Here is a 71,122-nt window from a genome sequence, read left to right as displayed (position 1 = left end):
GGGCCGGGCTTAGAAAGGCCCATCCCTAAGGCGAACGGTGGAACTCCATCGGCAGGCCACCCAACAGCATGGGTGGCCGCCGGCGGGTCGCGCCAGCACGGCCGGCCATCGCCCGTCGTGACGGCGGGCCATCGCCCACCCAAAACCGACAGAATCCAGTCTTCTTCTTTCCAATTCAAAACCCTTTTTCTTGATTGGGCGGCTGTAGTGGCGGCGAGGAAGTCACCGGCAGGCTGTGGGTGGGCACCGGTGGGTCGCACGGTGCCCTCCGGCAACGGCGAACCAGCCGGTGGCCTCCCTTCCCTGCCGTCGCCCTCCAACGGAAGGCCAACGCCTTCCATCGCCTTCCCCTCTCCATCTCTGTCTTCTTCTTTTTGACTCTTACTGCGGCTGCGACAGAGGCGAATGGTAGTCGTCGTCGTTCGACAGGAGGGTAGACGAAGGGTCTAGGAGGATACCGCCCAGTTAGGGTCACCTCCCTCCCCGCCAGCTGGTTCCTCGCCGCCGTCCTCCTTTCCTAGAAGTTCTGCCTCCCCTGGTTCAGTGAGTTCTCCCTCAACCCCGGGCTCGCCCAACCCAACCTGCCAGTTAACAAAACGGGTTGGGCTGGCCTGATTTTTTGTGGACCAAGCCCGGTACCCGGCCAGGCCCATCCCAACCCATCAGTTAACACTAATGGGCCGGACTGGGCCTGATTTTTGATGGCCCGGCCCGGTACCTGGCCCACCTGACCCGTTTGTTTACCGGGCCGGGCCCGGGCTTTGGGCCCGACGGGCCGATCCAGGCCGGCCCTGCTCGGATGATACCCACCCTAGAAAAACCTCAAACAAATACCGTCCAACTTATGAGTGCACTTACCTCGAGACTTCGTGGACACCGACTCAGTTAAACATTGATGAAAAGGGGGCTGGCTTTAACTCTCATCTGAAAAGATATTGAATGCACATCACCTTCGCAACTACCGTCATAACTCTCTCTCTCTCTCTCTTTGCACTCTATCTTTCTTCTTCCCTATAAATAGAGCAGCAAGGAGGTTTAATTCTGCACCGATCATCCTTTCTCCCCTAGTTTGGTATAACTCTCCAATGAAGCGAGTCTCCGTCCCCATCCTCTTTCTGACCGTCCTCTTATTGCTGTCTGTAGCATTTGCACGCCAATTAGGCGAAAAAGAATGTATGTGCCATTCTCTGGTTCGCCATAAACCCCTCTCTCTCTCTCTCTCTCTCTCTCTCTCTCTCTCTCTCTCTGTGTGTGTGTGGAGTGTGTGTATATATAGATGATCTTGAAGCTAGTTTGTCATATCACATTTTTAGAGAGATTTGCCGATCTCTTTTCCTTTCCCAGTGAACGTTGTTAATGGCAAGTAGCTACCATTTATTAGCACGTCAGTAAAGCTCTATCAGCATATGCATATAATTCAATCCTTCCAAGTACTGCTTAACCCTGCCATTGATTCCTTCCTGTGTGTGACTTTATGGATGGCGGAAGAAGTGAAACTCACTGATTTGCCTTTGTGAAGAGCACTTACGATCTGCCACGGATCTCATCATTGTTATTTTGCTTCCTTTTTATGGATTCTCACAACTAAACAGCTAAGCTATTGTTTTAACTTTTTAAGCTTTTCCCCCCATTGGAATGAATTAAATAGCATATGCATCTTTGCTCCCCAACTTTGATTTATGTGATGGCGGCCTGCCCGGTTCTTTTGTTCTTGTTGTCTATATATATATTATTCTTACACTCTCTTTGATCTGCTTGTCTGAGTGTCTCTCTCCAATTTCTTTTCCATGCAGATGATAAGGATGCTGATGTAGATCAGTGGGGTGGGCGGCCGGGTTGGGGCGGCCGCCCTGGTTGGGGTGGCGGCCCTGGCTGGGGCCGACCAGGCTGGGGTGGCGGTCCTGGCTGGGGCCCGGGGCGCGGTGGTGGTGGCCCTGGATGGGGTGGCTGTCGATACCGCTGTTATGGTGGTCGGTGCTGTTCCGCCACAGAGTTTGCTGAGTTTGTGCAATCCCAAGGTCTTCCGCAGAACTAATCAAGCGTCAGATCCCTATCCGTTTGAATAAATAAATAATGATGGCCATATGAATCATCATCATGTGTGGAACGTACTTCTAAAATGGAAAGATAGATTATGCGGATAGTGGAGAGAATGATGTTGTGGTTTGTTTCATGTAATGCGAGCCAAAAGCTTGTATGATCATGTGTACGGTTGTGCTGTGTTAACTGTGCAATGAAATGCTATGCAATATTGCTCTATTTGCTGTCGAAAGTATATTCATATGCACGAATAACTTTGAGACCTAAGTTTTGCACAATTAAGAAAGAAATTAATAACCATTTACTCATTAACCCTAGGTCGGTACAAGCTAAATTTGGAGCTAATTATATGATAAAAAGTCCAACTGGTCCATTTGGAAAAAATCCAAGGCGAACAGTATCTGGAAACTGGTCAAAGAAGACTCAGATGCAGGCTTTTGTTGTTGAATAGTTAATTAATAAAGAAACGTTAAATAGTTTTCAGTTTGTTTCACCAACCTTTTGTTGGTTGATAGTGAAATAATTTACTTCGGTTGTTGAATCTGCTGGTTTATTAAGGAAACAGTATCTTTATCCCATTACAGATACATAAAGTGGTTATGCTGTGGGTTTATAGAGTTGGAGTTTATCGAAAGAGGTTTATACAACTCACGTCGTCCCAACAATCTTGATTCTCATCAGACATGGTAGAAGTCCCACAGTATATGTGTATATAATTCAAAAAAAAAAAAAACAAAGAATTCACAATTAATAATTTGCAGAAATCCAAGAAATTCACCCAAAACAGTTTCAAGCATAACCCATTGTAACTAAAAATAAAAAAGCCTTAAAAAGGAATGGCTCAAACCTGGATCTGACTCATAGAACCTATGGAGTACCTGGTATGTAATAAGCATTAGAGTCCCTTGGTTTCCTTTGAGGTTTTGGTAATCACTCAATATAGAGTACTTATGCGACTTGGGGTGAGTGAAAGCTATCCGAAGAAGAGCTGAAGTCTTTCACTCTGCCCTTAGGGTCATGGGTTGCTTCAAGACCATAGTGAATCTATAATATACCTATCAACTAAAGTGTTATGTTTAAAAGACTTGAACTAATGATGCTTTTGTCAATCAATGTGACAGTCAGTCCATATGTTATGCCCTTTGGGGAGTACCCATGTGTATAAGGCACCCAAGTACTTCATTCCATTATTGTATCCTATTTTGAATGCATAAGGCTCAATAAATTACAGATCGGAGACTGGTGATCCATTCAAGTCAAAGAGATCCGACGTCAGGCTTAGCAAGATGTCCTCTTACATGAAAGGACGAAGCTTTAGGTAGTGTTCAACTCATCTAAGTTATAGACTTATAGTACATCGCAACTTTAAAGTTTCCCGAGAGCACCCCTTGCGGCAAGGCCAAAACTTACTGTAGATTTCAGGCAGATGCAGGATTTAGATTGTGGAATTAGGATGTTCATTTTTTAAGCTTAAAAAGAAAAGGTACGAAAAGAGTAAGCCCCATGACAACGACTATATTGGAATCTCCACATTGGACCAGAGGCTTTCTTAGCTATACTATAACTTAGCGATGTCAATTAATGCAAGATCTGGAGGAGAACACAACAGTACTAACCAATGTTCTAATCCAATCTGCAAACATAATTGAGTCATTGAAACTGAAGAAACCGAATGACGTCTTTGAGATTACCTGAGCATCGTCATTGTAGATCTAATACTGACCTTTTGCCTATCTAAGGAACATATTGGCACCACTAAGAGAGTAACACTCCGAGTTTTTTTTCATCAAACATGAGTGTGTGCATGTGCATGTGCATGGGATACATACATACCATAATGCTTGACACAACATGTGTACCTCAACAACTTGTGTTTCCGAGTAGGGGTGCATGCAGGTGTGGCCCGTTCTGGCCTGCAAAAAAATGATTCTTTTCATATTGACAATGGTACCTGTTAAAATTTTAAAATTTTATTGCTGGTAGTCCATTGCCAGAAATTTCTGGTTCCATGGACATGGACATCAAGGTTTGTGTGATCCAATCTTGACCAGAATATGGCTCTGACCCGTGCGGGCTGAGATGTCATAGTAGTGGGCAGCCATCCTAGAACTTACATGCGGTTATTGCTCATGTCTACCCACAATCGAATTGCGTGAAATTCTACAATTCAATACTCAATGTTCGTCTTTCGCGTTAAAAGCAAAGCAGAACCAGTAAAAGCTTTTAGTGGTCTGACAGGAGCCTTCATTTATTAGATGAGTTGCCAACTGCTCTGAATCGGGAGCCCATGTGAGGAAAGTAGCTCCATACCGTGGACCCAGCCTATTAAATTAAATGTCCTCACTTGCTTGTCGCTTTGCCGCATCCCCCGAGTTTCTGCGTGCAGTAGGTCCACAACCCCTTGAATACCCAAGCTGGTTCTAGTGTGCACGCAACTCGTATGCATTCAAAAACCACTCGAGGGAAGTTGGGCCATTTAGAAATTTTTTATAAAGGTATATATATTTCTTTCAGTATTGTAACATTTTTATTATGTTTTACGCCTTTTTAAAAGTCTTTTTTTTTACTCTAATCAATGTATTTTAGTCATTATACATCTCTGTTCATGCACATGGTATACAAATAACTAGCTTTGGGTCTATATACCTGTGTATAGACTCATGTGGTAAAAAAAACACATGTCATCCACCAAAGGTTGTGCAGAATTGCACCGGGGTCCATATTGTGCAGAATTGCACCCGGGTCCATATAATTCATCTCTTGAATACACTCACCTCTTATTCAATAAAAGTTTGCTGGCTTTAAAATACACTCACCTCTTATTCAATAAAAGTTTGCTGGCTTTAACGGGTGGGTTCTGTTCATATATAATGGGCTTAATTATCATTTAAATTGATTGGTGCAACTTCACCGACTTTATTAGGTCTAATTCGGACTTTATAAGGTCTAATTCATTACGATTGACCATTGCTCCAACTAGTGCCAATTTTTTTCCTTTTTCTCGATGAGATCTACCAACTTGGCCTTTATCAGGCCCATTAAATTTCCAACGGCAATAATGGGCTGATCTAGAGTCAAACTCTAAAGAAACGATCAACCACTAATTAAACTATATATTTATAAGTTATCCATGCGTACAGCTATGGGTCATTTAGCAAGCAACTAGCATTTGATGAATCTATATCGGATAAATTCATAAAATAATAAAAAATAGTTCTTATTGCCAAACGCCCCCTTAAAAGGTCAATGCAAGTTCATGTACATTACAACAAACTAAAAAAATAGACCAAACCCTCGGATCCAATCTGTCCCGTTGCATAGCAACTAAAATATCATGTGTGCACTCACATGCATAGACCAGAACTCCCGATCTAACCCGTTTCTTAGCACTTTGTTGACCATTCTACCAATTAGGTCGAACAGCGAGGAACACGTCAATATGAACTGCACATTGTGAACAACGGATCATTGATTTCGGAGTCTGACTTATTTGAAATTTATATAATCTTAACTTTTAAAGATAGTTGAATTGGCTTTGACGTTTGGTAACTTTTCATTTTTCAATTATTTCCTTAATTAATATACCAAAAGTCAACCCTGCCCACCTATACATTAATATCGCATAAGTGGCTTTTAATGGTTTTAGAAAATTAGGCCATCTTATTCGAAGATCAGTTCACATTCTCGATAACCATATTAAATTATCGTCCTCACCCATCAAAGTCAATGAAATTAAGAGTGTTCATATCCTAATCTCCCTATCTTGTACTTATCCAGTCACTTGCAAGATAGTTGTAATTCTTACGCCTATCTACAAACATGATGACTATTAAGCTCCACTACATGCTGAAATGATCTTGATAGACTGGGAGACAATGACGATGAAGGTGGAGCCAGATGTGCTCTTCTGTGGGCAGTTGTCCATACAGAGCACAACGATGAAGGTGGAGCCAGATGTGCTCTTTTGAATTAGTGCCCCTCGGTCAAGATGTCTGGCTCTCCCACTGATGATGGTACATAGGGGTAAAAAGAGACTCTTCTCCTGCATCAAATCCTTTTCTCAGGATTGGATATGAATCAGTTATGTTCATTGCTTTTGCATACATCAAAAATTGGCCTATGCAGTTAGTTTGCAGCAAAAAAAGGTGAAGGGTTTAACTAATGAAGCCCCTGCATATACCCCAACAATGGAGCTGAGAGTTCATCTATTACCTAACCATAAAAATAATAATAGGAAACAAAAGGGGTCATGACTTTGAACAGAAATTAAATTGATCAAAAATACTTCATCGATCCTTAATTTCTTTGGTATCCCTATCAGGTGATGTTCACATATATGCTTCCAAATGGTCTGTATGAAAGTGGATTTCCAGGTTGTAAATCCTGGAGTTCTCATAGATGTAGTTAGATTATATCAAGGCAGAAAACAATTTCAAAGGTTGGTTACAATCTTATTATTCTTGACAAATTCATATCAATTTCTACACATTATGCTCTTATTCCTTATATACCAAACGAGAAGAAGAGCAAAGTGCCATATTTGTCGGATTTTGGTAGTTGATATATATATATATATATATATATATATATATATATATATATATATATATATATATATATACCCAAAAAACCGAATCTAAGTTTATAGTAATCCTAACATGGGACTAACAACCGCGTCCTTATCACTATTTTTGTTAAATATTTAACGAGAGATGAAGGAGAGTTATCAGAATTGACATTAAGAAAATAATACATGACAAGAAAGAAATTTTGATGTGATCCACTTTTATGGTTTTTGGGCACGAATGTTCATGAAAGTAAAATTTCAGATACAATTAAATTGCATAACAAGACGTAGTTAAGAGTAAAAACACTTTTTTCCCTTGCTAATCAAATTCAGCTCAACATATAGTATTACATTTTTTCGATAGTGACAGACGAGATGGATCTGCATAAACACGGGGACACAAGATGATGGATTGATTAATTTAGCAATCTGGAAAAAGCTGGGTGGCGGAATTTGGAAATAAGTAAAAGACGAGAATTATTGGGAGAAAACTCAATCAAATGCCATCCAACTTATGAGTGCACTTATCTCGAGATGTCGACGAAACTGATTCAATTAAATATTGATGGATCGAAGGAGGGCTAAATCTCATCTAAGAAGATATTGAATGCACATTGCCTTCCCAACTACCCTCATAACTCCCTCTGTATCGTATCTTCCCTATAAATAGAGCAGCAAGGATGTTTGATTCTTCACCCATCAGCCTTCCTTCTCTAGTTTGGTATAACTCTGCAATGAAGCGTGTCTCCGTTCCCATTCTCTTTCTTACAATCCTCTTATTGCTGTCTGTGGCATTTGCACGCCAATTAGGCGAAAAAGAATGTATGTTCCATTCTCTGGTTCTTCATAATTCTCTCTCTCTCTCTCGTGTCTCTGTGCGGATGATAAAGAAAATAGTTTGACATGTCACATTTTTAGAGAGATTTGCCTATTTTTTCACATTCCCAATGAACGCAGTTAATGACGTGCAGCTTCCATTTACTAGCACGTCATGAGCATACGCATATAAGCTCAGCCTTCCAGGTGTTTAACCCAACCATTGGTTCCTTCTGTGCGTGAGCTCATTGATTAAACTCATTGATTTGCGTTTGTGAAGAACACTGATGATCTGCCATGGGTCTCACCATTGTTATTTTGTCTCCTTATTATGGTTTCCCACAACTGAACAGCTAAGCTATAGCTTTAACTTCTTACTTTTCTCCTCATCGATATGAACTAAAATGCAGATCCTTGCATTTTTGCTCCCCAATATTGATTTATCAATAGCCGACTTCCCTGTTTTTAGCTTTTTTGTCTACATATATGAATCTTAAACTCTCTTACATTGATTTGCTTGTCTGAGAATGTGCAATTTCTTTTGCATGCAGATGACAAGCATGCTGACGTGAAAGATGCCGACTACCATGTAGATCAATGGGGTGGAGGGCCAGGTTGGGGCGGCCGCCCAGGCTGGGGTGGTGGTCCTGGCTGGGGCCGACCAGGCTGGGGTGGCGGTCCAGGCTGGGGCCGACCAGGCTGGGGTGGCGGCCCTGGCTGGGGCGGTTGCCGATACCGCTGCTATTATGGTCGGTGTTGTTCCGCCGCAGAATTTGCAGAATTTGTGCAATCCCATGGGGTTCCACAAAACTGATCAAGCGTTCGATCCCTATCCCTCTCAAAAATAAATAATGATGGCCTTATGAATCATCAGAATTTGTGGAACGTACTTCTACAATGGAAAGTTACATTAAGAGGATAGCGGAGAGCATTTTCTTGTGGTTTTCTTTCATGTATGTAATGGAGTAACCAAAAACTTGTATGATCATGTGCATGGTTGGTGCTGTGCTAACTGTGCAATGAAATGCTGTGCAATATCATTACTCCATGAAGTTTGTTACTCTTTTTGCTGTCAAAGGTACATTCATATGCAGGGCTAACTTTGAAACCTACAAAACAGTCACATTATTTGCTCATAGCTCTTGGTCATAACTAGCTAAATTTTGAGTTTATTATAAGATAAAAGGTCCAACCCACTTAGAAAAAATCAAGGTCCAACAATAACTGGTGAACTGAGGCCACCGACATGTAGTAACCTGGCTAAAAAGCAGCGTGCATGCGAACTTTGATCCTTTCGTTCGGCCAACTTGATCCCAGATCGAGCGACAAATATGCACCAAACAGGGTGGACTGTGGAGGTAACTTTCAAATTTTTTATAAAATAATGGGTAGTTTAGACTTTTAAACCTTTTCACCATCTTTTTTACCCTTCTAAAAAGTTTATTTTTTATTTTAATGAAGGTGTTTTGGTCATTGCATATGGCTGTTTAACATAACCAGTTTCGACTTGATCCGGCCGTTGTAGTGAGATCAAGTTGTGTGCACAATCTTGTGCACGCACTAGTATACACCAGAAGGAATAGGATGAGGGGTTGGTGTATTTTTCAAACTTTTTATAAAGTAATATTTATTTTATACACTTTATATTCTCATAACTACCTTTTTATTCTTTTAAAACCTTCCTTTTTTACTGTAAACAAAGGTATTTTGGTCATTACATATATACATAATTTTTCATGTACTGAGGTGTGCACATAACTCCTTTCGCTCTGTACTGGCAAGTTACAGAAAAAAAGTCGTTTTAATTCAGTATTTCTTTCCACTTTTGGGGCGTGATCACTAAAACTACGAAGAAAATATAAGTGCATATTGGGTTTGCTGATGCCCCTTGTCTTGGATAGAAACGAAACATCAGTTCGTCCTCAATTTCAGTTGAGTTTCATAACTTTCTAATTTAAAAGCATTAAAAGCCCGTTATTTGTTAATTTTGTTTTATTGACTATGAATAATAAAGTCATGACCGGACACATGGTCAAAGAGTTGAGTAACTTGATTTAGAGCTTTTCCACCTCTTTGTGTTACTGGGTTTAGAGGTTTTACGCCTCTTCTACACTTGGGATCCCAATTGCTTTTAATTTTGAATGCACTGTTTAACATTATATACGTGTCTTATGCATTATTGCATTTACCTTACAGTTTTCATTTAATTAAAAGCAGTTTCACCATCCTTTTGTTGAATCTTCTGATTTAATGATACCATCACGGGTACATAAAGTTGTTATGCTGGGAGTTTATCGACTAGGAGATTATGAAAGAGGTCACGTCGCCCAGCAACCTTTTGCATATGATTCACATCAATTCTGGTAGAAGAACCACTCAATATATAGTGTTCTTATATGGTCACATCGGTGCATGTGTAACTACGGATGCATACAGTGGAACAACAGTGTAACTTTATATGCCCTAATTTTGGAAGTGCGATCGTTAATATTTTTCAACAATCCAAAAAATTCAACCAAAAATAGTTTCAAGCATAACCCATTGTAACTAAAAATAAGAAATTGAAAGCCTTCAGAAAGGAATGTTTCAGACCTGGATCTTAACCAGACACAGAACCCATGAAGTACCTCGTATGTGATAAGCGTCTGAGTGAAGCTGGTTATATGCACACGCTGGTGCATAAGTTTTTTAAGCGCCAATATGCTTAATGACCAAAATTCTCATGGTTAATAGAAACAAAGAACTTTTGTATGGGCAAAAAAGAAATATGAAAATAGTTAAAAGACTAAAAAGAACCTTTTTTACAATAATTTCTAAAATACCTATACAACTACCATGTTTTTCCTTTTGGCATATATGTCTTGCGTGCCACAACTCACTCTCGCATCTGGGTCGCTCAGTTTCCATAGAGATATTGCAATATATGATCCACTGTTAATGTGACATAAATGGTAGCCATGTGTTTCGTTCCATGACAGTTCCCATCTTGAGTACGTAAGGCTCAATAAACTACAGACTGGAAACTGGTGGTGCTCAATTCAAGTCAAACAGATCCAACGTCAGGCTTAGCAAGAGGTCCTTTTACATGAAGAGGCGCAGCTGGTAAGTAGTGTGTAACTCATATAACTTACAGGCTTGGAGTAACATCACAACTTTAAAGTTTCTACAGAGCGTCCCTTGCCGAAGGCCAGATTTCAGGCAGATGCTGGAACGCGGCTATTCATTTCTTTAAGTTTGAGAAGGAAAGGTCAGAAAAGAATAAGCCTCATGCCTACGACTATATCGGAATCTCCACATTGGACCAAAGGTCTGTAATTCAATGCTCAAGTCTGTCTTTCACGTTAAGAGCAATGCAGAACCCAGAAAAGCTTTCTGTGGTCAAACTGGGTATTGTGTACGTATTTATTTATGGTTCTTCGTGGGGAAGAAACTGTCATCTTTCTACACAAGTACTCGTCTAGATCCATACATGTTGCTGGAAAACGCAACTTTCTCCAATATTGACAGAATCTTCATTTATTATATGAATTACCAACTACTCTGATGAATACACATGAGAGGAAACTGTCCCCACAACATGGACTCAGCCTCCAGGATGCCGTAACTTGCTCATCATTTTGCCGCATGTACCTTGAGTTTCTGGGTGCAGTCGGTCCCCAACCCCATGAATACGCTCACCTTTTTACTTGTGCAACAAAACTTAGCTGGTTTAACGATTGGGTTCAGTTTGTATATAATGAGCTTAATTATTTATTAGTTCTAATTCATTACGAGTGGTCATTGATCGAACTGGTGCCGACTTTTCATCTTTTCCTGGATGAGATCTACCAACTTCGCTTTTATTGGCCACATTCATGAATTTCCAGCGGCAGTAATGGGCAGATATGGAGTCAAACTCCAAAGTCAAGATCAACCTTCATTAAACCAACTATATGTTTACAAGTTATCCGTGCATGCAACTACAGCTAAAATATTAAGGGGCTATCTGACAAAAAGGAATGGGCTGTTAGGAATCAAAGAATTGACTCAATTTTTAACGCAAGTTCATACAATAGTAACATACAGTTACTATTGCCAAATGGCTGCTAATGTCCACACAAGTTCATGTCCGCTGCAACAAATTAAAGAAATAGGCCAAACCCATGGATCCGATCTGACCCGTTACGTACAAACTCTACGACATTGCATTCGCTCACATGCATAGACCAAGCCCTCTATCAGACCCGTTATGTAGCAATTTGTTCCACCAATCCAGCAATTAGGTCGAACAAAGACGAACGCGTCAATATGGCACTGTCAACTGCAGATTGTGAACAATGCATCATTAACTTTGGGGCTGACTAGTTTAATTTTATGTAATCTTTAACTTTCGAAAATAGTTGAATTGGTTTTGACGTTTGGTAACATTACATTTTTCAATTATATCCTTAGTTAATATATAAGATGAGCTAGCTGTTCTCCCACAATTATTTGAAGCTCAATTCACGTTCTCGATAACCATATTAAATTATCGTCCTCACCCATGAAAATCAATGAATTTAAGAGTATTCCTATCCTAATCTCCATATCTTCTTCTCATCTCAGAAGATATACATTGAATGCGCATCGCCTTCGCAACTACCATCATAACTCTCACTCTCGCACACTCTGCCTCTCATCTTCCCTGTAAATAGAGCAGCAAGGAGGTTTGATTCTGCACCGATCAGCCTTCCTCCCTTAGTTTGGTATAACTCTGCAATGAAGCGAGTCTCCGTTCCCATCCTCGTTCTTACCGTCTTCTTGTTGCTGTCTGTGGCATTTGCACGCCAATTAGGCGAAAAACCATGTATGTTCCATTCTGTGGTTCGCCACAATTCTCCCTCTCTCTCTCTCTCTCTCTCTCTCTCTCTCTCTCTCTCTCTCTCTCTCTCTCTCGTGTGTGTGCGGATGACGATGAAGACAGTTTGTCAAGTCACAATTTTAGAGAAAAATGCCTATTTTTTATGACGTGCGGCTTCCATTTACTAGCACGTCAGTAAAGCACATGCTCAATCTTTCCAATTGTTTAACCCAACCATTGGTTCCTTCCTGTGTGTGAGGTCATTGATTAAACTCACTGATTTGCCTTTGTGAAGAACGCTGATGAGCTGCCATGGGTCTCATCACTATTATTTTGCCTCCTTTTTTCGGATTCCCACAACTGAACAGCTAAGCTATTGCTTTAACTTTTTAAAGCTTTTCTACCCATCGATATGAACTAAAATGCAGATGCTTGCATTTTTGCTCCCCAATATTCGTTTATTTAATAACCGACTTCCCTGTTTTTATCTCTTGTTGTATGCATATATGAATCTTAAACTGTTACATTGATGTGCTTATCTGAATGTGTCTCTGCAATTTCTTTTCCATGCAGATGACAAACATGCAGACTACCATGTAGATCAGTGGGGTGGAGGGCCAGGCTGGGGTGGAGGTACAGGTTGGGGAGGCCGCCCTGGCTGGGGTGGTGGTCCTGGCTGGGGCCGACCCGGCTGGGGTGGCGGTCCAGGCTGGGGTGGTGGCCCTGGCTGGGGTGGCTGCAGATACCGCTGCTATTATGGTCGGTGCTGTTCTGCCGCAGAATTTGCTGAGTTTGTGCAAACCCAAGGCGTTCCACAAAACTGATCAAAAGTTGCATCCCTATCTCTCTCAATAATAAATAACGATGGCCTTATGAATCATCAGCATTTGTGGAACTTACTTCTACAATGAAAAGTTACATTGAGAGGATAGCGGAGAGCATTTTCTTGTGCTTTTTCTTTTCACGTATGTAATGGAGTATCCAAAAACTTGTATGATCATGTGCATGGTTGGTGCTGTGTTAACTGTGCAATGAAATGCTATGCAATATCATTACTCCATGAAGTTTGTTACTCTATTTGCTGTCGAAGGTACATTCATATGCCAGACGAACTTTGAAACCTAAAAACAGTCAAATTATTTGCTCATAACTCTTGGTCATGACTAGCTAAATTTTGAGTTCATTATAAGATAAAAGTTTCAACCCATTTAGAAAAAATGAAGGTCCAACAATAACCGGTGAACTGAGGCCACCGACTAGGAGTACCTGGTCAGAGAGCAGCGTGCATGCAAACTTGATCCTTGCGTTCGACCCAACTTGATCCCAGGTCGAGCAACAAATATGTATCAAAGAAGGTAGAGGGCAGCTTTGAAATTCTTTATACAATAATGGGTAGTTTAGACTTTTAACTTTTTCACTTTACCCTTCCAAAAAGTTTCTATGTTATTTTAATGTAGTATTTTGGTCATTGCATAGAGCTGATTAAGAAACCAGTTTCGACTTGATCCGGCCGTTGTAGTGAGATCAAGTTGGGTGCACAATCGTGTGCACCCATTTAGTATACACCGGAAGGAAAAAGATGGGGGGTTAGGCTATTTTTAAATTTTTTATAAAGTAATGTTTTAGACGTTTTATATTGTCATAGCTACCTTTTTATTCGTTTAAAATGTTCCTTGTTTTACTGTAAACCAAGTTATTTTGGTCATTACATACCCATGTGCATAATTTTTCAAGTATTGAGGTGTGCACATAACTCCTTTCTTTTTCTAGTAGCTACTTACACAAAAAAAAACTCGTTTGAAATAAGTACTCTGCCCACTTTCGAGTTACTATCACTAAAACTACAAAGAAAATATCAGTGCATATTGGTGATGCCCCTTGTCTTGGATAGAAAGGAAACATCAGTTCGTCCTCAATTTCAGTTGAATTTCCTGACTTTCTAATATAAAAGCATTAAAAGTCCGTTGTGGAAAGAGGTCACGTCGTCCCAGTATGCTTTTGCATATGATTCTCAGCAAATGTGGTAGAAGGCCCACTCAATATATAGTGTTCTCATATGGACAAAGGTAGCCTAGGTCACATGGGTGCATGTGTAATTACGGATGCATAGAGTGAAAACAACAGTATAACTTTAAAAGCTCCAATTTTTAAAAGTGTAGTACGTAACGAAGTACGACTGTTAATGTATATATATATTACAAAAAACAAGCAAATTGAGTCGATAGCTAATAATTTGCAACAATCCAAAAAATTCAAGCAAAATTGTTTCAAGCATTACCCATTTTAACTACAAATAAGAAATTGAAAGCCACAAAAAAGGAATGTTATATGCATAAAGGATAAATGTTTAAAATGTTCATTTAAAAATAAAGAAATTCTAAAAGACTGGTGTGGACAACTGCCCACACTAGTCACCATGGGGCTCCACCACTAGATCTTACCCAGACGCAGAACGCATGACGTACCTGGTATGTGCTAAGCATATGAGTGAAGCTGGTTATGTGCACGCTCATGCACAATTTTCTTTAAGGAAATATGTTTAATGACCAAAAATCACACGGTTAATAGGAAAAAAAAATTTGTATGGACAAAAAAGAAAAAAAAAGTTAAAAGACAAAAAGGACCTTTTTTAAAAAAAATTAAAATACATCGATACCAACCGTGTTTTTTCTTTCCGCATATATGTCTTGCGTGTACCGAGTTTGTTCCGAGTGGTTCACGCAACTCACCCTCACATCTGGGTCGCTCAATTTCCATAGAGGTATTGCGACTACCAGCCTTCCCATGTGACATAAATGGTACCCATGTGTTCCATTTCATGATAGATCCCATCTTGAGTACTTAAGGCTCAATAAACTACAAATTGGAAACTGGTGGTGCTCAATTCAAGTCAAGCAGATGCAACGTCAGGCTTAGCGAGAGGTCAGTAAAAGGGTCGCAGCAGGTAGGTAGTGAGTTATAGGCACTGTCAACTGCACATTGTGAATAATGCATCATTGACTTTGGGGCTGACTAGTTTAATTTTATGTAATCTTTAACTTTTGAAGATGGTTGAATTGGTTTTTAAGTTTTGTAACATTACATTTTTCAATTATGTCCTTAATTAATATACGAAATTTTAACTCCTGCCGACGTCTTCATTAATATTGCACAAGTGGTTTTTTAATAGTTTTCAGAAAATAAGATGGGCTAGCTGATCTCCCACAATTATTTGAAGCTCAATCCACGATCTCGATAACCAAATTAAATTAACGTCCTCACCCATCAAAAACAATGAAATTCAAGAGTGTTCATATCATAATCTCCATATCATTTGCTCATCCACTCACTTGCTTGATAATTGTAATTCTCATGCCTAGCTACAAAAATGATGATAATTAAGCTCTGCTACATACTAAATTGAAGTATCAGACTTGTAGATAAAGATCAGGGTGGAGCCAGATATGGTCTTTTGTGGGCAGTTGACCACACAGTCCCACAACATCTCTATATGTACGTATTGTTGGCTCTACCCATTTGCCTATTTACATGGTATCTGCAAGAGGATTGCTAGTTGAGCATTTCTCCTTGAAACGTATTAATCTCCACCTCCTTTATAATCTTACTTTTCTTTGACAAATTGAAACCATTATCTAAACGTTATGCTCTTATTTGTGACATACCAAAGCAGAGGCAGAGCAAGGTGGTATATTTATCATCATCAATTGGTGGGTAATACACTTTATCAAAGGAATTCCAAATTCTTGAGTCAATGACTTGGGCCACATATAAAGTTTCTTCTATAGCATTGGCACTACTAGCCTTGTAGTCAAATCCTATAGAGGATCAAGATACGGTAGCCTCTGTCTTTGAGTTCCATGATATAATCTGTCGAACAAACTCTATGGCATATCTTTGAGTGGATGTCCTGATATCTGTTTAGTACCTATAGCTGGAGCAGTTGGATTAGGCATTCAGACAGTTGAACTTATTGAATGAATGTCAAATGCTAGCGAAGCCAATTGACTTGGTGAATATAACTAGTCTGGTTAAAATAGCATATTAAAGTGCTCCAACAATACTCCTGGAAAGGGACTACTTTCAAACCAGGGTGGCAGAATTTAAAAATAACTAAAAGACGAGCATCATTGCGAGAAAACTCATTCAAATACCATCCAACTTATGAGTGGACTTATCTCGAGACTTGGATGACACCGATTCAATTAAATATTGATGGATGGAAGGAGGGCTGGTTTGAAATCTCATCTGAGAGGATATTGAATGCACATTGCCTTCGCAACTACCGTCATAACTCTCGCTATCTTGCATCTTCCCTATAAATAGAGCAGCATGGGGGTTTGATTCTGCACCGATCAGCCTTCCTTCCCTGGTTTGGTATAACTCCCAGCTCCGCAATGAAGCGAGTCTCCGTTCCCATCCTCTTTCTTACCGTCTTCTTGTTGCTGTCTGTGGCATTTGCACGCCAATTAGGCGAAAAACAATGTATGTACTATGTTCCTTTGTGAAGAACACTGATGATCTGCCATGGGTCTCACCATTGTTATTTTGCCTCCTTTTTTATCCCACAACTGAACAGCTAAGCTATTGCTTTAAACTTTTAAGCTTTTCTCCTCATCGATATGAACTAAAATGCAGATCCTTTCATTTTTGCTCCCCAATATCGATTTATTTAATGGCCGATTTTCCCTGTTTTTAGCTCTTGTTTTCTATATATATGAATCTTAAACTCTCTTACATTGATTTGGTTGTCCCTGAAATTTCTTTTGCATGCAGACTACCATGTAGATCAGTGGGGTGGAGGGCCAGGTTGGGGTGGAGGGCCGGGCTGGGGCGGCCGCCCTGGCTGGGGTGGTGGTCCTGGCTGGGGCCGACCAGGCTGGGGTGGCGGTCCAGGCTGGGGTGGCGGCCCTGGCTGGGGTGGCTGCCGATACCGCTGCTACTACGGTCGGTGCTGTTCCGCCGCAGAGTTTGCTGAGTTTGTACAATCCCAAGGCATTCCGCAGGAGTGATCAAGCGTCGGATACCTCTAAGTAATAAATAATGTTGGCCATGTGAACCATCAGCATGTGTTGAATGTACTTCTACAATGGAAAGGTAGATTAAGAGGATAGCGGGGAGCATCATGTTGTTGTCTGTTTTATGTAATGGAGGAACCAAAAACTTGTATGTTCACATGCTCGGTTTGTGCTTTCTTAAATGTGCAATGAAATGCTATGCAATATCATTACACCAGGAAGTTTGTTACCCTATTTGCTGTTTAACTTGTATTCATTTGCACCGAGTCACCTTCGGGTGAGAGTTAGCCGCCCAAGGAAAGCCCAAACCCCTTTCCCTCTGCTTTGTCCTTACGGTGCAGAGTTGCTTGGAGAGTTGGGTGGATCCATATTATACCTACCAGTCCAAGTAACAAATTACCACCGTTTGCAATTTAAAAACGTAGTGCATGCGTAATCGAACTGAAAACAGGGTTCTCACCAGCCTGACTTGCTTTGCAAGATTCCTTTAAGCATTCAAAACTAACTTTGAAATCTAAGTTTTGCACCATTAATAAAAAAAATAACCATGTGATCATTAACTGGTCTGGTCATTACTAGCTAATTTTGAGTTAATTGTACTATAAATGGCCCAACTCGTTTGGAAAAAGTCAAAGTCAGACCATAACTAGGAACTGTGGCCAGCTGCGTGGAGCATCACACTACGCGGACTCACAACGTTCGACCCAACTTGATCCGGCCTCCCTAGTAGTTCGCTTACTGTAAATGGCTTTCATTTGAGATCAGTTTCACCAACCTTTTATCCCATCGCAGCCACATAAAGTGAATATGCCGTGGATTTGTCGAGTAGTTGTTAATTTATTGAAAGAGGTCACGTCTTCCCAGCATCCTTTCGCATGTGTTTCTCATCAAATGTGGCAGAAGTCCCGCCCAATATTTAGTGTTTTTATAGGGACAAATGTTCTCTAGGTCACATAAGTAGGGGTGCATACAGGACAACAACAGTATAATTTTAAATGCGGTTATTTTTAAAAAATGTATATATATATATATATATATATATATATATATATATATATATATATATATATATATATATATATATATATATATAAGACTAGATGAGTTCACATTTAATAATGTGGAACAATCCAAAAAATCCATTTAAAGTAGTCTCAAAGCATAACACGTTGTAACTAAAAATAGAAAATTGAAAGCCTTAAAAAAGAATGTCTCAATCCAGACCTCATGAACTACCAACATGTTATAAGCATACGTGAGCAAAAGCTACTCAAAGAAGGGTCAAAGTCCTTGCCGCTTAGCTCATGCTCAGTGTTACAAGGCTGCTTTAGGACTATGATTGAGGTACCATACACTCGGATCACTAGTGCGTTGTGTAAGAACTTGAACTGCGACTTGCTTTTAATACGACCGCCAAGTTCAGTCAGCTACTCTATGCGAGTACCCGTGTGTGACATAAAAGTTCCAAGTGCTTCATTCGGTTGTTACATCTCGTCTTGAGTACGTAAAGCTCAGTAAACTACAAATCGCAAACTGTCTGCCAATTCGACTCAAAGAGATCAGACGCCAGGTTTAGCAAGAGGTCCTCTTGCATGAAAAGACGCAGCTTTTTAGGTTGCGTTTAACTCAAAACTTCAAAGTTTCTGCAGTGCATCCCCTGCCCCGGCAAGGCCAAAACTTGACATAGAGTTCAGGCAGACGCAGGATTTAGATTCTGGAATGAGGTTGTTCGTTTATTCAAATTTAAGGAGAACATGCTGGAAAAGAATAAGCATCATGCCTGTCTATGGGGCATCCTGACGCCACTAAAAGCATGAAATTCGGAGTCCTTTGCGTCATGAGGGTTTACATGAGAATGTGTGTGTATGTGCATGGGATACGTACATACTTATGGGATACGTACATACTTGCAAACATATCACTAAGGAGGTGGATATGACATGCTTCAGGCTATAGCCCTGATAACTTGTGTTTCAGAGAAGCGTGGAGGTAAGTATGGGCACGTGTGACTAATTGCCGTACATACCCATAGAAAATGTTTGTTTTCCTACAAATACGTCAGGACAATTTTTCTCGTTTACATACTATTGATACCCCTTGAAAAGTTCAAAATTTTTATTATAATACCCCTTAGTCAAAAATTTCTGAGGCGCTGGTCACTGGCCCCGCACCTATGTCACCAAGGTGCGAGGTACGGGTGCTGGTGCCGGTACGGCACATCTCAAAAATTGTGGTGCGGCGGGACGGTGATGGTGTTTTTTATTATTATTATTAATTTATTATGATAACATATTAATATATATATATATAATGAAATTTACATAATTTTATTTTTTAGAATCGTGTAAGTGAATGGTGTTTTGAAATTTTCTTAAAATTATTTTGGCATATAGGTAATGTTTATTGAAGGATGTCTCACTATTTTAAAAATATATGTAAAAAGGTGGGGTGGAATGAAAGTTTTCGTTCTAACATCACGAGTCACGATTCAAGCTTTTTTCTTTTTCTCATCTCCCTCCTCTCGGCTGTTCCTCTCGACTCTTCTCTCTCCTCTCGGCTGGTCTCCCTTCTAACCCAAATCGTTTGCAGGTGGGTTCAATATTTGTTTTTTATATTTTGTCTTTTTCTTCTTTCTATTTTTTTTATTTTTCTCTATTCTCACAAAACCAAACCTGTGACGGACCAAAGATCTCTCCCTATGTCTCTCTCTCCTCACTGGAGAGGGTTTCTCTAAAACCCTTTGCAGAGGATTCGCTCTTTGAAACCCTTTATGCAGAGGCAGCTCTGTGCAAAGGCAAAGGTAGATGGTTTCATTTCTTCTGCCTTTGCATGAGGGTTAGAGAACCGCCATCTCTCTCCATGTTCACCCATGATGTCTTAGTCTTTCTTCCTCTAGCTTGCTTCTCACGGCATCTCATCACCGTCGTCTGACCTCACCCCTTCCATCGTAACTGCCTGCAACGTCCAGCCTCTCGTTCGCTTCTGCCCCATATCCCTTTTTTCTTGATGCGGTTTGGTGTGATTTGGGTGTAAATCTAGGTCGCACCAGCACCCATTTCTGCCGCACCATGGTGACTTAGCCCCGCACCTAGGTCGCTCACGGAGTTCAAGGTTTGTGAGTGTCATGATGTTGTTGGCAAGCGCCGACTTTCTCCAGAGTCTTCATTTATTAGATGAATTACCAACTACTCTGATGAGAACCCATGAGTAGGAACTGTCCCCACAACATGGACGCAGCGTCCAAAATGCCGTAACTTACTCATCACTTTGCCGCTTATACCTTGAGTTTCTGGGTGCAATAGGTCCCCAACCCCTTGAATACGCTCACCTTTTTAATTGGGCAACGAAACTTTGCTGGTTTTAACGAGTGGTAATAAATGCGCTTAATTATCGTACAAATTGATTGGTGCAACTTAACTGGCCTTATTAGTTCTCTAATTCATTACGATTGGTCAATGATCAAACTGGTGCCGACCTTTCACCTTTTCCTGGATTAGACCTACCAACTTGGCCTTTATTGGCCACATTCATAAATTTCCAGCGGCAGTAATGGGCAGATATGGAGTCAAACTCCAAAGCCAAGATCAACCTGCATTAAACCAAATATATGTTTACAAGTTATCAGTGCATGCAACTACAGTTAAAATATTAAGGGGTCATCTGACAAAAGGAATAGGTTGTTAGTAATCAAAGAATATGTCTCAATCTTTTAACGCAAATTCATATAATAATAACATATTGTTACTATTGCCAAATGACCGCTAAGGTCCACACATGAACAGTTCATGTCCGCTACAACAAATTAAAGAAATAAACCAAACTATACTATAATGCATTCCTCGCATGCATAGACCAAACCCCCGTTATGTAGCAGCAATTTGTTCCACCATTTTAGCAATTAGGTCGAACAGTGACGAACGCGTCAATATGGAGCTGTCAACTGCACATTGTGAATGACGAGTCATTGACTTATTTGAATTTTATATAATTTTAACTTTTAAAGTTAGTTGAATTGGCTTTGACGTTGGGTAACATTTCACTTTTTAATTATGTCCTTATTTAATATACAATAAGTCAACCCTGCCGACCTATCCATTAATATCGCATATGTGGTTTTTAATGGTTTTCGGATAATAAGATGGGCTTGCTGATCTCTCCCACAATTATTTGAAGCTCAGTCCACATTCTCCATAACCATATTAAATTATCGAAATCACCCATCAAAATCAAAGAAATTAGGTGTGTTCATATCCTAATCTCCACATTTTTTGCTCATCCAGTCACTTGCAAGATAGTTGTAATTCTCATGCCTACCTACAAACATGATGGTAGTTAAGCTCCGGATTGGATATGGAGCAGTTTAAGTATATTGCTTTTTCATACATCAAAAAATGACCAAACCATCTTAACTAATTTGATCCCCTTACAAACCTATGTAGTTAGTTGGCAGAAAAAATGTGAAGGCCAGGTTTAACTAATAACGCCCTTGCATATACACCAACAATGAAGCTGAGAGTTCATCTATTAGCTCACCATAAAATAATAGTAGGAAACAAAAGGTGTCATGAGTTTGCTTCATTTGGCCTATAGTAAGAAATTGCAATGTAATTGTCCAGTGACCTTTTGAAAAGAAATTAAAATGATCAAACATTCTCCATCGATCTTTAATTTTTTTAGTCTCCCTATTAGGTCAAGGGAGAAAACAATTTCAAAGTTGTAATGAACAATTGTAAGCTTATTATTCTTGACAAATTCATATCAACTTCTATAGATTATGCTCTAATTTTCTGATGTACAAAATGAGAGAAAAAACTCATTCAAGTACCATCCAACGTATGAGTGGACTTGTCTCGAGACTTCGATAACACCATTTCAATTAAATATTGATGGAAGGAAGGAGGGCTGGTTTGAAGTCTCATCTCAGAAGATATATATTGAATGCGCATCGCCTTCGCAACTACCATCATAACTCCCTCTCTCTCGCTCACTCTCGCTCTCATCTTTCTTATAAATAGAGCAGCAAGGAGGTTTGATTCTGCACCGATCGTCCTGCCCCCTTAGTTTCTGCAATGAAGCGAGTCTCCGTTCCCATCCTCTTTCTTACCGTCCTCTTATTGCTGTCTGTGGCCTTTGCACGCCAATTAGGCGAAAAAGAATGTACGTTCCATTCTCTGGTTCGCCATAATATTCTCTCTCTCTCGATTGTGTGTGTATGTCTGTGTGTACAGATGATGGTGAAGATAGTTTGTCATGTCACATTTTTAGAAAGATTTGCCAGTCCCTTTTCCTTTTCCAATGAACGTTGTTAATGACATGTAGCTACCATTTATTAGCACGTCAGTAAAGCTCTCATTAGCATATGCATGTAAGCTCAGTCCTTCCAAGTGTTTGACACAACCATTGGTTCCTTCCTGTGTGTGAGGTCATTAATTAAAATCACTGGTTTGCCTTTGTGAGGAACAGTGATGATCTGCAATGGATCTCATTACTGTTATTTTTTGCTCCTTTTTATGGATTCTCCCAACTAAACAGCTGAGATATTGGTTTATCTTTTAAGCTTTTCTCTTCATGGATACGAACTAAATTGCATATCCTTGCATCTTTACTCCCTAATATTTTATTCTTTTAATGGCCGTCTTCCCTGTTTTTTTTTTTTTCCTTAGTTCTTGTTGTCTATATATATGAATCTTAAACTCTCTTACACTGATTTGCTTGTCTGAGTGTCTATCTGCAATTTCTTTTGCATCAGATGACAAGCACGCTGATGTGAAAGATGCCGACTACCATGTAGATCAGTGGGGTGGAGGGCCGGGTTGGGGTGGCCGCCCCGGCTGGGGTGGTGGTCCTGGCTGGGGCCGACCAGGCTGGGGTGGCGGTCCAGGCTGGGGCCGACCTGGCTGGGGTGGCTGCCGATACCGCTGCTACTATGGTCGATGTTGTTCTGCCGCAGAGTTTGCTGAGTTTGTGCAATCCCAAGGTGTTCCGCAGAACTGATTAAGCGTCTATCCCTATCCTTTTGAATAATAAATAATGATGGTCGTATGAATCATCAGCATGTTTGGTACGTACTTCTACAATGGAAAGTAAGCTTAAGAGGATAGTGGGGGCATCATGTTGTGGTTTGTTTCTTGTAATGAAAGAACCAAAAGCTTGTATGATCATATTCCCGTTTTGTGCTGTGTTAATTGTGTAATGAAATGCTATGCAATATCATTACACCATGAAGTTTGTTACCCTATTTGCTGTTTAACTTATATTCATATGCACCGATTAACTTTTTAGTGAGAGGTAGCCGCACAAAGAAAGGCACTCTAGTGAGAGGTAGTTCTGTCTGTGGAGTGCAGGGCGGCTTGGAGATTTAGATGGACCCATGATATGCCCACCAATTAAAGTATCATACTACCACAGTCACAGTTTGTAATTTGAAAAAAGTAGCACATATGGAAATTGAACTGATGACCGGATTTTCGCAAGCCCAACTTGCTATCAACAGCAAAGAAGCTTTGATCTATTTTATTATTGCAATTTGAGTGCATGGGTATTAGCCTGGGTTTGGTGTGGGCACTTCATATGGTTAGGCCTGAGCCCAACACATGATAATAAAAACTTTTATAAAGGTTTACACAGACTTGGGTGAACAGTTACCCACTCCAGCCCATGCTACAACCCTTTAAAGCATGCTGGACAAACTTTAAAACCTAAGTTTTGCACAATTAATTATAAAAAATAACCATTTGCTCATTAGCTGATCTGGTCATTACTATCTAATTTTGAGTTAATTATAATATAAAAGGTCCAATCGAATCAAGGTCCGACCATAACTAGGAACTGTGGCCAGCGGCAAGGAGCACCCAGTCAAAAAGAAGCACACGACGCGGACTCGTAACGTTCGACCCAACTTTATCCGGCCTCCCTAGTAGCTTGGTGACCTTAAATAGCTTCCACTTGAGATCAGTTTCACCAACCTTTGATCCCATCACAGCCACATAATAAAGTGGCTATGCAGCGGATTTGTCGAGTAGGTGTTAATTTATGGAAAGAGGTCACGTATGTGTTTCTCTTTTATATATATATATATATTAGCTGGCAAAATTTGCTCTCAATTAATAATGTGCAACAATGCAAAAAATCCACCTAAAATAATCTCAAAGCATATCCCATTGTAATTAAAAATAAAAAATTGATAGCCTTAAAAAGGAATGGCTCAAACGTGAACCTGACCGAGATCCAGACCTCATGAAGTGCCTAATATGTTGTAAGCATGTAAGTCCCTCGGTTTCCAAAGAGATATTGGTACCACTCCGCTCAAAATAAAGTATATGTATGATTTCGAGTGAGTAGAGGCGTCCTTCCCACTTACTCTCGTGCTTGGAGTCCATGACTGCTTTAGGACGTGGGTAGACCACAATACACCTATGATCAACTACGACTACTTAAGAACATGACCACCAAGTTTAATCAGGTTTGTTGTGTGAGTGGCCATATGTAGGCCTGGGCCATGGGCCGGGTACCCATCGGATACACCCGGCTCGGTTGGGCCCGGGTCGACCGTCCTAGCTTGATCCGGCCAGATAATAATAAAAAAAAATCATTTTTTATTATTTTTAAAATTTAATAATGTGTATTCTATTATTAAAAATATGTTTTATATTATTAAAAATTATTTTATAATTTAATAAATATTTTTTGTTTTTAAACGGGCTGGGCCAAGTCGGGTCCGGGCTTCAGGCCGGACGCCCACCCATATGAGACCTAAAAAGTTCCAAGTGCTTCATTCGGTTGTTACATCTCAGGTACGTAAAACTCAGTAAACTACAAATGGGAGACTGTTGATCAATTCAACTCAAAGAGATCAGACGCCACGCTTAGCAAGAAGTCCTCTTCCATGAAAGGACGCAGCTTTTTAGGTAGTGTTTAACTCATCTAAGTTGTAGACTTACAGTAACATCACAACTTCAAAGTTTCTACAGAGCATCCCTTGCCGAGGCCTGATTTCAAGGGGCCGCAGGATTTGGATTCTGGAATGCGGGTGCTCAATTATTCAAGTTCGAGGAGAAAATGCAAGAAAAGAATAAGCATCATGCCATTGCCTTGTATAGCTTAGCGATGTCATTTGCAACATTTAGAGGAGAATAAAGCAGCACTAACGGTTGTTCTAATTCAATCTTCAAACATAATTGACACCGCTTTCGACAAGCTCGACACATTGCTAGAAGCAAATAATGCTTGCAACTGGGGCAAGGAATCGAACACACATAAAGAATTCTTATTGAAGAAAAATAGAAGCAGAGTTCTGTCTGTATTAAAGGGAAGGACCAACTAAGGAGAACGGGTTGCAAACAATATTTCTTTTGCTTCTGGGTCAGGATGGATCCGAGCATGGCTTCAAGCACCTGCAGCAACGGTGAGCAATGAAGGACATATTTGAGATTACCTGGAGCGTTGTCAGTGGAGTTTGAGTTGCGTGCATTCAACAAGCATGCGCCAAAAGAAAAAAAAAAAATGGCACATTTTTGAAATTATTGAAAAAGAAATGTCTTTTCACTTTTTCGATTTCCTTTTTGTCTTTAAAAAAAGATCTTTAATTTTCCTGTCAAACAGGAGCATTTTTGTCATTATGAAAAGATCTTTAATTTTTTTTCCACACAAGTATAGCGTATAAAACCAGGTTCATAGTCAGTGTAGTGCATATACTGCCTCTTTGGCTGTCTAAGGAACATCCTCGCACCACTAACAGCGTGACATTCTGAGGCCGTGGCATCAACGAGGGTTTGTATGGGAATGTGTGTTTGTGCATGGGATACATACATACATGCATGCATACCACGACAGTAGGTATGACATGCTTCAAGTTTGTGGCCCTAGCGTGTGTGAGTAATTGTACGTACAAACCTATAAAAAATGTTTATTTTCCTACTAATACCTCAAGACAATTTTTTCTCATTTACATATTGATACCCCTTAAAAGACAAACATTTTATTAATAGTACCTCTTAGCTAAAAATTTCTGGAAACTTGTTTCTGAGTCCTAGTTAGCTAAGACAATTTTTTCTCATTTATATATTGATACCCCTTAAAATACTAAAACTTTTTATTACTAGTACCCACCCCTTAACTAAAAACTTCTGGAAACTTGTTTCTGAGTCCTAGTTAGCTGGATACTGACAATGCACCTTGGTCGTCTCAGGAGATAAAGGCTTCTGTGAGTCTATCTTCCGCAAAATGTAGCTGGTTACTGGCAATGCACCTCTTTACTTGTGCAATAAAAGTTTTCTGGTTTTAACGAGTGGGTTGAGTTGCTATATAATGCGCTTGATTATCGTATAAATTGATTGGTGCAACTCAACTGGCTTTATTAGTTCTAATTCATTACGATTGATCAACGATCAAACTGGTGCCGAATTTTCATCTTTTCCTGGACGAGATTTACCAACTTGGCCTTTATTGGCCACATTCATAAAATTTCCAGCGGCAGTTATTGGCTGACATGGAGTCAAACTCCAAAGTCAAGATCAACTATTAATCAAACTACATATTTATAAGTTATTTGTGCCTATAACTGCAGCTAAATATATTATGGGTCGTTTGGCAAAGGGAATAGACTGTTTAGTGTTCATGAATCTATCTGAATCTTTAAGACAAATTAAATAATAGTAACAAAATGTTACTGTTGTAAAACAACCCTTATATATGTACAATACAACAAATTAATAAATAGATGAAACCCCGGAAGCGATCTGACTGTTACATAGCAACTATAATGTAATGCATGCGCTGACATGCATACAACACATGAAGCCACAGGCACCAGAGCTACAGAGAGTAGCACCTTTGTCTCACCATTCTAGCAATTAGGTCGAACAGCGATGAACACGTCGATACGGCACTAACATGACACTGCAAATACGCCTCATTGACTTAGGGGCCTGACTTATTCGAATTGTGTATAACCTTAACTTTTAAAGATAGTTGAATTGGCTTTGAAGTTTGTTAACATTTCATTTTCAATGACATTAATTATGATTAATATAAGCTAAGTCAACCCTACCAACCTATACATTAATATCGCATAAATGGTTTTTAGCGGTTTTCGGGAAATAAAGATGGGTTGGCCGATCTCCCACAATTATTTGAAGCTCAATTCACGTTCTCGATAACCATATTAAATTTCATCCTCACCCATCGGAATCAATGAAATTAAGAGTGTTCATATCTAATCTCCATATCGTCTGCTCATCGAGTCACTTGCAAGATGTATAGTTGTGATTCCTATGCCTATCTACAAACATGATGATAATTAAGCTCCACCTCATGCTGAAATGAAAGTGATAGCTTGACTTGGAGATAAGGACGATTAAGGGTGGGGCAAGATTGAGCAGTTGTCCACACGGTCCCACAACTTGCCTATTTACATAATAGCTGCCCCCCAAATCATTTGATTGATTATATATAGTGCTCCTCAATCATTTTACTATGTATTTAAGGGGTTTAAAATTTTTGAATGACTGGTCCTCATTCGAAATGTCTTGCTCTGCCTCTGATGATGATTCTTCTTCTGCATCGAATCCTTAGCTCTGGATTGGATATAGATCAGTTAAGGACATTGCTTTTGCATTCATCGAACTAATTCTACCCCTTCCAACCCTATGTAGTTAGTTGGCAGGAAAAAACTGAAGGTTTTAACTAATAAAGCCCTTGCTATCTGCCAACAATGGAGTTGAGAGATCATCTATTAGCTAACCTTAAAATACTAACAGGAAACAAAAGGGTTCATGAGTTTGCTTCACTTGGCCTTTAGTAAAAACTTGCAATGTAATTGTCCAATTATATTCCAAAAAGAAATTAAAATGATAAGAAGTTCTTCATTGATCCTTAGTTTCTTTGGTATCCCTACTGGGTCAGGTTCACATATATATGTATATGCTTCCTAATGGCCTGTTTGAAATTGGATTTCCATGTTCTAAACCCTGGAGTTCACATAGATGTAGTTAGATCATATCAAGGGAGAAAACAATTTTAAAAGTTGTAATGCACAACTATAATCTTGTTATTCTTGGCAAGTTCAAATTAATTTATACACATTATGCTCTTATTTCTGACAAACCAAATGGGAGGCAGAGCAAGGTGCTATGTTTATCTTCATCAAATAGTGGGTTAAATATTTTTATCAAAGGAATTCCTGCTCTTGAGTCAAATATATACTTGGCCACACAATTTCTTCTATAGCATGGGAACTAGCCGTGTACTCAAATTCTATATTGGATCAGGAGGGTCATTCTTTGAGTTCCATGATTTAACCTGTGGAACAAAATGTGTGGCATATCTTCGAGTGGATGTCCTGACATCTAGGTTGCTATAGCTAGCCCACATTGATTAGGCATTCAGATATATTGGAGAATTCGTTTGGAAACCTTTTGGAGGATGTCATATGCTAGCGAACCCAATTGACCTGGTGAAATGACTAGCTTGGTTAAAGTGCCCCAACAGCGCTCCTGCAAAGGTGGATCTTTAAATGTGCAAAAAGTTCAAGATTTTTTATTCAAAAAGTTGGCAGTCAGTAAGGGGACATGATCAGAGGTCTAGGCACATCTGCTAAACCCCATGAAGGCAAATCCGTTCCTACTTTGACGTTGAGCTGTTGAACAAACTAACTCGATGGAGTTTCCTTCTATAATGATCTCATCCATACAAACCCACATTCGGAACCATTTGAAGCTTAACACATGCAAGTCGGACTGGAAGTGGTGTTTCTAGTGGCAGACAGGTGAGTAGCGGACAGGTGAGTAACGCATTAAAACCTGCCAATACCCCGTAGGCTGGAAACTCTGCTGCTAATACCCCGTAGGCTGAGGAGCAAAAGGATGAATCCACCCGAGGAGGGGCTTGCGTCTGATTAGCTAGTTGGTGAGGCAATAGCTTACCAAGGCGATGATCAGTAGCTGGTCCGATTGTTCCGCAGAGCGATGAAAAGCGGTTATAGGTTTTCCTAATCTACACAAGATATTACCGTAGTTTTACTATCGACGGTGTAAACTCTATATATCAGCATATATTCCCTTTATTTGCAGTATATTATTAAAACGAAAAAAGAAACTATATCTTAATCTTGATTAATCCTAACAAGTCTTAACAACTGAGTACCACTACCTTGGTTGAATATTTGATAGTAAGCATTTAGGAAGATTAGAGATAAAAAAGTGCTGTCAGAATTGACAAAACTATAATTGACAAGAAAGAAATTTTGATGTGATCAACTTTTATATATGGTTTTTGGGCATCAAAGTTGACGTAAGTAAAATTTCAAATGCAACTAAATTACATATTAAGACATAGTTAGGAGTAAAAACACTTTTTCCCTTCGCTAATTAATTCAACTAAGCATCTAATGTTAAGCTTTTTGGATAGTGATGGACGAAATGGATATGCACAAACAAGGGGACAAAAGATGATGGATTATTGACCTGCAATTAACTTGAAAAAAGCTTCGAAAATAGCTAAAAGTTGAGACTTAATTATTGGGAGAAAACTCATTCAAATGTCATCATCCAACTTATGAATGGACCTTCCTAGAGACTTCTTCAACTATACCAAATCAATTAAATATTGATGGAAGAAGGGCTTGTTTGAACTCATAAATGAGATGATATTGAGTGTACATTGCTTCGCAATAACTCTGTCTTTTCGTAAGTTGTATCTTCCTTATAAATACAGCACCAAGGAGGTTCGATTCTGCACCGATCAGCCTTTCTCTTGTAGCTTCGTGTAAGTCTACAATGAAGCGAGTCTCCGTTCCCATCCTCTTTCTGACTGTCCTCTTATTGCTGTCGGTGGCTTTTGCACGCCAACTAGGCGAAAGAGAATGTAGGTTCCATTATCTGGATTTGCCAGAAATCTCTCTCTCTCTCTCCAGATGATCTTGTTGCCTGTCAGATCACAATTTTTAAAGGGATAATGACATACCTTTGGGTGAAACGGAATTCCCCAACCGCATTTTTGAGCCCTCAGAATAGGATAGCAGAGAACTAGATATGCTTCCTTGATACCTTTCGAATAATCTACTTTGTTGTTTCACCTTGATGTCATTTGAACCATTCACTTCTTGTTTAGCTACCATCTATCAGCACGTCAGTAGGTTCCCATGCGAATATGCATGCAAACTCAATCCTTCCGAGTGTTAAACCCAACCTTTGATTCCTTCTCTGTGTGAGTTCTTTGATTGCTGAAGAAATGAAACTCACTGATTTGCCTTGGTCATGACCACTGATGATCTGTCATCGTCCTCATCATTGTTATTTTGCCTCCTTTTTATGGATTCTCACAGCTAATTAAACAGCTAAGCTATTGCTTTCGACTTTTTAGGTTGTTCTCCTCATTGATATCAACTAAACTGCATACTTGCATCCCTGTTAGATCTCCAATAATAAATTGTTCAATGGCCGTCTGTCCTGTTTTTTCGTTCTTGTTGTCTTGATATATTTGATTCTTAAACTCTCTCACATTTATCTTGCTTGTTTGAGCGCGTTTCTGGAATTTGCTTTTGCATGCAGACAACAAGGACGCTGACGTGAAAGATGCCGAACACCACGTAGATTATTACGGGGGCGGAGGGCGAGGGTGGGGCGGCCACCCCGGCTGGGGTGGTGGTCCTGGCTGGGGCCGACCGGGCTGGGGTGGCGGTCCTGGCTGGGGTGGTTGCCGATACCGCTGCTACTACAGGTGCTGTTCCGCCAAGGAGTATGCTGAGCTTATGCAATCTCAAGGCATTCCGCATAACTGAAATTTGGATCCTTCTCTCTGAATAATAAATAATGATGGTATGCATCATCAGCAAGTGTGGAACGTACTTCTACGTACAGTGGGAAATTAGGGGATTGCAAGTCATGCCGGAAGCATGAAGCTGTGGTTTGTTTCGTGCAATAAAGAAACAATTACTTGTATGATCATATGTGCAGTTTGTGCTGTGTTATCCGTGTAATGATATTCCATGTAGTATCATTACTCCATAAACTCTGTTAATCTCTTTGCTATTGAAAATATAGTCGTATATACCTATCTAATTTGTAATGATGCCTAATTAAACAGATGTAACGATATCTAAACAGATTAATATACCAGAATCCCATAGTAAGTTTTGTCTCATTTGGATTTGAAGCCACCCATATGAATAAGGAGCATGACAAGCGCAGATCTTTCAGGAGAAAAGATTTAATACAGAAGTAATCGACAGAGGCGGCTCCCTGTCCCGGGTGAGACACAGTCTGCTTCAAGGCTGGGCCACAGCTCATCATTTGGTTTTGGCTAAGTGCACTTGCCTCTTCATTTCCATGTTTGCATCACGTTCAAGTTGAGGCAGATTAAGCGTTCGACCTGGGTCCCTTTTAACCCATGCTAGTGTATATACAATTTATTTAATTTTTGAATATTTAATTTTTGAACTTTTTGCAGTGGAGCTCATGTATATCCTGTACACGAAACAAAAAGACAAGATGGAATTGACCATACTAACCCGATCAACCAAATTTAATATTCGAGTTTCTAAAAGCTTGTCGAGAGATGGGTCCGCTCCTCTTTACATTGACCGGGTCAATTCATTCATTTGCGACACTTCTTTGTAACAGCCTTCTGTTTTGCTCTGTGTACGTAATTGCTATTCATTTTGTATCAATTTGTACAGGTCGTTTCTTGTATGCATGTCTTCTGCCATTCAGAGATCTGAAGCAACCATCCAGCCCCTCTTTACCCCTACTTTCGATATTTCAGAACAATAAAAAGACGATAAAAAGAGTCTATCCTACCTTCCTAAACGTTCCCAAAAAATAATAACCAAAGGAATGAAGTGAAGAGGGTTGAAGAGAGAGAAAGAGAAAGAGAGTGAGGTGCAGCATGTCCACCAAACATGACAACCTTCACGGATATATAACACCATTCATGCATAAGCAGCAAGCCTATAATATAAAAGTTGAAACAGCCCTGAAGCAGAGGTCCAGTCAACAGCTACAGAAGACCAGCTGTGGCAGCACATCATCTCACTCATCTAACCAACCACATGATGAATCTCGACCAGGGAAGCTGCGACGGGGTGCAGTTGAATAGTCAAGCCTGTGCCGCTGGAAGCCACCTTGAGACCCTGGCTCCGTCATGGAACCATAGGCCATGCCCCCTCTACTGAAGGGAGGTTCTGGAGTGTGCATGTTTTGTCTGCTATAATTCAATTCATCGAGACGAGGAGCGTAACGCTGTATCGTAGATGAGTTTGATTGATTATATGAAGGTGGAGCTGAAGGACCTGATGGTCCAAACGCAGAAGGTGGAGGCAAGGTGTCCATCCATGCCCTTTCTTGATCCAATGGGTAGGCACTTCTGCGTGGAACAAAATCAGACTCCCCCGGTTGACCATATAGTCTAACATTCAACCTAGCATCCAAGCCAGGCCGACCATATTTCTCATCCAAATCATCAATATATGGCCTCGGCATTGTACTAGCTCCGTAGGTTTCTTCACTATTTCCCATCGGAAAACTACGGTAGCGGTCCTCCGAACTGTGATGCCTATATTCTGGTTCTCTTCCATTCATAAATCCATGAGTACTAGGAGACCCCCAGTTTGATGTGGCTGATGGAAACTTGTCGTTCCTTGAATACCGTCTTTCTATGTCATCAAGCTCGCGAGCATTGTTCTGCCAAACTGTGGATCTTGTTTCAGTGTCCAGGCGTGAAGAACCGTTGAACCGAAATTCATGCATCTCTTCCCTTGCCTCTGTGTTCGGAGACCTAAATGCTTCAGATGTCTTTTCTTTCAAGACGCTTGTGGACTCCGTTACTTCAGATGGTAAACCTGCTGGCCGGTGATCCCTGTTTCGCTTCTGCTTCTCAGGTCTGTCCATAACATGCTTATCAGACGCCTTCTCAGTCATTTTCTTGCCCTTATCCAAAATAATTCTGCTACTGTTGTCCATGCTCTTGCTTCCTTGAACCCCATCATTTTTAGCCTTGTCTTTGTTCTGACTCTCCCGACCCCCAACAACTTTATCACTCTTGGCCCTGTCGGCATCCATGCCCTCCTGAACCACAGTAACCCTATCATTCCAACCCTTGCCCACGCTCTTGTTCTCCTGGACTCCAGTAACCCTATCATTCCAGGTCTTGTCCATGCTCTGCTTCTCTTGACCCCCAGTAACTCCGTTACTCTTGGCCTTGTCAGCATGCTTGCGCTCCTGATCCGAAATAATTATATCCTTCATGGCTTTGTCCATTTTATTGCTTACTTGGTATGCAATGGAACGATCATTCTTGACCTTCTCAACATTCTTTCTCTCCTGTTCCCCCATGACTCCTTCATGCTTGTCCTTGTCCTCATGTTCAAACCTGCTCGAGCCTTTCAGATTTGGTGGAAGAGTAGGTATCTGCTTCTCAGGTTTGATGGCCACCTCGACGAGAGACTTCTTGTAATTGGCAACAGAAGTCTCACTTGTATCATACAAATTGAACTTTTCACCATCAGTATCAACTGTCTGAACATTTTTTTCATTACTATTTTCAACTTGAACTATACTTTTTGATGCATGTCCCTGCTTTGAGGCTGTGCTTCGATGTTTAGATGTCCAATCAGGCCGACTCCAAAGATAGAGAACAGGTGGCTTTGTATTCCACTGACTAATAGAATGGTCCTCCACGTCCACAGATCCTGGCAGGTAAAAAGCCTAGAAATACATATGTGAGAGAGAGCAAGAGAGAGAGAGAGAGAGAGAAGGGAAGTAACGTAAGTTAGGAAACAGACCTTCCCCTGGAACTTCTCTGTGTCCTCCCAAATTAGATCGTAAGGACATTTTTTCTGATCTAACCTGTTAGATAGAGCCAAATTAACCTACAAGACCTGTGCATATGGGAGAGAGGGAGAGAAAGGGAGAGAGAGAGAGAGAGGAAAAGATAGAGAGAGCCAACCTTTCTGTTTCCGGTGGAACAATAAGTACAATGAGTTTTGGTCGGAACTCGAGAGCCTTATCAATGAATCTGTTTGCTAAAGCAGCTTTAACCCCAAATGGAGGATTCAGTCCAATGATCTTCACGACAGCCAAAGGCAACTTAAATCAAACTTTATTCGCTAAATACCACATAAGAACATTAGGTGAACTCAAAGATTGGACAGTTCATTTGAAACCACAAACTAAGCTTTACCAACTTACCAGGCGTGATCCTGTTGGCAATTCCCTACGCTCCACAGACATCCAATCTCTCCTTTCAAAGTCAAAGTCATTCTGCGATATCGGAACTAGTAAGAAGTAAGAAATATTTCTTTGGTAAAGCTTTCTATCACAAAGGAGAACATGTATCAAGTCATTATCACAAGGTACTAACAATCAATGGACCACCCCAACATTCTCCTCGTCTGTGGATCACATTCCTGAAATAATTCTGCTAAGCTCAGGAAAGCACACTTGAGAATTCTTGAACTTGTATGAACAAGAAGACAACCAAGCATGAATCCAGATTATCAGGAAGCAGGATTAATCAATTTTAAGATGACAGGGAGTAACCAAACCAATAACACCAGCATCCAGAAAAAAATACGGCTGGAATCTTGGTCAAACAAGCAGGTAAGGTGCACGATCAAATATAAACAAGGAAATACAATTTTCCACAATTTATGCTGAAAAAAGTTGTCATATCTCAAAGACAGGCATCAGATGCATTTCAACTGGCCAAGCAAGGAATATTTTACGGCTTTGGCTAAAAGAAAACTGTGCAACTTTGTAGGAGAAAACATATTAGATGCAATTTTACAGAATAGGGGCTGCAACCGTAGAAATTATTTTTAGCCAGTTTTCCAGTCTTCTGTGGTTGATGGGGAAAGAAAACAGATCTTCCACAAGAGAAAGAAAGTAACAATTGTACAACAGTAGCATGAGAAAAAAGAGAACATTTCATATACCACACAGAGACACTGAAATGTTAGAATATGCTCTTCTGTAAAAAAAAAATAATAAATAAAGATCAACTCACCGTTGGGCGAATAATATCAAAGTTTTTAAAAGAGCACTTTTTCCCAGTCTCTTCAAGTTTGTCTTTCAACAAGCTACTAAAGCTATTGGCACCACAACAAAAGTCAACAATCTGAATAACATCAAAAGCAGATAAGAAATTGTAAGAGAAACTATTATTCCAGGTAGATAAATAATTCTACCGAAAGATAATAAAAGTTCATAAATAGATCATAATGAAGAAAAAAGATGAAAACTAACTGCAAATCCATAAGTATCAGGTACAAAATCATACAAGATAACTCAAATACTGAGCTGCAGCAGCCATCAAAAAATTGAAAGTGCCTTACACACACCACAACGGGAGAAAGGCATTAAATTTTTCACGTCAAATTTTTCAGATGATTTTCAGGGGTTTCAACCTACTTAGTTGACTGATAAAGGTTTGTTAACACAGTAAATGTATTAAAGACTGAAGTGTTTATGACAGCAAAGATTGATTACTGGTTTAGAGCATTTGATTCTAAAAAACGAATAATTTCGAAACACAAAAGCTTTCGTAATTTCACTGATTCGTAATGAGTAGCATTTCTTGTATGTTGCAAAGTAAAAAGAAAAAAAAAGTCCCAACATATGAAACATGGATTTGCCACTTGGATGTGGTACCTACATCAACACAGCTAGACAGAAACACAGGTACTTGGATACACCCTAGATACACCTCATATAAGATCTAGGTTAGTTCCAAAACTTATTTTGTGGAAGCTTTCTTTGGTAATCAAATTTGGTAAAGACAAAGGAAGACCTCTTAGTCCTTTGAGTGGATTATGCACTTCTTTTGAAGTAAATTAATTAATAAATTATTATTTGAGTGTGTGCATAGTTGATTCTATACCCAACATTCCTCCATGTGCTCATACTTCTAAAATTACAATGTTGTACACTTTGTGCCCACACCTACATAACATAGAAAGGAAACCTTCTGCATGGCTACGGCTTGAGAGACAACAATCAGAATTGGGACTTCAAAGAATGATACAACACCCTCAGCTTGAAGGATGAGACTCAGAATTGAGATGATTCTTCTTTTACCATTGAAGCATAACTATGCCACAGAGACACTCTAAAATGCAGCTGCACCTGTGCGTTACTGGAAACAACTAAGCGTGGCACAAGGCATGTGGGTTTGATTCTCCATTGCCTTCTTTTCAACTTCGAACTTCAGTTGACTTTGACCAAGTTTAATATTATTTTGATTTGGCCAGTTAAGTTATCCTTCTCAATTGGAAGTTAGAAGTAATTGTTCAAGAATGGGCTTATCGATGTGTACTTGTATATGAACATGTGTTTGTGTAATGGTGTACAATTGTATCCTCACACCCAAGTTTTTTGAACTTGCTCCTCTCATGCATCTGCATCTGGAACCATGTGACTAAGCACATAATCATATATGAAGTTTAACAAAAGAATGAGGCCCTTTTTGCAACATGAGAAGATTTAATCACAAAAAGAAATTTCTTTCAGGGCAATGGAGAGAAAAGCCAAAGTAACATATATGAAACAGTGTCACAAAATGCACGTTTTCTTTTTGAAAAAAATGCGAAAAAACACAATAATTGCCATAGAAAACTTCTAAAAAAAGGTGTTTTTTGAAAAAAAAACGTTGAAAGCGAATTGCTCTTTTTTTCACTTTTTTCATTTTTTTAATGCCAAAGTTCCAAACAGTTTTTTTTTTCATCTTCTATTTTTTATTTGTTGCAAATCTACTTATTTTTTAATGTTTGTGTTATTAGTTTCTCACTTATTTTATTTTTCTCCCATTTTTAATATTTTTAATTTTTTTAAAAATTTACCGTATTTTTCTATTTTTTTCAAGTTCGTCATATTATACCCAAGAAAAACCCCGCCACATTATCTGTGACTATGATATGAAACTAAAAGAAGTCGTTGCATAAAATAGCATGCTTTTGTTGGACAGAAATCCTTTACTCAGAAATAGCCTAGCCTGGCTGGCTGCATGCAAGAAATAGGCCTAACAAGTAGTAACTGCCAATGCAAGTCTTCTTGGAAAGGATTACTCACCCAAAAGCCGCGCTTGCATACAATTTTCAAATGCTAGAAACGAGAATAGAGTAGTTTACTGCAGTGTTATCTATATTGTATGATACAGCATATCATATCGTATGAGAAAAACGATATGATATGGGCATGATATGCAAATTGGTTGTGTATCATGCCCATACGATATGTACCGATACGGGCCTCTGTATCACATGATACGGCCATATGGCCCACAACTTACGATATGAGCTTGTCTTTTTTTTTTCTTTCAAGTTGCCCGATGCCTTTTTCAAACATTTAATATGTAAAACCTCCTCCTCTCTTTCATTTCCAGCATTCCTAAGGAATGTGCGAGGAGGTGGCTTGCCATTTTGGAGAAAAATTGCCAAAAAATAGAAGATTGAAGGGATAAATGAGAAATTGCTACATTGAGGATGAAGATTATAATGAAGATGAAAAAGATGAGTAGACAGATTATAATGAAGATGAATAGATAGATTCAAAGTTTTAAATCTTTGATGATATGATCTAAAACAGTAAAACTTCCACCATAAATGCTTTTAAGACTTTAAACTTTATGATGCATATCATATTATGTGCGTGGATGACGAATTATGAATGTTTATTTATGTGTGCAATACTGTGATGAGTAGTTTTATATAGAAAACATTTTCCTAGTTCTTCCTTATTTTTCCAAATTTTTCTCTATTTTCTGGATTTTTTCATATTTTTATTGAATTAAAAAATAAATTTATGATACGCTTACAATACGCATATAGGTCAGCCCGACCGATATGCAATAGAATACAGCTTTTACAACTATGGCTTACTGCACTTCAATTTACCATGCTAACATTTATGCCAACGGCTCAAAGCCACATGGTAATGGAAATTTTGGAAATCAGCACATAAAAGTAGGTCTTGCTGTTCAGGTAGTTGAAAGACTGTCCTAGGTCATTGAAAATGCCCACCTTTATCATTGATGGGACTATACTTGTCCTCTCTCTGCAAGTTTGAAAATTGTTTTACGCCTGCCTATTCACATTTTTCATCAAAATGTCTACACAAGCCTCCAGGTGTCTTTCAAGTTTATCTTTTTGAGGCAAAAGTTTGATTTTTCCATGCAGTAGAATGTGGACAAATAGAATACTCCCAAGAGGGGAATGCCTCGCTCTGCATAAATTCCTTCTTCTCCTAGTTCGGAAAAACTTTTTCATTGGGCTCACAGTTCAGGACCTTCAGGTTGAACTTCAACTCACCAGGCCACCATTTCATCAAGTACATTATAATAGTAATTTCCTTCCATCAACACTTTGTGTTCATCGTGCACTCTCAGCCCAAAGTGGGTCCCATCTTTCTTCCATGAACTGATTGCTTCATGGTCCCCATCTTTTGATGGACTGATTGCTTCATGGGAAGTAGCTTCAACTCTAAAGTTTATGTACTCTATATTAAGTTCTTTAATTTTCATTACTTTCTTCTGTAAAGATGCATGCTAGTTACATCGTATACTTTTTATTCTTATGCATTCAACATTTCATGTACTTCGTGAAACCCCAGTTCCATTTTGCAATTATTGTCATTTTTCCTGTATTATTTGTTTAGATTTTCTCCACAACACTATGTTCTTCTCTTCAGCACAAACAAGTCTTGTAAGTAAATCTAGAATTACTGCATACACACTTCCCCTATGATATGTTTCTTATTCTGACTCAACTCATTATGTCACATAATTTAGCACACTGCCTCAGCCAACCGCAGAGTACAACCAACATATTATCCAATGATATAGTTGTACACCATTGCACTTCCCTATAACATAGGTGGATGTGAAATAAAATTCAAGAGAATTCCAAAAATCCAGAAAAGTGTCGAATTTACATTAAAATTTTACAAGTTTTCCAAGCTTTATACATGTAAAGGAAGTAACAAATTCAGGGGCAAGCAGAAAGTGCAAAGTATAAATATCAATAAACCACAATCTCACCGTATCGCCAGTCTTGATATACCAATGGAGCATCTCCACAATCTGCATAAATGGTTAGCCTTTCTAGTTAATTTACACATGAAAAGAAATAAATTCACTTTACCATCCTAGAAAAAGCAGTTTTTGCAGAATTTCCTGCAAAAACTGCTTCACTCTGTAACTTTAAGCAAAAGGATTCTCGAAACTAATGCAGGCAAAAGAAAAATACGGTTAATGTACATCCTATAAGATGATTCATTACATTCTGCAAACGATGGAAAATAATAATTTCACGTGAAGCAATGATCTTTATATAGAGTTCCTCAAAGAAGTCCAGGTATATCATGTTATCTCCAAAGACTGCAAAGATAGGAGAAAACGCCTATCAGATGCTTATAGTCAGGCCCTGCTGTGAGCCACTGCAACCATCCACTTACCTTTTAAATCTTCTGATACCGCCTAATGTCATGTTAATCTTATTGTTAATCAATAACCATCCATTGAAAGAAACAATAGGGGGACCAGGATATTTCAATTTTGTTTTTTAACAATGTGCTATATTTCATTTTGTACCATAGCCAATATCGTTATCGGGTTTTTATCAGTAAGGTTTTCTCCGGTATTTATCAGCAAAGTAGTTGTTCCTGGGAAAATCTCAAAGTTTTTAGAATAAAAATAAAAATGTTAGATAAAAATACAAGAAATGAAAAATTAATAAGTATTGTATTGCATTTAGGAGGTCATGTTAAAGACCTAAAACAAAAGGAAATAAAACAATGAAACAAAAGTTTAAAAAAATAAAAAACAGCAAATGAATTAAATAAATAAATAATAGTAATAAATTCATTTTTAACTTTTTTGTCAATATATAGCAATATTTTCCCGTTTTTATCTTTTTTTATTTTTTCATTAATATCACGTTATTTTTTAAAATATTGCAATATGTGCGGCCATGTTTCTTACACAGGAATATGAAAGCCAAAACATGCACGTATATGCAACCCACTTAGGTATACTCCAGCCTAGACAGTTATCCAGACAAGTGAATGAAAGCACTACAAATATGCATGCAATTTTCTGTGCATGTGTGCATAGAACATGTAGATCATTCACTTCTTTGGACTTTATTTTATTTTATGTAAATCATTTATTTATTCACATTAGTCTAATAAATAAGAGACAAATCCTAACTTACTTCCTTCAGACAAATATTTTTGTGTCTTGGTTCAGTACTTCAGTTGTATATACAAGATGTGAGTTCATGCTAGGAGTTTTAAATTATTTCTCTTATTAGGTACATTGATTGTGCATGCTGTACATGAAGTAACTCTGTGCCACGTGTCGATCCAATATAACTAGGGCATCATAAGACAATAACAAGCAGTTCAGCAATCATCCATGTTAATAACCTCATACTTACAAGTAGACAAATGTATATATTGTGTGCAACAGATTTTCTTGGTTCAGTTGCATATGCAAGAGGTTGAATCAATCTAAAGAATTTTAAAATCTTTGTCCCTTTATTTTATTGCAGTTACCAAGGGATGTACATGAAGCAATTTCTACTCCGTATGTCAATCTAATATAGTTTGAGCACCATATGATAAGAACAAGCAGTACACTGTTAAGCCTTGTTATCAACCTAGCCCTTACCAAGAACGTTGATATATAGATATTATGTGGGTACGCGGATGTATGCACCTACTTCATTTTACTTATCCGTGTTAGCCTGATTTAAAAAAATAAATACTCACTCACTTTCAGTCTTTCAGATATTCTTCATGTATCAACCAAATATAACCAAAGAACCAGAGAAAAAGAATAAGTTCCATAGCAGACCTTGTCGCATCCAAGCCCTTATGATCTCAGATGGACTCGAAAAATAGACAAAAAAATACAACATGCATAGAAATAAAAAATCCACCACTATTACATAGGATAAAAAGCAAATACCTCTTCAAGCTTTGAGACCTTTGTGAAGTGGCGACCAAAAGATGTATAGCGAGCACCGTGAATAAAAGGTGCAAGATACACTCTGAGCTTCGTCTGGCAAACCAGAATATATATCATCAATTAAAAATCAGGCAAACAATTATGTGCAATCATTAAAAATCATATTGATGACTTCAAATTAGCCTTTGATTTTTCTGTACTTCAATAATATATTCTTGACTTTTAAACACTACGTTGGCAACTCTAAGTTCAGCTTGTGCTTTTTGAATAGACAGCTTCTGAAAATGCAGATTCACAGAAGATCCATCTACAAGGTGTGCAGTTACTAACTAAAATGCATCTCTAAGGATAAACTGGCGGACAATCTAATAGCCAACAAAACAGTCAGGCCAACAAGACAGCCAGACAACCATGTTCACGGAGACTCATCAAAAGCCCCTTTTTGGTGCCTCGGCTATTTGAATTACCCAAAAGAAGATGACAAAACAAAAAAATGTGGAACTAGATTAACTAGATTACATTTCATTAAGAGCAGAAAGACGAAACCAAAGAAGTCACCTTTTATAAAGATCCATAGGAAATTTGTTTACCAATCTATGTCAAAAATTCTCAGAAGGCCAGCAAGAAATTTGAGGTAGAGATTAGGAAATTGTATCTTTATTAATGTCGAATCTATTTTCTGTACAGAAAGCGAAATTCAGTTTTCTTAATCAAGACGTGTCTATTGTTATGTACATTAGTAATAAAAATAGTCATTCAAGTTAGAAGAGATAATGTGAAGGGAACATCATAGGAGTAGACCAACCTTCACCAGTTTTTCACCTTCCAAAAGAACCTCACGTTCATTTTATTTTGTGGTTGCCTTTCATGGTTAACGAGGTTACTTCTTCAAACTCAAACAACCAAGTGGAATGTCGAAACTTTTTACAACTTCCAGGTGCACTAATAGAGGATGGTGACCATGAGGTTGCTCCCTCTCACATGCATAATATTCTAATACAAACTCATCCTTGGAGGACGCCACCAAAATGGGTGGTTATTAACTTAATATAAATGATAATCACCTCCTTTTCCAAAAAGGTGCACGCCTAGTCCCTTGGAGAGAGCCATCTCAGGTCCAAAATGTCACTGGTAGGAACAGTTCAAAAGTTAACTGGTCCTACTAATTTAACATGTGTATGTGAAACCTGCTGCCACAAATCCTGGTATTTCTAGGAAGAGAATTTTAACTCCGCCTACTGCAATTCATGTAAGTTAATTCTACGCTTACTAAGTATGACCAAACTCGAGTAAACTTTGATGAATAGGCAAACATCCAGGTCCTGAAATATGTCATGCATGAAGAAGTATACATCATTTTCATCCTCCTTGTTGAATAAAGCATCCAAAAAATTTTTCCAACAGAAGTAACTTGCACTGAGACATCCATCAATACTTATCCTCGAGAAGAGCAAAGTATATCAGTTTCCAATGGATAAATATGTCACTGAAAAAAAATTTTGGTAGGAAACTACTGTTTTCTCAATAATCATTTACCATAGAACTGAAGATGGAGCTGACAACTGTTTTTCCCCCACTTCGTGAGCAATGAATTTATGGGAATTATATACTAATTTCATCCATGAGAGAGGGTGGGTATTGTACGCTTGTATCCAAGAAGAAGAACAAAATGGGAAAAAGAGAGAAGTGGGGGGATAAAAACACGGAGGATGAGAGAAACCGTAAAAAATTTCTGCTAGTTTTGATACCATTTTGGGGTCCAATTGAGAATGATTTGAAGAATTTGAACCTTCAAAGGAGTGACCCAAGTGAAAGCAAACTTATGGTGTGCATTAGTTTTCACCCTCCCACATTGTGCTAATAGTGGAGATAAACTCATATGTGTGTGAAGTCCATTCATTATGATGTCCAGAAATACGGTATCCATGGTTTCCATTCGGCTTCCCAGTTGTTCAAGGCAGCTTTGAAGAATCCAATTATGCAGGTGAGCTTGGAACATCCAAAAATGTAGCATTCAAATAAGATCATAAAAATCAATGTGTAGACTGGACTTCGATGCTCAATTTGTAAGACCATTAAACAATCTCATTTTATAAAATTCAATCTACACGGGATTGAATCCTATAACTTTAGGAAATTCTCAGTACATCCATCAACTTTTGATAGATCGGAACAGCCTGGCACCATAAACACCATATTTTTAGATGTCATGTTCTAAAAAGGGAAGGAATAAGAGGAAGAAGAAGATAATAAGGGGAAATGACAGAAAGAATAAATGGCAGGAAAAAGAAAACCTTTCCAAAAACCTGTTTTGAGTGCCTAAGCAGCCCATCTAGGTTCTATAAGTCAGGAGACCGTCCAGCCTGCATGCATTTATTTTTTTTTTTTTTACTACTAAGCATTGAATGTAAAGCCCAATAATTTCAAACGAAAACATATATGTGTATATATATATATATTATCTGTTTATTTTTATGAAGCATTGGGACCAGTCAAACTAAGTATTAAATCTGTAATTATAATTAGAGAGGTGGTTGAGTAGAATGTTAGGACTGCTAAAAAGAGTAAATAAGATATTAAATAGAGGTGAGAGAAGCCAAAAGGTCACCCTTTTTCTACTTGCTGTAATTATAATTAGAGAGGTTTAGCATTTTAGCATTCTACATGCTGTTATCATAGTGGAAAAGGCTCCTGTAGCAAAAAGATTGGAGAGAGAACGAGATACCTTCCATTTTCTTGCTACATTCCTGGTTGAAGTTTAAGTCGACGATAATGACTGGTTCTCGTATCATCTCAGCCACGAAGTGTTAGATAAGGAAGCTAGTAGGCTGCTGATTTAGATTCAAGTCATCTCTATTCAGGTAAGTGCTCTACTTAGTTTGGGTTGCAATCCTGAACGTATAGATATCGTTATGTGGAAAAGGCTATGTTGTAATCTGCACATATATGATTATGTATGTGCAGTGCAAGGAAGGAGAAAGAACTGATCAGTCATAGTCAACCAGGACTCCCTCTATCTATAAATTTCTCAAGTACGTATTTAGAAATAGAAACAAGCTCATGTTTGGACATCTATACAGTTTTAAATGAGTATGTTATGATGTGATTGTAAATATATACGCATATATATGTCACAAGGGTGTATAGCGAGAGCTAGTGCAGCAACTATTCTAAACTAGAGTGTTGGTGGACTGTGCTTGAAGTACACAGACCCACAGGTAGATTAAGTGAGCAGACCTTATGTTTTCAAGTATGGGAATATTTAAACCTAAGTGTAGTATGTAGTTCAAGAATGTTGTTGTGTTTAGATGTATTTTGATACCTAAATGTATTTGTGTGTCCATATATATATATATATATATATATATATATATATATATATATATATATATATATATATATATATATATGCATTCATCAATATGCAAAGCTAAGCATGTATTGGTTATGGAGCAATGATGTTATTTATATCAATGTTACGATAAAACTGATGCGGTGCATAATTCTATGAGGCATATCTACTAGCTTAAGGAAAATGGAATTGAGATAATGTTGTTTGTGCAAATTTGACAACCATATGGATATACCATAGATGAGATAATACTATTGTTACACATATATGTATGATAATCATTTGGATATATCATAGATAAGATAATACAGTTGTTACACACATATATATATATGACAATCATTTGGATATATTATATATGAGACAATACTGTTGTTACACACACACACACACACACACACATATATATATATATATACTACAATCATAAAAATCCTATTCTTACACATATATTTGACAATTATATGGTTATATCATAAATGAGATAATATTGTTCTAACCTATATATATGACAACCTCATGTGCAGGTTAGAGTTGAGATAATGTTGTTCTTACACATATATATATATGACAAACCATATCGACATATCAAAGATGAGATAATATTGTTCTTATATGTATATGTATGACAATCATATGTACATATAGAGATGAGACAAGATTGTTCTTATATGTATATATATGACAATCAGTATTGGAGATAAGATAATATTGTTCTTACATGTATATAAATATGACATCATATGGACACATCAAAGATGGGATAATATTGTTCTTATACGTATAAAGATGACAATCATATAGATATAACAGAGATGAGATCATATTATCCGTACATGAATATATAGGACAACTATATGGAATTGTGGATATACCAGAGATGATATAATACTTTTCTTGCATGAATAAATATGACAACCATATGGATACATCGGAAATGAGATAATGTTGTTCTTATCTATAAATATGACAATCATTTGTACATATTAGAGCATAGATAAATGGTGTCATACATGTATTTTCGTGGCAGCTATTTGTGCACGTTAGAGTTGTGATAATGTTGTTCTTATGCATATATGCTTGGCAAACTTATGGGTATGTTAAAATTGAGATAGTGTTATTCATATCTATTTGCATTGACGACAACTGTATGAAGTTCTATGAACACACCAGGGCAGAGATAATGATGCTCATACATATGTATATTCAAGGGCACATGGACAATCTTATGAATACATTTGAGCATCGATAATGTTGTTCATGACAATGTTATATTGTGGGTGTAAATGAAATGGAATTGAAAAGTTGCTCTTCTCAGAGATATGCTGACCAGCATTGCCTATTGTAACCCAATCTTATTAAAGTGATCAAAATTTTGTATGGTAAGGTGTTCTTAGGTAGTTGAACTTGTTGGTCTTGAGAATTGCGCTCAAGGCTGGGTTCCATGAGGAATTACTGGAATATGTTTTGATATGGAAAATCCACTGTTGATATACAAAAGAACTCCGCTGTTGATATACAAAAGAACACTGTTGATATACAAAAGAACACTGAATATGTCTTATGCTATGGCACATGTGAGTGGGAGTGAGGTCTGGTGGTTGGTTTGTCTCGGGAAGTTATAGGATGGCAAGAGCTCATTGTGGCTGTCCATTCCTCCATATGCACCAAACTGTGCACAGGGTATTGGGAGGCACAAGGGCCCAGGATTCTGTTCCAGTTTGTGTTGGAGAGTGAGGCCTCTCCTCGTTCCTCAACCCGGGTGCCTAAAGGGGCTGATCTTCCACTTCGGCTAAGGTTGGGTGGTTGGACCATGCTGCTGTTGCAGCGATATGGGATATCTCAAGAGGCTTCACTACAGGTCACCCTTGGTCTTTGTGGACTGCCTAGTGATGATTGGTTCTGTTTTGCTTGTGTCTTGTACCCACAAGAATTTCTGTTGATGCTCATCACTATGACCATAATTGGTGGTTGTTAGACTATCAGTGTATCTTTACAACCCACAATGATTTGTGTTACTACATTTGTGATAGTAAGCTTAGCTGTAGAGTGGCTTAAGTTTTCATTTCATAGGTGGTGGCCTTGAGCTGCATATTGGTTTTTGTTTGATATAATTGAATATCTATATTGTCGAGCCATGCTCCACTTATTGTTGGATATCTCCATACTCAGAGAAATCTGACCCATTTTCCCTTCTATCTCTACAGGTAGTCTTTGATTAACAAGATGGATTTTGGACAGATTCCCTTAGTTTTGCGACAGACTAGCATTGGGGATCTAGGCATTGATTCAAGTCTGAGATTTTTGTGACTTTATTTTCACTGAGCTGTCGTAATCATTTGTTTGGACTCGATATGGGTCCTTGTGACATTGATCTTTCGTTAGATCTGTTTTTGCTTTGGTCATTACCAAAGATTTGATTTGACTTTCAAAACTTAATGTTCATTCTACGACATATCTACATTTTCCTCTTATATATAAAAAACAATGTGTCAAAACTTGGGTCATGACATTGAAGCCATGTCAAGAACCACCCTGACATCTGCACTCATGCCCAGCCATGCTAGCATGAGTGCAAAACCCAAATATGAGTACCAATGTGGCATAGGCTGCAAATTGGTATGTCAACTATTAGCTCTTCCTACAATATATGCACCTCAATGTAGTGACTTCATTCTCATGATTAAAAGTATATAAGATGTCAAGTAACAAACAAAGACCACCTTCAATTAACCAAAAGCAATTGAAGCAATTCAGTTTAAAGTTACCTTCCATTTTATTATTTGATTCAGCATCCGAGTTTCACAAACCGCCTTTGCATCCTCAATGCTACCACCTTCTTCCAATTTTGTCAGTGCTGCTTTAATAGCCTAAAGGCATTCTCACAAAAATTAATGCCAAAGGGATTTGAGGAAAGAGGAATTTACACAAGAAATTAAATCCATTTACAATCTAAGTAGTAATACCTCAATTGAACCTTCTACTTTTCCATAGGTAACTGACTGTGTGGAACCATGGGAATAGATAGAAGGCACCTTCAGCTTTTTCTGAACGTCTTTTAAAGTCACGGCAGATTTGCATTTGTCAATCAGAGCTACCACTCTGCATGAATTGGAAAATCATGAATCAGTTTACCAATGGTCTAGGAATCCACATATTCTAGAATAGCAAATATTCTATCATAGAAAATGACATTGCACATTTCATTATTAGTTCACTGTAATATACAAGATAAGGTCGTACAGTTGTCTGTCTTGGATGGATGTCTAGCACATTACATGGACATGGGCTTCAATGGTTGTTTAGTTCACTGTAACATACAAGATAAAGCACTCAACATTGCACTCCACCTAAACATGACCCCAACATTTTATACACTATTTATACTGCATGTATTTGGTCAAAAAAAAATATCTTAACCAATAACGGTACTCAAATATTAGTATGCACTGCATAGCATTGCGTCCAAGTTATATTAGGTTGATTATCTAAGATGCAGCCCAACATATAAGATGTAAAATGGCTATATTTTATGAACCTACAGCATTAAGCTAGTGCTATATATTTGAAGCAAAGAGAATAATAACCTCTTTTCTGCTTCACTGTCCACTATAGGTTCTGAACTAGCTTCCACAGCAGCAGTCTCTATTAGCATCTGATCATTCTTCTTAGATTGCTTCAAGGGTTTAACTGCCGTAGAGTTGGCTACTTTATCCCCATTACCCAATGTGGAAGTCTTCGTTTTCAAGGCAGCACTACTTCTTGACTTCTTAATGACATCATGCATCTTGGATTCGGGGACAGAATCAACCGCTTTAACCGTGAGTGCTTTTACAATTCTTTTAGGAGATTCAGTTCCTTTTACGGTCGAGGTCATCACATGTTTTTTCTGAAGTGCTCCAACAGTTGATTTCCCCTGACTAATGCCTTCAGTAGAGATCTTTCTTTTCTTCAATGCAGATTTTTCCTTTACTTGTTCATGCGATGGAGGGTGCACTTTCCTCTTCAATGATTCTTCTGGAAATATCAGGTGATCTCTTGCTGGAGTACCCAATTCTTCATCAATCTCATGCTCTCTGTTCAAAGAACACTAAAATTTATAGGGTCTGATAAATACATAGAAAGTCGTTTTTAAGCAAGGGAGAACTCACAGGCAATATATTAACACTCTGTTTGGAAGTAGATCATCCCATGCCCTTTGAATTATATCCTCATCATCCTCAAAAGATATTTCTCTGTTCAACAAAGAAAATGAGGAACATCCTACGAAACTCGCTGCAAATAATTTCAATTTTTTTCTAAGGCATTGAGGTGTGATCATTGATAAGATATTATATATCACGAGTACCTTGGTAAGCACTTTCTATGATATGCCTTGGGACAACGTCTACAAATTGCAAACTGCATTTCTTTGTTCTCTTTATCTTCTCCCTGTTTACATACAATGCATTTGTGAACAGGGCATGTGAAGGGCTCTCCTGCTGCAATTTTCTTCTCATATTTTTGTGCATCAGCTTCATTATCTGGATAGAGCCATCCTACAACACAACTTGGATGATAAAAATGTCCACAAGTTGCTGAAACACATTGAAAGACCTGCAAGAAGGGGAATGAATAGAACAGTTGCTACAAATGGGTGAGAAGATAAAACAAAACAAGAGCCAGCCTGAAGAAAAGAATGACAAGCAAGGAGTATGCTAAAGGTAAGAAATCACCAGAAAATCTATAGATTGGTACAGAGCCTTTGCTACGTTCAAGCAACTTCGGTTACTTACATGAAACTAGTTCAAATTCTATAGTCCAACTTCAACTAGACTATTTCTTTAGGCACCTTCTACACCCAGATTCAGGAATACCCATGTATCAACTCAGCATCAGCCATCAGATGGCTAAAGTACCTATCGACTGGACTTAGAAGGACCTAGCACCTCTCCACCAAAATGAATATATTTATATATTATCCCCATTCATCCTATGCCACAAGGACTCACCAAAATAGTGGTGGCTCAGACGCAGCAGTCACCGACTGCAGCAAGTCAGCAACCAATGAGTCAGCTGTGGTCAAACTTTGTCGGGGACACTTTTGTCCTTTTCAGTTCTTTTCGACAAAAAAAAGGTGATGCCTTTCTAAAGTATGTTTTCAATTTTTAATTGCTTTTCTGCATTTACTATACTGATGTTTGTATTTTACTGCATACTTTTGCAGTTTAATATTGGATGCAATATATGCTGTTTATACACTGCATATGTTCATATATTTCGTGCTGCTTATAAGTTAAGTTTTGTTAATTGGGTAACAAGTTTACTGTATACTGTGCACAAGTTTTGTTAATCAGTTCTATGATATATATTTATAATTTTTTTATAATTTTATATAGATACATACATATATATATGCTGTTTATAAATTTTATGTACGTATTACCAGTTTTAATAATACATGCTGTATGTTTATATGAGTGTAAACTTATAATACTGGATATATAACATGCACAGCTCATGTTATCAGTAAGATTGTAAAATTTGACATCAGACTCCACAATAATGTATACGACATGGAAGAAATAGAATGCTACAGATTTTCGAATCCAGAATGTGACTTTGGCAGTAATTTATTATTTGTTAATTGATAATTTTGTCTTGTTTAAGGACAATTTTGCATTTTATATATATATATATATATATATATATATATGTATGTATATATATATATATATATATATATGCACCCTTGCCACACATGCACTCGCGCCAGTGGCCCCACCCGCATGTGACATAGCATTCATTGTGCCTAACCAAAACTATCAATAACCTAACCCTAATTTTTCCGAAAGATGATATTATTATATTTTAATTTTTTAGGTTTATTTTAACAAAATATTATTAGATATGTTTACTTTGATCAATGTTTGCAAAAAAAATAGTACAAAACTCAAATTTTCATATGACTGTTTTTGTATTTTTAAATCTTTCTCATGATTTTCCTGAGAAAAACAAACTTCCCAACTAATACCTGAGAAAAATTATTCCAATCAAACCGAAGAGTGAAATTTGATAATGCCTTAAAAAATATCTATAAGATGAACTATGGAATTCCTCAATGCACATGGAAAAGGTTGGAACATCAAACTATATGATGGTATTCCAACAATGAAGAGAGACATCTGAAAAAGTGTTTCAGAATTCCATCAAAGGTCATTAATGATCTTCACATCTAGTACCAGATTACCACCTTATCTCTTCCACATGCCTGCCAAATCCAGATTAATTCAAAGATGAAGAAAGCGTTCAAAGATTATATGTACAATCTCACTGCATATGGAACAGGTCAGACATCAAAACTATATGATAGGCTAGTGACGTCCCATGGATGTCCCCTCCTTTCCAGGATTCAGAACCAAAGCACAAACTACAGATAAACAAATTGGAAAGGCAAAGATGGCACCAGTTATTGGCACCTTAAAATAGAAGCGTGAAGACAGAGAATATCGTTTACAAACCACAGAAGCATAAAAGTTTTCACTCCAGGAGGTGTCCTAATATACTGCAAAGCTGGACATGAAAGGAAGCTTGAAGACTCAGGCAAAAGGAGCTAACCAACCCTTCAGCTGAGAATCCTTTTTTCGAAGCAAAGTTATAAGTTTATAACTGCTTGTGGATGCCAAATTGACAAAGGCTAGCAGTTAAGCTACTGCCTCAGTTTGCAAAAGGAGCTCTGCTGCCAGACAACAATGGCCCTCAATTAGTAGAACCAAGGAAGAACCTGTTTCTTGTTATTTGTTCTTGTTTAACAAATCATAGCATCCGAAAAAATATCTCTTGTGGTTTTCTGCGCAAACCAAGCTTGCACGCTGAGGTCTTTACAGTTTACACCACTGTCATCATAGCTCTCTCATATACATCATGTCAATACATTTTCACCTCCAACAAAGCATTTATCTATATTCATCCAAATCAATTAAAGGTGAAACCAACCATAAATTGTTGATTCCATCTTGAGTTTACCAATTCCTTAATAAGTATCTTCAACCCAAAAAAAAAAAAAGATCAGGTATGCAAATGTTGGATAATATAACCAAGTAAAGGTTAGTATTGCAAAGGCCAGCCTCATCTGAGATCAAGCAAGACAAAATGGTTAGACACCAACCACTCAAGGAGGTTGAGTCCCTTCAACCTCATCAAAATGTATAGTTATAATTTCTGTGTGGACTGCCCAACAACTGGTTTAGACTGATTAGGGGCTGAGACCAGGAAGACTAAGTGGATACTAGAGGACACGTATCCTGCACCTCCAGAAAGAAGAAATTCAACTTAAGGCACCACAACTGCAATCATTATGGAAAATGAGTACAATGAGTACAGTAGAATAATTACATTTGAAAGCCTGAGTCTTCAACCATTCCATGCATGCAAAGTACTGACCAGCTCTAAGAAAATACATGGGAGACATGCAAGTGATCCAAGAAAAACTCTAGAAAAATATCCAACCTCAGGATTTGATGATTTGTCCGAGGATCCCAATTTTCCACAAACAAAGCACTGATGTTGTTTATATTTACAATTTCCACAATAAAAATTTCGAATAGCCTGCACAACGACCATAAAATATGAGTTAGTGAATGTACAAAGCATGGTTAATATGAATAATCTAAGACATTTATTTGAAATTTGCTGAACAACTTGAAATACCTTTACTTCAGCCTTGGATGATAATCCTAGTGATGGACAGTCAGATTCAGAAATAGCATGAAAGCCCCTCAAGCAACAGCCATCACAACTGCCAGGGAAAGGTAGGTTCAAAAAGTGAACTACAAAGTTCATCATATTTAAAAGGAGATGTAATATAATGTATAAACATATGTAAGCATCCATGTGCACAGATTCCAATGCAGAATATGGATACCACTAATTTTAGATTCTACAGCAAAGGCATGTGTAAGTGTGCATATCCATGTGTATGTGCATGTACGAGGGATTTACCCCTACATACAAAATGACCTCAACGGCTATCAGTGTCACCATGCAATCCTACTTTTAAAAAGCCAAGGACGTAAGAAAAATTGCCAAACAAAAAAAGCAAAAACCTAAAAAACTTGCAAAAGATGGGAAAATCAAAGAAAACAAAAACCAATACAATACACACTAAAGGACTACTTAAGCATCAAATAAGAGGCCTCAAAAATAAGGCACACTAGGTTAAACCAAAACAATAGTGATATGTGTCACTAATTATCTTGAAAATAATACATTTCAGAAGTCTTTTACTTCTGAAAAAGCAATTTAAAGTGTAAATGTCAAAATAATTTCAAAACCGATTTCAAATGGACATTTTCATCATTATAGTTATAGAAGAGAAACAAAAAAAATAAGCTTTCTTTCCTATTTTTAGTCAATTTTGAAATTTTTATAGTGTCAATAATTTGGTGACATTTATTAATAAACCTAAACCAACATAGTTTTTATCTTGTCAAGAACATTATTAATTGAACAGTTAAAAGCAGAACATAAAAATAATAATAATAGTTTGCCAATAAGTTCTACCATAGAAGATCACCACCATTGTCACAAATTGCACAGACAGAGTCAAACAAGTCTGATTCTTCATCATCATCATCTGAATTACTTTCAGAGTCTCCTAAATCCTCGTCGTCACCATCATCAGTATCATCAGCACCATCAACTATAAACTTGCGCTTCTTAACACCAGAGTTAGACAGAGAACCCTACCAGTGGAAATCACAAAATGAAAATGTTCAAAACACTACATTAGAAAAAGTGTTCCTAAAAATAAGGAATTCATTCATGTGTACAAACCCCAGTCACTGATTTACTCTTTGTTGAAGTGTCCTCAACAAGTAGCTGTGCCACCTAATTGAGAAAAGAAAAGCAATATGAGAAAAACAGCTAATCTACTTATAGTTCTTCACCAAATACTGCTGGGCTTCCAAAAATCTAGGATATGAGAGCCCCAATTATAATGCTAACCACCACCAAAACATTACTTGGAGTTCCAAATGTTGCAAAAATATCAGAAGAACCAATTAGAGAAACATACTCCTTTGGGGCTTGCATTGAGAAAAAAAGAAACAGAGACAGGAATATAGACTAAAGACTTTTTAGTTTTGGCAATAAAATACCCAATGGCATGACTTGCTTTGTATATAAGTGTCCATCTTAATCAAACATTCCTACTGAGTACTAAAGATTCAGGACATGACTTTTATCATTTTATGAGCTCAATAAGCATTCTCGTTTCCATGAAGTACAAACAACTATGTTAATCTTTAGAAACTTGTAATGCTGCATACAATTTATCAGAGTGTTCTTATTGATTTATACTAGTCATCAACCGTTATGCTGCTAGTGAAGCAGTCAAATATATAATCCTGCAGATATAACTGGTTGTTATCATTATGTTGTAAAAAAGAAGAAAAGAAAAACTGCTGATTCATAATTGATGGGTAAGAACGAGATGCATGTGAAAAAAACGAATAACGAAAGGGATGAGGCAGTTATAGATAAGGTTGTACTATCATAACCAGGGGCTTGAGTCCTATGGGGTCATCCTCCAGCTTGCCCACCAAGATGAGCAGAAGAGGAGGAGGATACAAGCCCGCCAGGATTAGATGCTTGCATGCTAAACTTAACATCTCCTGGTTTTCTTTGTCTTCATTTGTCGATCTTTTTCCTGCTTCCCATTTTGCGGGAATCCGAAAACCCTGTTTAACAACTTGTGCCCAAAAAGATTTTAATTTCAGGTGTCCTACATAACAATCTTTCTCCACCATTTCACAATAACGACTCTTGAAGCAAAGGCGGATCCAAACCCATGAAAGCATTCTTACTATCTAATCACTTCAGCAATGTAAGCAAGAAAAAAGTTTTCAAGCAAGCCTCTTATTTACACCTAGCCAGAAGCAAGAGTAGTTAGTTATATGACATTCCTCCAAGGGATCCAGAAAATTTTGGACTGGTAAGGTAGATCACTGAAAAATGTAAAATTCTAGGAACAGCAGCAAGAAAGGATAAAATGATACTGAATCACTGAGTGTTACATAACACCACCAGGGACCCGCATCTATCGCTGGTTAGTTCACCAATGTCCCGTTCGTTGAACACCAGTCTCACGAAACACCAGTCAATACGTATGCGGTCCTGATGGCATTGCACGTTCACCGGGTAACCCGGCAGTGACCTAATCTGCACTTTCTGTACCACGACGTTCAAACAGAAACTTTTCAGCCTAACCTTAGACTTTTTCAGGACTTCATCGCTTTGGATAATCTCACGAATCAAAGACCGATGTTCCCGCAAATCATCATCAGATGGTTCAGGCTCATATATGCTGCCAATTGCACAAAACCCCATTCAGAATTTCTCATCCAAAAGTAGATTGTCAAATTGGTCATCAAAAAAGGACGCAACGGGAGCCAAATTAGCTTTAAAATAGAAAATTGCAGTCTTCAGAACAAATTAAGAACATGGCATTCTCTATGGCCAAGAAACGACTGTAAACCTGAATGTCTTCAGTAAATAATCCCACAATTCCTTCTCCGAAGCATTGGGATTTGAATATCCAAAGTGAAGAGCATGCACCATAATCAAGGCCGACCTTATCATTTCCTCGTAACTTGGCCTTGGCTTGGACAATTCTATCCTGGAAACCACAGTAACCCAAGAAATAAAAAGCTGGATTGTTTCCCTGATAACTGGTCCGAAAAGTGAAAAGACAACGAAACAAAGAAAATCAATAGCGCCTAATACACAACTATTTGCAGGATAATCATACCACTTCTCATCTTTGGAAAGAACAAACATGGTAGGCTTCTTCGCGGAAAGCTCCAGCTTCCAGGCGATGACGGGCTTGTACACCTTCTGCTGCCCACTATCGGCAATGCCATGCAAAACAACCTCCCCATCGGTGCCCCCCGTCTTCTGCCCATCGCTCCATTGAAAAGGCAAAACCGCGAAGGACACTGGGTCCTCGTTCTCATCCACGAAGTAATACCTGGATACCTGGTCCGGCACAAACTCTTCGTCTTCATCCGACATCGACATTGCCTGCAGCAATGAACCAGGAAACAACCACCACCATCAACCGAAAACCGTCAATGAATCAGGAAAGTTCCCAATAATAAAATACTGACACAAAAAAATTGGTTTTCGCGAGAGAGAGAGAGAGACAGAAAACAATGAAAAAATGAAGTATATCGAGCATTTTAGGTTTTAAAATCTTGTTCAGTGGTGAGAAAAAATCGTTCCAAGATTTTGCCTTCAATACCTTTTCCCCCTCTTCTTCTCCTTCTTCTTCTTCTTTTTCTTCTGCTGCTGTCTGCTCAGAACCGTCCCTCCCTATTCCTTCATCTGATCGGAACCCACGAACGGGGACTTCAAGAACGCTTCCCGTCGGCTTCTGCTCCCACTATATTGATTTATGTACCCCGACCCTTCAACGTTTCTGAGAAATAATAACCACGGGCGCCTACGGCGACACCGACTATGAAAGGTTAGAAATTGCAATTTTGTAATCTTACGCTAAAACAGAATCTTAGCCATTCCGGAATTTTCACATGAGCCATTTCTCTGATTTTAGAATTATTCGTTTATATAATGGAAAAAAATATGACATGTTTTCCTTTGCCATCAGATTCCTATCAAATCCACATCCAAATTTAAGTGTAAGTCCATGGAATTCAAGGTTTTCTTCGGATCTAGTATGAATGTACACACGTCAGCTGTTAGCAGTTTTGTAGTTAGAGTTCCGTAAATCTATTTCATTCATGAATCTATCATAATCTTTAAGATAGATACAAGAAATGCTTACAAAATGTTTTATTTACCAAACAATTTTTAAGGAGTCATTTGGTAGTTGGATTACATGCTTCATGAATTAATCCTAAAGTTTAGGGTAGGTGTATGAAACGCTAGGACTAGGTGTTTCATTAGACTCATGAAACATATACAAAGTCTTATATTTACCAAACAACTTTTAAGGTATCTAGTAATCTGATTCAATTAATAGGGATATAGGTTATGAGTATGTACGGCAGAATGTATATGAAAATATCACAAAAAAAAAATGAAACAAATATTTAAATAAATAAGTTATATAAATAAAAACATTAATTGCTAATGCATGATAATTCTATAAAATCAAATTTGAGTTAGATGCTAACTAAATGAAATAAAATTAAGTAGTTGGAATTAATTTTGATTAAAAAATATTCAAGTATGTCCTAATTGCTGAAGTACCTATGTGACTTAAAATAAAAGGGCAAAATATATAACTTGTTTGGGAACCCAATAAGTCACTACTTATTATGTACGTCAAAAAGGACACTTTGTGGGCAAACAATATGGTTTTGCTTCCAAAACTAAAACGGCAAGTTTTCTTTAACCCTGAAAACTGGATTTACTTTTTGACAAAAAACTATAAAATAACCGATACTTTTTTGTTACTTTAAAAAGTTAAGTGTCTATATTAATTGTTTTTTAAGTCTACAAGTGGTTGCTTACCTAGATTTGAAGCATTTGAAATTTACAATAAGTGTTAAATTCTTTAATATATTAATGTTTTAACAATCTATAATTGTTTACATTCACAGAATAATTCACAAGCACAAGTTTTATAAAATGTTAAAGTAGCTTCAAAATATATTTGTCTAAAGGAAAAATAAATTGCCTTTGAGAGAAAGTTTTTCAGATAATTTTACATGATTTCACATTGATTGTAGAAACGAAAGAGGAAAACAGATGTAAACTCGCGGAATAGTAGATCTACATAATGTAATTTAAAATTTTCAATTATTTTTTAATAAGTATTGAAGTGTCTTTTAAGAATATTTTAGCGTTTTTTTTATCAGTGAACTGTATTTGAATGATTGTATAACTCATGTGGCTATCCATAATTTTTCAAAAAATGGGTGCTTATTTATACGTATGCTTAGAATTGAATGGGCATAACTTGAATATGGTTTTCAAAATAGTTGCGACTTGCCAGTACTTAATCAAACGGTAAGAAATATTTTTTCTGGATTTTCTATTTAAACTATCCTGGAATGCAACGAGAAAATGTCGGGGGCTTAAACTTTCCCGATTTTTTGGCCCCTAGATTGACGGCAAAGCCTTGACGCTTTGCCGCTCCTCGCTGGTCGAACTGGTGCCGCTCTCTGCTGTTATGAACTGCGACTGTTCTTTCCGCTCGTTTTGACTGCACCGCACCGCTTCTCACAGTCTCACTCTCTCTCTCTCAGGCCGGCAAGTTGCTGGAAGGGGTGTTACGGCAGCCGGGATGAATGGCTGAAATGGGGCTTTTTACCCCCTTTCTGACAACCAGAAAAGTGTCTTCCAAAGCCAGATGTAGCAGTCCAGGCATGCCCTTGAACGACTCTCTCTCTTTCTCAGGCCGGAAAGCTGCCGGACCCCCTCTCCGGCAACCTGAATGAACAGCTGAAAAGGCCTTTTACCCACCTTCCTGACAAAGAAAAACGTGTCTTAAAAGCCTAATCTAGCAGTCCAATCATGCCCACGAACCGCCACGGCTGACTGTAAATTGTTTGGACTAACACATTTTGCGTATGGATGATGGAGGGTTGTCATGCTGTTGCGAGCCGCTGACCTTGCTGCCCTGTCTTGATGCTGCACAGAGTACTCGCAAAGTAGAGACCTTGAGGGGATCGAAAAGGGTGTCGTCCATGGAGAAGGCTGTGAATTGAGTTGGTGCAAGCAAATTATCATATGCTTGGAATTATCGTGCATCTGTTCATGAACGGTATCTACCTCCTAATATGATTATACTACCACTTGGACTTACTGTATTAACTGTAGCAATCTTGTGAGATCCATTTCAGTTTCAGGTAGCTCCATTGAAGATCATGAAGTAGATTAGCATGAACATGGAATATCTCGATACGTTGCTATAGCCACAAATGTCATGCTTTCTCTACGTTCCGGGGCTTGAAGAATCGATTAATGTACACAGTGCGCATGGACGTAAAACAATTTGTTGCCTTGATGTGCAGTCTCACGGATGATTCTAATTAAATGAGCAATCCTCATTCAGAGTTTGCATGGGAAACGTGAGATCAGGCCAAAAGTGACACTTAACATCCTGGATCTTGGCAATTTTTTTAGCAGTTCCTACAATCGTCGAACTTTTAGGGATATAAAATGGTTCGAATTCTCGATCAAGCTAAATGCCTATGAACGGCCCAATGATATTATGGAAAGTTGGTCAAATTTGTTGAATGGCATCCCATACAGTCGCTGCAGGAAAAGAATTGCTTAAATTTGTTGAATTGTCTATGCCTGTAGAAAATTTATTCCATCGCGTGCACAGACACGTGCATAGGACCTTTGAAAACTGGATCATGAAATGGTACCGCCATTGCTGCTTCTTCAACCGTCTCTCTCTCTCTCTCTCTCTCTCTCTCTCTCACACACACACATACATGCAGTAAGCAGCCATGGCAGAGAAAGGGCCGGTTGCCACAGCAATTAACAACTTAATAATTCATGGTTGCATCTTTCTTTCTATCACTTGCAAATTATAACAGCCTGCAGCTTGAACTTTCAAAAACATTACGCTATTGAACTTTACAATGAAATCCCATTTAGACATCAAAACAAAATAATCTCGTGGTTTAGAACCATACAGATCATATGCACAAAGTCATCACTAAAAGGTTCCTTAAGACCGCTTTTACTTGTACCTCTCCTTTCCATTTGCGTTATCAGCTCATTTGCTAATCTTCAGTTAACATAGTTATATCATAATTTAATGATAGCATTTTTATTTGACATTCAAATGTCAAATACATTCTGCCACATGCGTAGGCATGCAACATTCTATTGCTTATTCTAATTCTTCATTTTTTTGCCAGCTGAACCACGTTTCTTATTATTGTACCATCATCAAGTTAAAAAATTACAAAAGAAAAATGGCACAGCTGCGACCCCATCGCAGACAAAAAGAGACGGCATCGACCAATGCAAAGTCAGAGATAGAGGGAGAGAAAGGACGGAGCCCCTCTCTGGTTTGAGGGAGAGAGATATTCTCAAAAGAAAGATGGGGGCACTCAAAAGAGAAGGGGCTGTTGTGGCAGCCCATTCTCTTTCCAGGGCCGTCGGGGGTGGGAGAGACTTACTAACGTTTGAAGTTTGAACGCAAACGAGGTTGAAGGTTCCTAGAGTCTGGCTTATACCACTTTCACTTTCTCTCTCTCTTTCTCTCCTCCACACAACCCGTTCATTTGGTAGTCTTAGCCGTAAAAAATATTCGAGAACAAACACAAACGGGCAAAACGGGTAAGATCACTACGAACGGTTGAAAAAAACAGGAAGACAGAACTGGCACAAGATAGCAACACCTTCATCATAGATCTGAACCATTCACAACTGATATCGAGGATGAATTTGAGTACTAATTTGGCAATTCCTATTCCATGCCACTGTGCACACTGGAAGTCTAATGCAGGAAAGTGCAAAAAACCAGTTCTTCATCACTCGGATAGAGACGTACGTGTACTGATCAAAATGCTGGGATTAAATCCACCAGAACATATATTTACACATCTAGCTTGAATCAACTGAAGCCTCCAGCTTATATGACGAATTTTAGATACACTTTGTACTGCCCGTAAAAAAAATTACAAGCATACACAGTAAGGGACAAACTTATTGCTACATCAGACTGATTTTACCTACGTACATCTTTAATGCCAGTGACCTGTTCGTGTATAAAGAACCAAAAAATAAACAAATAAACAAATAAAAGAAATAAAAAAGATAAAAGTATAGTTTCTCAAGCGTTGTGCTTTTCCCTTTTACTGTTGCAGGGGCTCACTAGCAATGCTGTCTCCATCTTCAGCAGATGGTGAAGAAGATTCAGTGGTTGGTAAAGGGCTTTCGACAACCTGCGCAGATGCTTCGGAGGTTGTTTCATCTGTACATGATGTTTCTGAAACACTATCTTCAATTCTCAAGGCGTCAACACCATTGGAGATGCTTCCGTTTTCAATATCTGGAGTGGCTTGAGGTGCATCTTCAGATGGTTGTTGCAGGCTCCAATACATGATGCTTGCAGTCAATGTCAGAATCATCTTTTGGTTCACCTGCCAGAAAAGGAAAGGACACAGCACACAGCAAAAGGCAAAAACAGATCACAAAAGTGAAGGATAGACATAATATTTTGTCATATTATTTCCATAACATAAATTCCAATTTGGCACATGTCCAAGTTCCAACACAAGCAATAATAGAAAAGTCCAGATAGTAGTACCTCCATGATGTCCTCAGGCAACAAGAAAATGGAACAACCAAGCTTTCGTGCTACACTGATAATGTATGTTGCATTCAGTTTCTTCTCTTCGTCTGCATCACAATGACAGGAACATGGATCAGAAAACAACAATAAGTAAAGGAGAATGGCATTAAAGATAATTGACAAACTTTTAACTTCAGAAAGCCAGAATACCATAAAGACCAGTTCAGAGATAATAGTTTCAGATCATGGATAGCAACAGAATGAAAAAATCAAAGAAATTTAAACAGCATTATGCAAGCATACCACTTTCGCCTTTTGTGACAAGGTTCCAGTTGACAACTCTTGGCTCTACAGCACTGAGAAGTTCGAGGAAAAATATCCCGTTCGAAAGATTTTTATCCTTTCAAAATAAATAGGAAAAAAGAAATAGAGGAAATACACTGTAAATGCATATTCCAAATCCGGAATTTGTGAATGTAAAATGATGAATGCAAACAAAGAATATCTGATACCTTGAAACTTTCCATTTGAGAGTTTCTTCCCACACTCTTGACTTTATTGTTTGCCCAATTCAGAATATCAGCATCAGTCATCTCCTTTCCTTGAGAGTGAAATCTCAAGTTCTTCAGAAGCTGAAGAATGTTGTATCTCATCAACTGCCATAAAAAAGCTGAAACAGAACAAGTTGCGCCTTGTCATTGGAAAATGGAGAATACCACACTCCCTTGACTACCTTAGGCAGAGAACAATTGGAATAACTTAAAATATGCAGTTCTTCCATGATGCAATTTAATGGAAGTAAAGACCAGTGGTACTATATTGGAAACATAGCATCTCTCTCTTTCTCTCTCTCTATAAAAAGCATAGGCCATGAGGGTGATGCAGTTAAGAATTGACAGCAACAGACACTAGCTTTCTTGCCAAAGTTGAAGCACCTACCTAAGGAAATGATTAGTCAAGAAAAAAAAATACATGTCTGCAACAAAAATTTATGCACCAATTAAGCAAAAGCGTGGTTTCAAATTTAGATTGATGGCACATAAAACAGAAAATAGTTCACCAGAGGAAATAGTAGTCATGCATATCATATAATGTAGATGATATGCTGCACCATCCAAGCTTTTTAAGAATATTATGAAGTCACATAACTTGAAATTTAGTTATCAAACTTACCAAGTATCAATTTCTTGTTTCCTTGGACAATATCATTTCCAGCAACATTGACGAGAGAAAACTTCAATTCCTTCCCAACTAGTACAACCTGATTACAATTTTCCACTTTCCTGAATGGCATCTTGATTGGAGGTTTGGTTGCTTGTTTCCATTTAACTATCCCTGGAGAGACTTTGTCAAGAACTTCCAAGAGAACCCATCTACGTAACAAAGTAGATACTTAGCAAAGGACATTGAAACAACGCCAGATGTTAAAAAGTAACAATGGAATGTATAACCATGCTTTAACATCATGCATGAAAATTTGTTAGACCAAACAAAAATTCACCCAAGTCAACTTCAGTCACACATATCTACAACAATCATAACCACTCATTCTCTATTTCATGGGCTGTAAGCAACATATACAACTTACCCATTTCTAACATCCTCAAACACATTGTTAACATATGTAGAGACGCCAAGACTATTGATCCACAATCTGAAAGCTCTCTCTTCCCTTGAAGTTTGTACATCATCAGTCATCCTTTCAGCAAAAGATATCTTCTTGCTGTCCACTGACAAACCATTCCTGTAAAGGTAGATATAAGAACAGATAGTATTAGCTTACAACTAACAGCATCTATAAAGAGAAAAGCAAGAAAATCCAGTTACACTTGTCCTGTGGAAAATGTCTATACTGGTAATGTAATGGAACCAGTCCTCTTAGACTATACATCACAAATTAGATTAGAACGAGAGACAGCTCACATTCCTATAGGATAAAAAAAATGCCAATATGCAATATGAAGCAACAAACTCAGCAAAAAATGGTGCCTACGGTCACTTGCTAAAATGATAAGAACCAATGAACATCAAAACATGAATGATAAGTAACTCCACAGGTAAAGCAATCAAATTCTCCAGCTTTGAATTGGAAAAACTTAATGCTGCATATATGGCAGAACAACTATACTGATGGACAGCAGAAAATGTGTTCTTACCTGTGGTGAAATATATGGGCGACAAAAGCAAGATTAAGATTTGGTGAGCCTTCAACAATGTCCTTAGGGGTTAAATATCTTTTGCAATCCATTCTCTCTGCATGCTCAAGTACCATGTTTGCTCTTTCTGAAGGATCTTTTGCATCCAGTGCAGCTGGATTGCAGTGCTCTGGTGCAAGGACATTTAGAAGAAAAGCATAGGCTTCTCCATCCTGCAACACAATGGCATGATATACCAACTATTAAAGAAACAATTAATCTGAAAGAGACAATTTTGGAATAAAAGGGTCAGCAACAGGAGATACAATTGTTCCGATATCACAATGGGAACAACCATTAACTTACCAGATTCCTATCTGAGTTGAGGTTTAAGCTGAAGGGAGTATTTAGACAAGTCACCTTGCATTTGGCAGGAGTTGAGACTGATCTAAACCTAAGAAGACATTTTGTCCTACATAATCCTGACAACCTAAGGAGATATTCTAAGCATGCAAGGAGATAAGAGGAAGCCATTCAAGGCACTCATGTGCATGCAACCACTGAGATCCTTAAGATAGCCAAAATCCCAGGTTTTTGTTCAGTTAAGCAACAAGAATCTGTGGCAAACACAGATTTGAGAAAACTTAAATGCATCTAAGAATGCTTTATCAATTTCATAATGGCTGTTTTGTTGTCCTTTTTTAATTCTAGAGGCATTTCAAATAAAAAAAAATAGTCCCACTCAAAAAGACTCAATCTAGTTCTATTTGAATTTTGAACTAATTTTCTGAATATATTTTGAGAAATAATTTGCTTCAGAGACAGATTTTCATGATATCAGTCCCAATAAGGCTAGTTTTCCAAATGTCAAAAATCCCATTAGGAATGAGAATATTATTGCTATACGTGGGTGTTGTCCTTTAGGGATTGACATGTTCATAGGTAAATGGTGATCCATGACTTCATCTACATGGTCAACAATAGACTTCAGAAACAAGCTTCACTTTCACCAGTAACCACAACTTCAGTGTATCTTCCCTGCTAAGAAGAGCAGCATAGACCCCGGATGGTAATTATTTTTAGGCTCCACTGGGAGGACAAGGTCAGGTGTCAAAACAACTAAGTAAGCAGTTATATAACTTTCAATAGAATTTTCTTCCTGCTCATCTTTCCATCTTATATATAAAAAAAAAGTTAACCTTCTGGTACAAGATGAAAGGGAGATCAATGCTCTTACATGAACCGATACAGTTAGAACAAAGTTTCATTAGTTGTATCAAGCAGACACTTCTTTTGACACTTGTTTAATTGTTTTGTCCTTGTAACGTCAGATAATCTGACCGATGAAACTTACCTTCCTCAATTTATTTAATTTGACTTACATCAAAATGAACAAGGAAAAAATAGTAAAATAATCAAATTTTACATGAAACATAAAATAGCAGCAGGAATGCAAAAATGAAGCAGGCATTTGTGAAATAATTATCAACAGTTTAGCTAGCTAGGTTGAACAGCAATTTCCCAAAAAGGTTACAAGTTAATGTTGACATTAGCTATGACCAGGGTAAAGTATGTTGGAACTTCTGTATCTAACTAAGGATGAGCATACCTTCACATCAGAAGAAAAGTTTGTTATGTTCTTTTTGTAGCCAGCTTTCTTGAGGTGAAAGTTCATCCAACGCAGTAATATTTTTTCTGGAGATAAACCCATCAGTTCCTCCACATCCTACCAAACAACATGAAGCGATGTCAATAGATTGAATAAGATAATTAACCACTGGAATCCAGACCCCAAAAATCGGATTTGGTAATAGTATCTAATTAATAATTTGATATAGGCTTGATATGCAGTTAATACATATGCATCTCAGACTCCCAGTTGAATTCAAATGTCACTAACATCTAAATCTTATTACATGGAAAATTTGGATTTTGATGCTCACGAGATCCATTTTTTTGTTTTAAGTGACTCCAAATCCAAGTCAAAGTTGAAATATGTAAAAATTGACTATGTCAGACTTGGTAATACATAGATCTGGCCAAGTCCAAACTTAAATTCACACAACATGCACACACACACACACACACACACACACACACACACACACATACAGACAAAGTTACAAACCATGAAGAGCCATTTCAGTGATAAAAGCAGAACCAAGGAAGGAACATTAAAAACATGCATGATTATAGCTGATTCAACTATTTTTTACCTTGCTATCATCCACCAACTCGACCAGCTGAGGAGTCTTCCTTAAGTTCAGGTCTGCTAACAATTGTATCTAAAATGGAGAAATGAAGTAGAATATCATACAGATGCAAGTCTTGCCAATCCCAAAACTAGCATCCCCCTCGCCAAAAAAAAAAAAAAAAAACCACAGTAACATTTCAAAGCATTCGCCCACTTTGCAATAAGGAAAATAAACTGAAAAATTACCTTAATAATCTGCGATATCAATCCAAGGACTAGGTGGGGCTGCATCGAGAATACGATATCAGCTTTAGTTGACAGTTCTCGACTATATGCATGAATGGAAATCAACAGAAAAGCAAGTTCATATGTCCAAAAATGATTTTGTAGTCAGCCAAGGATGGAAAGCACAATGGTAAACATCTTTTGGCTTGTATGTATACAGACTTTGTGAAACTATTAAGGTAGGAAAGTTACTTCATCAATGCCATTTGTCAATATATATCTTTTGAATCCAAACTTATTCTAGACTAAAATTACTCAAACGACTGTTATCAATCAAGAAAAAATGGAACAAACAAGGAGCGGCAACAACCACTTAAAGTGATAAAGTAAATAAACACAAGCCAACAGCTAGGTAAGACCTTAAAGTTTCGAAGAATTGAAGCCAAACTATATTCAATCTATTCCTAAAAGAACTGGAAACTACCTTAGCAATGTCTCACAACTACAGATTATGATTTCAATTGGAGTTACCCCAACATGGACTTGGGCGTGGGGTGTCTATAACAGGACAAGTAGTTAAAAACAATATACTTTCGAGCTTGGGCATGTTTGTTTGACCTTGTATTTGCATAGGAATGAATTTCTTATGTGTCTGTGAGGGAGAGAGGGCGGGGGATGATAAGTTAACAACACCTTCCCCCAATGTTGTGCATTAACATAACAGTTGGAATGCTACACCCTTGTAACTAGTTACAGAAGTGTAACGCCCCATATCAACTTATTTCCTATGATGTGGGGTTGCGTCACACAATATAATTCAATACAGCTGAATATCACATGACATGGGAGTGGCGGAAGAAAAAGAGGGACCCGAATCTCTTTTCCATTTTGGGCTATAAATCCCATAGATTCCTAAACACTTTCAGGAGTTGTTATGAGAGAGTTTTTGTCATTTTGAGGAAGAAAAAGCCAATCTAAGGCTAGATTTGCAAATGAGAGATTCTTTCATTTGTATGCGACAACCTATTTCTACCAAGAAAGTATCAAATCTTCAACTCTTATTATAGGTGCCTCTTGTTTTTTTATGATATGGCTTCAAGTGACCTCAAATAGAAATCCTGAGCAAGAGTGAAATAAGATAATTGGTTGAAATTAGTTTGTAACTTTTGTTAAATAAAAGAAATGATTGTTGGAGGAATCTCTCAACTAAAGCACCATTTAGCCCAGACACTGATCTGCAAAGGCTATGAAATATTAATATATTCAAATGATTGATATTCTCAAAGCCAAAAAATTAGAAAAGGAAATGAGACATTGTTGAAGTGGGCTAGCATGAGGCCTGAGAAGTGGAGAATGATGATGTTTAGCTTTTACTTCCGATCCTACTGATGCTAGTATCAGATCAAAAGTAGCTAGTTTGACGCAAAAGGAAAAGGGGGAAAATTTCAAGAAAGTAGTTCCAGCAGAAAAAGAAGTGGAACAAATGATGGTTCCTGCAGTAGAGCACCCAGTGGTTGGTTAAATGCTTCTTGCATTCATTAAATTTTTTTTCCCTTTTCATACCGCACCAGGTGACAACCATAATTTCCAAATGTTTGGTAGAAGAGACAAGTAATGTAGTTGAAAGATGGTTATATGATAAAGAATAGCATATCGTAATGATTTCACAAACAATTTGATGTACTAGATTCTTGCATTTAAAAAAAGCCAGCCACCACATTCTAGAAGGAAGATCTTGAATGGTTCAACGTTGAAGGAGTAGAGAAAGCAGATGATCAGGAGCACATATACACCAAGGAGAATGTTGAATTTGAAGGAGATAATGGAAATTAAGATGAAAATGAAGCTGATTCTCATGTTATAATTAAAATGAATTTCCATTCTTGTCGCCAGTGCTGCAGTAGATACTATCTGCGGATTGATGTTGACCAATCTTCCTATGCACTTTCAATAATTGCAAAAAACGCATAATTCACATACAAATGAAGAAAGAAAACACAAAAGGGATGATAACAGGGTGGACCGTGAGAATATTCTAGAATTGCAAAAAGTGAACCTAAACAAAAGAAAACAGATATTTATAACTAGAAGGCAACGTGGAGCGGACATACCCTTCCCTCAACCAGATCCTGTGTTCCAATGTTTACGACAGTGCACCCAATTGCCTTTGCAGAGTTCAAGCAAAGTGTATGGTTCTCATTCCGTTCCCATGGATTAAGAACCTTTTTGGTGTTGATTGCTCGCTCATCAATAGTCCCAGGCACAGCAACATTGATCAATTTACTGCACCAAAACACATTCAATCGGTAGTACAACCTTTAAACTTCTGAACAGACAGGTATATGTCATACGGAGGAATCAAATAACCCACTTATACATACCAGAGTAGGACCCCATCTTTTGAAATATCAAAAAGTTCATTCGTAGCTGGATCTATGGGAAGATATCGTTTCAAAAATGGATCGTCTGCAAGGTAGCTATTAATATGAGCAACATAAGATGCCTTCTCGGATTCGCTAATCGTATGCAGAAGGGTGGTAGTGGCAGCCTTCAGAAACGCAGACGCATGCTTCGAATGACCCAGTTTCTCATGCACACGTCCTTGCAGATTTAAACAAACCTGCCACCATTCATGTGGCGCAGAATCAGAATTCCCAGTTCAAAGAAATCAAAACTACCCAAATCAATTTGTCCAGTCTAAAATGGTCATGGACAAATGTGGAAGCCATACAAATTAAATGTAATCAAACCCGAACGATCAAATTCTTTCAGCAAATTGACGAAATAAACTATCAATTTCAAGAAGAACAATAACCAACGAACCCGAAGATACGCTTCAAAATCGATCTCTTCCTCCGTGTTTGGATATGTTTCCCCCAAGAAAGCAGCGATCTCCTCCTCGGTCAACTTCTCGCTGAATCGCTTGTTCTTCGCCAAAGTCGCCGGCAAATCGGCGACGGTGACATGCCCGGATTCTCTCTTGACGGAAAGGAACTAATTCCAGAGAATCAAGATTCATAATTCAACAACTATGATAGCCGAACCAACAGGGAACACCAGACAAATCAATAACGAAAAGGAGGAAAAGAGAACTTACGCTCGACCTCAATCCACGAAGTTCGACCTGCGTGAATTGGCTCTGAAGCCATTGATCAGAAACAAGAACGCCCACGAACCCAGACATGGCCGTCGCTGTCTGGGTACCGCCAACGACGGCAACAGACAGGAAATGCAACAATTGCAAGAGCAAACTAACAAGAGTCCGCCCTTACTACGCCACAATTTCTCCCAGAAAGTCAGAGGATTCCTCAAATTCTTTGGAGAAATCCAAATCCCATGTTTTTCAATTTATTCAACGATTGTAAACCCAATTCTCAACATTACATGAAGAAGCACATAAAGAAAAGCCAGGCACGAAACCGCCATGGTGACGAAGCATTGCCACCCCAATTCTACCTATCCCCACAATTCACCAATGAAGAAAACCTCCAATCGTTTCATCCAAAAGAGATGGAACAAACTGTAGCACCGTATATCTGGCGTTCCTTTCTTAGAAAAACAAAGAAGGGAAAAAAACTAAAAGAAAAACAGAAGAGTGCCAACGAAGATTCAGGGATTGTATTTTTGGTACACCTTAACTGTTAAGACTTGAGACATTCACGCCCCACTCTCCCTCTTTATTTATTCAGAATAGTCTCTCCCTCTCCCACAACAGAGCATCTCTGAGAACGAGAGAGAGAGAGAGAGAGAAGGGGGGAAGAGAATGAAGTCCACAAGCAAAGGAGGTGTTTTGTTCATGCGTCTTTATAGACAATCTCCTCTATGTACCTTCTGGGCCCCTCAAAAGTCAAAAACCCCAAATATATCTCTCCCTTTACTTCTTTTTCTCTCTTCCGACTTGATGCCAAATTGGTAATCTTAAAAGCGATTCGGTGCCTCTCATTTTTCCATTTTATTATAAATCAGTTTAGTCCGAAGTGATTTAAAGAAGGCTAAAGAAACCTGTATTAGCCTTGTAGGATACTTATAAAAGGACGATAGGATTTGAATATGAAGCGATATTGATAATATTGGGCTCTTCATTGATTTGGAGGTGTGGCCGTGGGTCATCTGAATTTGGTGGCGTAAACAACCTGAACGTGCCGGAAAAAGGCGTGCGCCGCTCAGGTGTACCGCGTCTCCTCCCCTCCCCTCCCCTTTGCCTCCGCCGCCAGCTACTCCACCGCCGGCTGGAACTTCCAAGCATTTAAGATTTGCATGAAGATACGCGTCAGCAATCAATGATATGAGTTCTTTTACATTGTTGAAGGAACCTGCCATTGGCTTCAGCGCCATTATTTCTGAAAAATCTCACGAGAAAAATGCCTTACAATAGTGGGGTTGATTTGCAAAAATTGCCTATCTTTTTGTGTTCAACCCAATTCAGACGAATCATGAGTGTCATTTAAGATGTACTTTAAAAAAAATACTACACGTAGGCCTAGGCCCAACCCCAATGAACTTTCAGATAAAAAAACATACATTTACACGTAAATATAATTGAGAAAATATATACGAAAACCCCAATCAACTTTCAGATAAAAAACATACATTTACATGTAAAGATAATTGAGGAAATATATATGAACTATGCGCACCATTATTCTTCGTCCATCTCCTAAAATTTGATGGTGGAGTTTAAAAATGATTAGAAATAAAAACAAGCACTGATAATAATTTTTAGCATGCTCAAACAGTTTTTGTTTCAACAAGATTGGGAGATGAAAAGGCTATGAACAGCTCGATCATATTAATTACTAATTTGAATGCTCACTCTTAGATGTTGTCCATCAAAATTTATTGTGATTGATGTTGGATGGTAGCCTACATATAGTCTATAATTTTCTTAGCCTTTGATATAAACATATATTATAGCCTAAGAAGACAAAAAATATTTTTTATTGTTCAAATACCCAAGTTGCCCCTCCTAAATTTATTTGAAACAAGCAATTAATGAAAAGTAACAAAGTTTGAGCATATTTTTATTGTTTCATTTATTAACCTTGTGCCGCAATGCTGCTGGGAATAGGGCTTCCACGCTCCAAGTTCATTTACTACCCTTAGTTCTCCATGAAGGAATCAACATGAAAGAAGTGACGCAGTGGCAGCATGTTACAAGTTTCTCAATATTGAAAATTTATTTCCCTGTGACGTCTAAACGTCGGAGTTACTGCATGGTGTAAGTCTCTAAGATGGAACGAATTAACACGAAGGTAGTACATAAGTGGCAAGATTGAACTATGAACTTCTCCATCCTCAACAGCAGAGCCTGCGATGTGTTTTGGATGATTAAATATTGCAAGAAAGAAACACAGAAAGAATAAGAAGAAGAAGACGAAGAAGAAGAAGATTGATTAGATCAGAAAACGTACTCTTATATGCTTTGATTAGCAACGAAATCCAAAAAGAAACTCAAAAATAAAAAGAAAGGCAAAGGAGGTCAATGGTCGGCGTCTGAAACGCTCCATTTGACAACTGGAAATCAATTAGAAACTAGAAATGGAGATGGGGAAAAAGGAACCACAATGGCCGGTACGCCTTGTTGATGTTGGTAAAAGAAGGCCGGTTCTGATGAAACAGAGGCTTACTGATACGAGATTGAGTTGCGTGCACACGTCTGTGGAAGGCAGTCGCGTGGACACGTAAGGCTTACTGATTCTGGTTGTCGGCGTTGTCATTGCCGGAGAACCTGTGGAAG

At 38.2% G+C, this 71,122-nt stretch overlaps 7 protein-coding genes across 8 annotated transcripts; 5 read left to right on the top strand and 2 right to left on the bottom strand.

Annotated features, from left to right (window-relative positions):
- The first annotated feature begins 1,013 nt into the window (after positions 1-1,013).
- On the top strand, positions 1,014-2,259 carry LOC116257037 (uncharacterized). Its single transcript, XM_031633636.2, has 2 exons — positions 1,014-1,173; positions 1,794-2,259. The coding sequence occupies exons 1-2, from the start codon at positions 1,086-1,088 to the stop codon at positions 2,033-2,035; spliced, it is 330 nt and encodes a 109-aa protein (XP_031489496.1). The 5' UTR covers positions 1,014-1,085; the 3' UTR covers positions 2,036-2,259.
- A 5,047-nt stretch (positions 2,260-7,306) lies between these two features.
- Positions 7,307-8,485, top strand: LOC116257972 (glycine-rich cell wall structural protein-like). The gene is made up of 2 exons (XM_031635008.2): positions 7,307-7,429; positions 7,975-8,485. Exons 1-2 carry the CDS (start codon positions 7,342-7,344, stop codon positions 8,235-8,237), a joined length of 351 nt encoding a protein of 116 aa, XP_031490868.1. The 5' UTR covers positions 7,307-7,341; the 3' UTR covers positions 8,238-8,485.
- Positions 8,486-12,137: 3,652 nt separating this feature from the next.
- Positions 12,138-17,474, top strand: LOC116257939 (glycine-rich cell wall structural protein-like). 2 transcript variants are annotated; one of them, XM_050078612.1, is made up of 3 exons: positions 12,138-12,248; positions 12,831-12,861; positions 17,065-17,474. In XM_050078612.1, the coding sequence occupies exons 1-3, from the start codon at positions 12,161-12,163 to the stop codon at positions 17,249-17,251; spliced, it is 306 nt and encodes a 101-aa protein (XP_049934569.1). In that variant the 5' UTR covers positions 12,138-12,160; the 3' UTR covers positions 17,252-17,474. The 2 variants fall into 2 exon arrangements, with proteins under 2 accessions (XP_049934569.1, XP_031490821.1); XM_031634961.2 differs by lacking the exons at positions 12,138-12,248; positions 12,831-12,861 and adding an exon at positions 16,576-16,724 and having other exon boundaries at positions 17,016-17,474.
- Positions 17,475-22,284: 4,810 nt separating this feature from the next.
- Positions 22,285-23,538, top strand: LOC116257964 (uncharacterized). Its single transcript, XM_031634994.2, has 2 exons — positions 22,285-22,414; positions 23,007-23,538. The coding sequence occupies exons 1-2, from the start codon at positions 22,327-22,329 to the stop codon at positions 23,249-23,251; spliced, it is 333 nt and encodes a 110-aa protein (XP_031490854.1). The 5' UTR covers positions 22,285-22,326; the 3' UTR covers positions 23,252-23,538.
- Positions 23,539-30,004: 6,466 nt separating this feature from the next.
- Positions 30,005-31,321, top strand: LOC116258072 (glycine-rich protein DC7.1-like). The gene is made up of 2 exons (XM_031635158.2): positions 30,005-30,118; positions 30,805-31,321. Exons 1-2 carry the CDS (start codon positions 30,031-30,033, stop codon positions 31,032-31,034), a joined length of 318 nt encoding a protein of 105 aa, XP_031491018.1. The 5' UTR covers positions 30,005-30,030; the 3' UTR covers positions 31,035-31,321.
- Positions 31,322-32,049: 728 nt separating this feature from the next.
- On the bottom strand, positions 32,050-56,040 carry LOC116257352 (protein ENHANCED DOWNY MILDEW 2-like). Its single transcript, XM_031633994.2, has 20 exons — positions 55,849-56,040; positions 55,357-55,628; positions 55,084-55,224; positions 54,816-54,912; positions 53,382-53,435; positions 53,109-53,290; positions 52,257-52,344; positions 52,056-52,154; positions 48,916-49,163; positions 48,719-48,802; positions 48,155-48,643; positions 47,534-47,669; positions 47,336-47,437; positions 41,216-41,308; positions 39,284-39,325; positions 35,258-35,368; positions 34,441-34,512; positions 34,199-34,317; positions 34,035-34,098; positions 32,050-33,957 (listed from the first exon to the last, which is right to left on the bottom strand). Exons 2-20 carry the CDS (start codon positions 55,623-55,625, stop codon positions 32,284-32,286), a joined length of 4,164 nt encoding a protein of 1,387 aa, XP_031489854.1. The 5' UTR covers positions 55,626-55,628; positions 55,849-56,040; the 3' UTR covers positions 32,050-32,283.
- A 4,105-nt stretch (positions 56,041-60,145) lies between these two features.
- Positions 60,146-69,154, bottom strand: LOC116257591 (fimbrin-2-like). The gene is made up of 14 exons (XM_031634498.2): positions 68,483-69,154; positions 68,209-68,379; positions 67,767-68,005; positions 67,497-67,668; positions 65,407-65,445; positions 65,183-65,251; positions 64,576-64,692; positions 62,988-63,199; positions 62,420-62,575; positions 62,005-62,204; positions 61,344-61,501; positions 61,135-61,231; positions 60,847-60,938; positions 60,146-60,679 (listed from the first exon to the last, which is right to left on the bottom strand). The coding sequence occupies exons 1-14, from the start codon at positions 68,567-68,569 to the stop codon at positions 60,392-60,394; spliced, it is 2,097 nt and encodes a 698-aa protein (XP_031490358.1). The 5' UTR covers positions 68,570-69,154; the 3' UTR covers positions 60,146-60,391.
- Positions 69,155-71,122: the final 1,968 nt, after the last annotated feature.

The sequence above is a fragment of the Nymphaea colorata genome, chromosome 7 (assembly GCF_008831285.2).
Source record: "Nymphaea colorata isolate Beijing-Zhang1983 chromosome 7, ASM883128v2, whole genome shotgun sequence".
In the NCBI taxonomy this organism is placed as follows: domain Eukaryota; kingdom Viridiplantae; phylum Streptophyta; class Magnoliopsida; order Nymphaeales; family Nymphaeaceae; genus Nymphaea; species Nymphaea colorata.
The sequence above is the reverse complement of the archived record's forward strand: the minus strand, read 5'-3'. Positions and strand labels throughout refer to the sequence as shown.

Coding starts and splice junctions, on each gene's coding strand:
- LOC116257591 (XM_031634498.2), bottom strand. CDS start 68,569: ATGTCTGGGTTCGTGGGCGTTCTTGTTTCTGATCAATGGCTTCAGAGC. Junction 68,380..68,482: donor TTCGTGGATTGAGGTCGAGC/GTAAGTTCTCTT, acceptor CTCTGGAATTAG/TTCCTTTCCGTCAAGAGAGA. Junction 62,205..62,419: donor TTTGAGGATGTTAGAAATGG/GTAAGTTGTATA, acceptor TTTGTTACGTAG/ATGGGTTCTCTTGGAAGTTC.
- LOC116258072 (XM_031635158.2), top strand. CDS start 30,031: ATGAAGCGAGTCTCCGTTCCCATCCTCTTTCTGACTGTCCTCTTATTG. Junction 30,119..30,804: donor CCAACTAGGCGAAAGAGAAT/GTAGGTTCCATT, acceptor TTTTGCATGCAG/ACAACAAGGACGCTGACGTG.
- LOC116257939 (XM_031634961.2), top strand. CDS start 16,637: ATGAAGCGAGTCTCCGTTCCCATCCTCTTTCTTACCGTCTTCTTGTTG. Junction 16,725..17,015: donor CCAATTAGGCGAAAAACAAT/GTATGTACTATG, acceptor TTTTGCATGCAG/ACTACCATGTAGATCAGTGG.
- LOC116257037 (XM_031633636.2), top strand. CDS start 1,086: ATGAAGCGAGTCTCCGTCCCCATCCTCTTTCTGACCGTCCTCTTATTG. Junction 1,174..1,793: donor CCAATTAGGCGAAAAAGAAT/GTATGTGCCATT, acceptor TTTTCCATGCAG/ATGATAAGGATGCTGATGTA.
- LOC116257972 (XM_031635008.2), top strand. CDS start 7,342: ATGAAGCGTGTCTCCGTTCCCATTCTCTTTCTTACAATCCTCTTATTG. Junction 7,430..7,974: donor CCAATTAGGCGAAAAAGAAT/GTATGTTCCATT, acceptor TTTTGCATGCAG/ATGACAAGCATGCTGACGTG.
- LOC116257352 (XM_031633994.2), bottom strand. CDS start 55,625: ATGTCGATGTCGGATGAAGACGAAGAGTTTGTGCCGGACCAGGTATCC. Junction 49,164..52,055: donor ACAAATCATCAAATCCTGAG/GTTGGATATTTT, acceptor CCCTTCTTGCAG/GTCTTTCAATGTGTTTCAGC. Junction 34,099..34,198: donor GTTCCACCGGAAACAGAAAG/GTTGGCTCTCTC, acceptor TCTATCTAACAG/GTTAGATCAGAAAAAATGTC.
- LOC116257964 (XM_031634994.2), top strand. CDS start 22,327: ATGAAGCGAGTCTCCGTTCCCATCCTCTTTCTTACCGTCCTCTTATTG. Junction 22,415..23,006: donor CCAATTAGGCGAAAAAGAAT/GTACGTTCCATT, acceptor CTTTTGCATCAG/ATGACAAGCACGCTGATGTG.